The sequence below is a fragment of the Xiphias gladius genome, chromosome 18, assembly GCF_016859285.1.
Source record: "Xiphias gladius isolate SHS-SW01 ecotype Sanya breed wild chromosome 18, ASM1685928v1, whole genome shotgun sequence".
Taxonomy (NCBI): domain Eukaryota; kingdom Metazoa; phylum Chordata; class Actinopteri; order Istiophoriformes; family Xiphiidae; genus Xiphias; species Xiphias gladius.
The window spans coordinates 504,483-576,571 of record NC_053417.1 but is presented as its reverse complement, the minus strand read 5'-3'; the positions used below and the strand labels follow the sequence as shown (position 1 = coordinate 576,571).

Genomic DNA, 72,089 nt, shown 5'->3' with positions numbered 1-72,089 from the left:
AGCAAGATATGGAAACAAACATCTTGGCAAACAGGGGTTACCATGAGGACCATATCAAACATATTTTACATATGTACAACCAGTGTCTGTCCACTGTTTTCGCTCTTGTGTAGGAGCATTCTGCTGGGTTTCAAATAGTTCAGCAAAGGAAGTGGAATGTGATATTGGAGGAGATATTAGTCATTTGCATCCCAGTTTAAATTGGAGCTTGAGCGGCTGCAATTGCTGTCGTATCTGCGCTGTTATTTCCTCTTGAGACTGGGTCCTGTGCTCTGGTCTGTGCCTCACATTTACACACGGTTAGTCCTGTGGGAGCAAAATAGATTCTAGCAGTTTACCAGGACATGTTAAATCCCTTTCATTTTCCACACTGTTCAAAAATCATGAACCACACCAAATGCATATCTGCTGTCTGTATAAATAGTGACCTTTTCCCCTTCACCCAGAATGCAGGCTCTGGTGAGCAAAAGCAGTTCTGCTGCCTCTGTAGATAGTTGTCCTGGCAACTTCCTGGATTTCAATAATGTTATAGTCAGCGACAATAGCATATCCTACTTGGCTTTCACCAGTTTGAGGGTCTTTCCTGCTAGAGCCATCAACATAGAAAATCAAATCAGCATTTGGCAGTAGACTTGTAGTGAGGTCTGGGCGTGGTGAGTAGACCTCTCAAATGGCAGCCAGGCAGTAATGTGGCTCAACATCTTCTTCTGCAGCTAAGAGTGTGGCAGGTTTAAGCACAGTTCATCAAGTTATGGAGAAATTTGGGAGTGACAGCAACACATTGTGATAGTGCATCATTCTTTCAGGTTTCAGATGGTTGGTCTTTTGCTCTAGAAGCATGGATGAAACTGCATGAAGAACCAACAGGTTAGGTTTTTGATCACCTACTAATCCCCTTAAGGTACTAGTACTGCTAGTGATGTTGCTGCAGTAGCATCCAGGTTTGATGAAAAATAAGTTACAGGTCTTACAAGTTTTACCCCATGTTTTTGTAGCAGTAGACATTAACCCATTCTTTTCCCAATCAGTCTGTATAAATTTTTTTCTAGAGTCTGGCAAGCCCGAGGTCAGGGCTGTAGTCAGTGCTCGTCTAAGTCTAAGAAAACTTCATCTTCTGTCCAGGTCAGTGTGTCAGTTGGCTTAAGGCCAGAGTCATGAGTCATGAGTCATGCTGGGCTATTGAACCCTTCAAGATTTTCATGCAGCACTGTTGAGAAGTCTCAAGAACTCTTGAGTCCCCATGGGCCAGCGGGACCATATCTTTGACTTGTGTTTAAATGTGAATGCAAACCAATATTGTGAATCTGGATGCACTGGAATATTCTTAAATCTATGACTGTGAAGTATTTGCTCTTACTAGGTACCTGTGATGGGAAATTTCTGAGGATCTGCGACCAACAGTGCACTGGCATGTATTGCGTCATTCACTACTTTCAGATGCTGGACAAATCTCCAAGCTCTTGGTTGGCCTTCCTGAGAAGCCTTTTTGCCCTGAAGGATTGGTTTGCAGAGTGAATCTGGACATGGCACAATTATTTCTTTTTCATCTAGTGACCCTGAGCCAGGTCCATTTCTGTCTCCCCTGCTGTCAGAAACCAGTCGTTTCCTTTTTCCACATGTCTGGCATGTTCCAGGCATCTTCAAGGTGTCCTCTGGAAACATGGATGCAGTGTTTGATGACATTGTGTTTGAATGTAGGCAGCAATCCTTCCACCGAGCTGGCTTTTAGCTGCTGTTCATAAGGGCTGTCATCCTGGTTTTGAGGAATTGGTAGCCCTCTGAGAATACAACTCTTAGCCTCAGGACATAGTCAGACACTGTCTCAGCTGGGTTTTGCTTACAGTCTTCTATTTTTCCCCAGTACATTCTTCTCTTGAAACAATTATCAATTCTGGTCACAAGAGCAGTCACTGCATTCCTGTAATTGGTGTATGTACCCAAGTCCCAGTGCAGAAGGTCTGTAGGGAAATCTCCTGCTATGTGGCCCCTGATCCCATCTTAGTGACCACCAGTCTCTTTATTTCTTCTGTCGCTGTTTGGTGTTGCCAAAACAGTTCCTGCAACAGGGCACCAAACTCTCTCCCCCTACCTCAAATGAGTGGGGGATTCCCGCCATTAGGATCCCTCTGGAGGCTGAGAGGGGCAGCTGTTGGTGGAGTTGGTACTGCGACGGTGTTGTCATTGGTGGGAGCTTAGGACATCGTTTGCATTTATCACAAATTATCTTTGCACACCTTCATATTCTACTTTTCCCCCTCTAGGATCTGATTTATTGTTGCATGTACCCACTTTTTTTGGTGTTCCCTCCAATTAGTTTACACTTGCAACATCACATAGATCTTTTTTCTTATTCTCTCTTTTTTTTAAGTAGTCCAACTACTTTTAACTGAATCAGTCTCGGCTGTTTTGACTAGTCCAACTAGTATAAAGTGTCACTTTACTCAATTAATCTGTCCTAGAATACAGTAATTAGCTCATCAGCTCAAAGCGAATATTTTAACCTTTGAGGATATTGTGTCTTCACCTTATTTTGAGTTCTTTTTCCCCTTTGTGATGCCATGTCGAGAAGTCCATGATCTACATGACTCAGGTGTCCATCCTTTGCATCTGGGGTAGAGGCTCAGACTCTGGGTCCCAGACTCCAGATGGGCACAATTAACCTGTCACAACCTGGACTTCGAGCTGGACCCTGAGTTGGCTTTCCCTGCTGACATCCTGTTTGTTTCTGAGTCAGGGGTTGCCATCCAACATCTCATCTGTTCCTGAGTCAGGGGTCCCAGCCGTCCCAGCTGTCCCAGCTGAGCGACCCTTCCCGGCTGAGATCTTGACTGGTCCCAAGTTTTATGTTTTATGTTTTGCGAGAGTTTGTGCATGTTTTTTATGCCTGATTGCCCATGATTGTGCTTTTAGACATTTTACTATTGTTTTGCAGTGATGGAGCTTTTAATTATTGATGCCTTGCTGACTTTGATCAGATTAACTCTCGTCTGCAACTTGGTCACACTTTATTCTCCGAGGACACAGTAGTCTAGAGTATTCCTGTTGCAATGTAATACACAGAATCAAATCCATGGGCCAATGCTGGATCTTCAGCTGCCCAACTTTATTCGAGTGGAGTTAATAAAAGGAAGCAGGGAAAAGAGAAGGTGTCAGACTGTGACTAAAGAAACAGCAGCTCACCCGTATGCCCCTGCCCTCCCAAACTTGATAAACTACAAGGAAATGTAAATGTTTGCTCTCTCCGTTATTACAGATACAGTTGTGTCATGGCATTCACTGAGTCTTGGCTGACCAAGCAAGACTCAGATAACGATCTGTCTATAGAAGGATTTTGTACTCCAATTCACCAGGATATAAATCAATCCCCCCTAAGTCTCTTCTGATCATAACTGTGTGTTCCTTCTCCCCATATATAAAACTGTCCCAAAGAGAGAAAAAATCCAGACCAAAGAGATTAAAATCCGGATCGAGGAATCCACTGCATGTCTTCAAGGTTGCTTTGACTGTAACAACTGGGAGATGAACTGAAAGACTCTTGTAGGGACATTGATGAACCCACTGATGAAATCTGTTCTTATGTTCCCTTTTGTGAGAATATGATTATTCCTAATAAAAAGATTAAGGTCTACTCCAATAACAAACCTTGGTTGTCTTATACAGTTAATCTAGTCTACAGAAGAAGAAACTGTCATTCAGTTAAGGAGGAGCTTCTGAATTAGATGCAGCCAAAAGGGAGGTGAAAGTGGAAATCCCAAAGCTTAGACAAAAGTAAAAACTAAAATAGAGAGCAAACTGGGTGAGATGAACCTTGCCTCAGCTTGGTCTGATAAGAATATAATCGCAAGAATACTGCAAAGTAAGAGCTGAACTAACATCACTATGAATGGCTTCAGATGACATTGTTAGAGAGAAGTTGAAAAGTCCTTCCTTTCTCTAAAGGTAAACAAGAACCTTGGTCCCGACAATATTGAGAAATCTTGTGCAAGGCTATTCAGTTCTCTCTTTTGATATCTTCAACATGAAATTACAGCATGTACCTAACTTGTGAAGCAAGCTCTAATCACGCCTGTTTATATAAGACAGCAGCCCCATAGCTTTTAATTACTTCAGGCTGGTCACCCTCACTTCCCTTGTAATGAAATCCTTTGAAAAGCTTGTGAAGAAAGAGCGTGCAAGGGAGAACGAAACAAACATGTAGAGAAAAAACATCCAGAGGCGAACAAAAACCATACTAGATTGCTATTTATTGATTTTCTTTGATTGATTGATTTTTTTCACCCTTTAACAATAACCAACCCCACATTTTGGCCATGTGGCTAAGCGTTTGAGTTGCGTCACGATGTGGTGGGTTAGTTGATGGATTTTCTAACAAGTAGTTAAAGTTATGTCTCACAAAAAATTGCCTGTATTCACATCAATAAAATAATGATGACCCTCTTTTAACAGGCTTTTATTGAATCGAAATTGTCTTTCTCCTCCATGTTTTGGTAACAAGTCTCTGAAAAACAAAAATTCTCTAAAGCAAAATGTTAAGTGGGCTAGTAAGCTTATAGGTGAGTCTCAACTCAACCTATCAGTTCTTTACTCCTCACAGCTGCAGCGTAAAGCAAGCTCTATTCTTCAGGACCGTTCGCATCCCTTACATAGCACATTCCCTCTCCCTTGCTCCAGGTTTCGGTCGGTGGCCCTCAGGTGGAGAACAAAATAATATGGAAATGCTTTGTACCTGCAGACAAAGCTAGCACAAGATGATGCATTTCATCCATGCATGGCAGTTTAAGCTTTTAAGTGAGTGGTTGAGTGTTTGTGTGTATGTGTGTGTGTGTGTGTGTGTCTGTGTGTTTGTCAGTCTGTGTGTGTAGAAGCACTTTTGTCAATACTATTTTTGTTACCATGATGATACTTGTTTTAATATGTTTTGTTTTAATGGCTTTTGAATCTTGGGTGTTGTGATGTCTTCTTTAAACTCTGGAATGCTGAATCTCCCGTCTGCACAACAAATTTACCCTTGGGTAATAATAAATGAACCGTGAACCTAGAGTCCTGCTGACATCTCACCCGTTCCTGATCCTGATCCTGAACTGGCTGACGTCAAGCCTGTTCCCAAGTTTGCTCCTGAGTCAGCCTTCCCAGCTGAAGTCCCGCCTGTTCCTGAGGCTGTTCCTGAGTTGGCCAATGTCAGGCCTGTTCCTGAGTTGACCGACATCAAGTCTGCTGTTGGTTCCCAGTTGACAGCTCAGTTGACACCTGTTCCTTATCTCCAGTCAATAGTCTCTGCTGACACACTGCTAGACCTCTCAGACCATCATTCGGCCATCATCTAAGCCCACTAAGCCCTGACGTGCCCACTCCCTGATGCTGTCATCTCAGCTGATGACATTCAGCCAGGTCATCACGCTGCCTGCCCAATACTCCAGTTGCCAGCCTTTACTGCATCTAGTTAACAGCTTCACCTGTCAGCCAGTCCAGGCCTCCTGTCCTGTCCTGTCCCCCCGGACCCCAGTACCCTGCTCTGCCTCCTGAGGGGACCTGGCTTTTCTGTCACTGCTTGGCCTCCACAGGTGATCCACCTTCGCCATCGGCCTCATAATCGACCTCCAGATAGATCTTGCCTTTGTCGTTGCCCTCCTGCTCGATCTCCAACTGGATCCTACCTTCATTACCGCCCACAAGAGCAGTCTTAGTCTCTGCCTTTACTGATGCTCACTGAACCATTTTCATATATCTGTCCTGCCTCCGGGCTGTCCACCTGAGGTATCCAGCTCATCAGCTCTTGAGCCAATAGCCTGTCCACCTGTACTAATAAATGGTCAATGGACTGCACTTATATAGCGCTTTTCTAGTCTTATCGAACACTCGAAGCGCTATACGCTACTGCCGTAAAGTGCCTTTCTTTTCAAACAGCACTTTCTATACACACACACATTCAAACATAGATGATACATCCGAGGCAATTTGGGGTTCAGTATCTTGCCCAACAAGCTTTCAACATGTGGACTGGAGGAGCCGGGGATCGAACCACCAACCTTCCAGGTAGTGGTTGACCCGCTCTACCTCCTGAGCCGACTAGTGACAGCACATTCAAGATGATCCCACATCTCACTTTACCTCCAGTAGCATTTGTGAATATATTAATTCAACATGACCATATTAATACATCACTTTGTCATAATATTTTTTTGACCAGAGGCCCTACTGTGTGATCAGACATAGGAATCCTGTACTACATCCCTCTGTGGTTATAACATGAGATATCCTGAGCATATCCTAAGGGTTGGTATTGGGCCAATCCAGGCATATTTGAATGGATCAGTATCGGCTAAAATAATGCTGATCAGAATGCAATCCTTTCATGACTGTACACTGCTGTTTTGACCACATCAGCCTGCTAGTGTTGCAGCTCCTCTCCTTTAAGCCAGCTGGGCTCTACAGAGCAGCATTCCGCTTCATAAGCCAGTGAAAATTACATTGTGTGTATGTGTATAAGTATTACTTGGATGAAGCAATGAGTGACTCTGAGTAAATGTTAAATGGCTTGCAATTAAATAGCACTTTTCCGGTCTTATGGACCACTCAAAGCGATTTACACTACATGCCGCATTCACCTATTCCTACATACTGATGGCACAGCCAATGGCAATTTGGGGTTTACTATCTTGCCCAACACTGAGCTTGGAAAAACACACAGATTTGGCAGATATTAAAGGGCTCGGATTGAGATCAATCCCAAAAAAGTCAGGACATCCCCAGTTATAACTCTTTCCCTTTACTAACACTAAAAGTATTGTTTCTGACAGAAAGTATATAGATGGAAATTTAAGGCTTCAGCTGTCAATATCCTTTGTCCCTTATGATTATAGTAATTATATATGTAGTGAAATACAGTATGTACATACACTGTCTAAAGCGGTGACTTATTATATATTTTTACAGCCTTGTAGACATGACTGTTGCACTGTGTATTACACAGTGTAAATAAAGTAAATTAGCTTACTATATCTATAAGATCCACATACAAACCGAGATAAAATGGTAGAATCATAGAAGAGGATATCAGAAACCAGGCAAAGGAGATATTTCTCTAGTATTGCATGTAGCTGGTTTACATGAGTATAATAATTTCAGATTCCACACAGTGACAGCTATGTAACGTTAATGGGATAATTTTTCCGGAGATCAGCAAAGTCCAGCAACATAACAAGCAAGAATACTACAAAGCAAAGTAAATCGCGCACATGAAAGATAATTAAAGCAAAGAGGATGCAACTCACCACAGTTTGGACTGTCAAGGGCTAAGGGTCTGAATACTCCAAATAAACTAAATTTATGGTTAATTTCATACTGTATAACTTCATTTTAATTCATATTAAAATGCTTAAAAATTAAAAACCATTTCATTTGCTCATTTAAAATATTTAACAATAATTATTTATTAAGCTTGTTGACTCTGAATTAAGCTTTGTGGAATGTAATACTAATAAATGGAATACAGATATTTTTGTGACATAAACCAATCCTAAAAGTAATGTTGCATTACATCCCTATCAAGAAAGCACCCCAGTGCTTGTCAGTCTAGGAGAAGTAGAACCTTTCTGAAGTTGCTGTGCCATAGTAACATTATAATCATGTTCACAATAGCATTGTATTCGGAGCAAATTATTATTTAAGCCTTTGTCTCTCACATGAATGATGTGTTAATCAATCATTACTCAGAAGCCAGGTTTCTGAAAGTCAACATAGACCGTAAATTACCATGGGTGAAACATATTGATAAGCTGGGAAATGGTCCTGCTGTAATCAAGAGTTGTTTAAAAGTGTTGACACAGGATACAGTTTAACAAATGATTCAAAACTTGATGTTATCCAGGTTCTTGATTACTTCAGTTAATAATATAAAACAGAGCAGCACCTCTTAGTTTTCGTTGTGGAGTCCATACAGAGTTTATGTATTTTCCAGAAATACTACTTTTAGTTTTGATAAACATAAATATTTTAGTAGCCATGTGGCAGGAGTACTTTTTATACTGTCCAAAACAAGAACCAACTCTATCCAACACATTGTCATATCTTGAGTAATGTGCAAATGAAATTCACTCCTTCGAAAGATTACTCGAGAATAAGGGTTTCTAGTTTTAAAATATTATGAAAAAGCATATTCAGAAAAGAATATTACTGCAGCTGTTATAAGCTGTAGTAAGACAATATGTTTATTATGCTATAAGCATAACAAAGTGCCTTTTGAATGTGTACAGAAACTCTAATAATGCATTCATTATTATGCACTATTCATTTCTGGACTGTTATGCATTATAAAGATGGGCTTCATAAAACTTGCTACTCAGAGACTGATAATTAAAAGAGCTGACAAAACTGAGAAAATTATAGTCTTACTCATCTTCACCACTGTGACTATATAGACTGAGAGCCAGGACCATAAATATAGTTTGTATCATTTGTATCAGTTGCATAAGACTATATACCTGATATATTTCTTTAATAGACTTCAGCTGCAGGGTTCTAAAAGCTTGGCAGATTCTCTACTCCGCTCTTATGTCCAAAACTTGTATCACAGTCTGATAACCACAATGTGAGGGAATACATTTTGGTATACAGCGTTAACTGGAAAATCAGTGACGTAAAGAACGTGTACAGTGTAGAATGGAATATGTCATCTTGTAGTGTGGGTTATTAAAGAAGGTATTTAAGAATGATCACTGATGGTACATATTTCTACTAATTTGCTCATAATCCAAGCATAACTCCATGAAGTCAGTTCATGTCAAAGAATTAAATACTCCACATACTGCATGTCACCACTGTTTTGTTTTTTTTAAATTGAAGACACTTGCTACAAAACTCAGTTTGCTGTGTTTTCTTTTCATTCTTTGCTTTTCTTTTTCTTTTTTTTTTTGTTTACAAAATAAACCAATAACTGTATAACAAATAATTAAAATTCACAGGTATACCATCAAATATACATTTATACAGAAAAACATTAAATAGAAAAACAAAAGTCCAAGTGAGATCACAGTGGTAAGGGCTGAGAAGAGAGGCATGTTTGGCTGTGGGTGACCCCTCTAAAATCTAACATTGACACCCTCTGGACCCATGTGCTTTGGACCAAAAGAGTCCAGCAAATATCTTTAAAACTCCTGTCTACACAGAGGTGAAATGTTTTCAGGGTCATCCCAGGTCAGGCAAAAAGGAAGATTGTGCAGTAAAAGGAACAGGGACTGCATAAAGCTGAAATACTGGATTCTGACAGTTCATTTTCACTTATATTTTCCAGGGAATTTGATCAGTGGCCAAGGCATTTTGACAGTTTGAAGCAGAATTAACAATAACCTTCAGATTGTAAAACTACAGTGCTCTATACTGTATATGGGGTTGTGGAAGCCATCAATTTGATTTCAGTTTAGTTGTTCAGAATTTGGTTACAAATCAAGTGTGTCTTTTTTGATACTATCACTCAGTATGTCATAGTTGGTATCTTGTACACATAGTGGCTTGAAGGAATAGTTTAACATTTTGAGAAAGGTGCTTGTTCTCTTTCTTTCATAGAGTGAGATGTACCAATCAGAAAATCCGACCACTAACACTTCTAAAGCTCACTACTTTAACATGTTGTATCATGTTTGTTTAATCCATACATAGACAGAAATGTAAAATTTTGTGCAACTTCCGGCAGTTGCAATGTTTTGGGGCCAATGCTAATTTGAAATAAGTTAAATAGTCTTCTAAGGATATATCAGCAAATATTTGTTTTTTACAAAGACACAGTTTAGACACTGTTTCTAAATGACCTCAAACATATCTTTGGCATGCTTGTAGTGCATTTTCTTGTTACTTATGGGTCAACATATGTGGCAAAACTGATATACCTGTTATAATTTAATCACCATCATTGTTGTACTATAGTACCTGTACACAGACCAAAACCAGGTGCTAATCGACCATATCTGGAAACCTACATTCTAACCGGAGACACTGTGCAGAAAAACTGGACAGATGGATAAACTGTTATTCATAATAATTCATAATTTTCTGTTTGTGTAAAAAACTGAGATACAACATGTTAATAGTTCAGCTATAGAGGTTATGGTGTTGTTGTTGTTTTTTTTTGACCTTGACAGACAGAACCAGGTTAGCTGTTTTCCCCTGCTTCCAGTCTTTATGCTAAGTTAGGTCAGCCATGCTTTGACTACAGCTCTGTACTTAAAAAAGAGATATGAGGCTGATATCCATTCTTCTTTTCTTTCTCATTCCCAGAAAGGAAACAAATAAGCAAATTTCCCATTATGTTATTTTTAGGGCTAATACGGTATGTGTAGAATTAAAAAATCTCCAACTTGTCTGTCGGAAACATGAAAAGGAAACTTAGCATCAGAACCAGGACATTTCAGCTCTATGTGAGTACTCAGAAGCTGCCGTAGCACAGTTCAAACGTGAGCCAGCATATGGACAGAGCACGGCACACACACACTGAAATAGTTACAAAAAATTGAATGTTCACTTTAAACTGTACATAGAGAGGTCATATTGAGGTGAGGTCATTTCCTTTGTTTGTGAATGACCCAACATACCTAGATGAGACAGCCAGTGAACCTATAGTTCGGTTCTAAACTCAAGTGGTTATTTAATAATAAAAAACAAATAATATCATGTAGAATGATATGTCTTGCAGTATCATTGCTCACGGCCAAATAGTTAACTGATAGATTTAATAGGTATTTTCAGTTGCCTTAGCTCTTCACAGAATCATCCAGTTGTTCCAAAATGAATATGTAACTTTTTAATTAAAACTTTGTCTTTTGTGATTTTAGTGCAAGAATCACATGCAACAACTAGCCACTGTGGGCCCCATTCAGACTTTGACTGATTTTTCTTTCTTCAGGGAACCTCATTGTTCACCTACTCTTACATATTAAGAGAAGGTTTAAGGTGAAGGGTGCTTCTAATATGTATTCTGTGTCATCTATCAAGATGAAAGAGCACAAATGTTATAATCCTGGCCATTAAGCTATCATAATTATATATTCACATTTGTGAGAGAGGCTTTGAATAATTAAAAAGAAAAAAGTACTCGAACCACATTGTGTTTTTCCCAACAAAACACATCAAATAATGTCAGTTTTAACAGGTGCAGCTATTACACAGTCTGAATGTGCTGCCTGGGCCCAATGTGTCAAAATACTGAAATGTGCATACCATGCATATGTACAGTACAGTGTCTTTGTGTCTGTAAAACAGATTGGACAAATGTTACCATAATGCCACACATACATACACATGTATGATAAAATAGTGTAGATTGGTAAAATCTAACTGAACAACATTTATTAAATATCAAAGGTAAAAGGAGGATGTGAAAAAAATAATTTGTTGAAAGAGCTTCAAAATGAGAGCTGTGGAAGCACTTTTTTTTTTTTAGACTACAGTCATGAAAAATCGCAAAATAAGTTGTGTGACTCCAGGAAGTTTGAGACAGAGCACAAAGCACACCCAGTGTGCAGTATGTATAGCGTCCAGTGTGCTTTTGAGATGAGCTAGTCTTGTACAGTCCATGAAACACATAGCATATGTTCAACATAAGCATGCCACAGTAAAGATTGTACAAGTAAAGTAAATCAGTGCATTTCTTCAAACTTTAGCTTATGACCTCACTGTGCGCCTGTATGTCACAATAAGAAGAGGGATGTTAAAGTGCAGGGGTGAATTAACCCACTCTTCCCACGGTTTCCAGCTTTGCCCAGTTGGCTATCCAGCCAGTGTGAGTAACACGTGAAATAAACAATAATAAAAGCCAAACCTGCACTGTATTTCAAAGGAGAGTTTGATTTTTGTTTTTGTTTTTCATTTTGTTTTAATTGTGATTTTAGTGAGTAAAGAGAAAAAAGAACTAACCATTCGGATTTTAAAACAGCATTGGATTTCAAAACATCAACTGTCAGCTGGGAGGAAATTTGATGGATTTGGGGATGCTATTGGAGGCTATCACAAAAGGTGGAGGAGTGTTGTACCTTATATGAATAAAGGAAACTCTGACCATTTACAAACAAGACCAAGTTCAAAGGGTTTTGAGGTCAGTAAGGACTCATGTACATACAGTACTATTACAGTGAATGGTAAATCTGTGCTTTGTGCTGGTACAGCAAAAGGAAGAGGTTTAATACGCCGAAAAACAATCAGACATCAAATGACCCAAGGTGAGAATTACCTTTTCTGTACCGTGAAGTATAAATTATTGTCCTAACCGCATAACATTTATAAAAAGCACAGTTTTATCAAAATTCACATTTTTAAAATACAACAAAATAGAGTTCTGAGAGTCTACTGTTTCTCTGAAGTTTAAAAATCATATTCCCTTTAGAATCCCCACCCAAAGTGATTTCTGAACCTTAGCATCTTGCCACAGCTCGATCATTTTTAACCATAAAAGGAATATGCATATGGATAGATAATCAGAGCAGAGTGGGGGGCCAATAATTCATGGTGTGAATATAGAGCACAGGACCCGTATGTCCCAACGAAAACCTGAGAGGATAAACACTCATTTTGAAGGAGATCATGACGCCTTCTTTCTTGAGAAGACCGTCCTCATGAGGAAAACAACATCATTTGTTGATTGTTCGAATGCATAAAACTGTCTGTGTTTACAGCTCTAACAGCTGTGTGAATTATGACCCCTTCCAAGGTGGAAGTAGAATTACATTGTTACGGTGCCACAAACCCTGACCAAAACCACAACACAATCTTTCCCTTAATCCTGACCAAGCAGTTTTAGCTGCCCAAACCTAATCAAACCTTAACCACAGCAGTAAACAGTTATATGGGTTTTATAACACTGATTTGTAATGGTTTCAGATGCTACTGATAAACAGTACAGTCCTGCCAACTGAGGCATCAGATCACAAAACACTCATATTGGTTGTTTTTGATGGCAGTGACAAATGACTTACTTTGTTGTTTAGTTTGTAGGATGTGTTGATGCTCTTTTGACAACCTCAAAATGAATATTGAGGCTATTCCCTTCGGCTTTAAGGAGGGTCCTGTCATTTGGTAAAGTGAATCTTGTATAACAACTTCTTCACACATATACACTAGCTTAGGGATCCCCCTGACCCCTTGGGCTCCTGGGCCTGTGCCTGGTAGGCCTGTTCAATAACCCAACCATAAAAATGCATACATGTAGAAGGTATCATGGACAATAAAGTTACACTACCTCCTTTTGTTTAGAGTAACGACACCCAGGCTTAAATTCCTGCTTGCTACAGGATCTGTGCAGACTCTGTGCAGGACAACACTGCAGGATATACTATAAATCTGTGCAATGATACATGATGATGCAGATGAATGTGGTCACAAGTACAACAGGCTTCGGCTGATCACAACCAACTGTGTGGATATGTTCACAAGTGCAGCTCACTGCTGACATTCTAAAACTCACTTTATGGAGGTGCCTTCAATTCACCAAAGAAAAAAATGTAGACATTATCCTGTATCTCGTTTGAAACAGGACAGATACGTATGTCGTATTTTTCAACCACTCACTGCACATTATATACACTCTGTGTGCCCCTTCTTAACTGATGGGACCAAAACAACGCACAGCATCTCATTTTTTGAATAAGAAAAGACCTGTATGTCATAATTATGAGAAAACTATTGCATAATTTTATATTTTTTATTATAATAAGTTACAGATCTTCTAATTATGAGACCCGTAGTCTTACCAGTTTAGGCCTTTTGTAGTTTTTGTAGGTTGTTGCGGTAGTCCCAGTTAGGAAGAGGTAAATGCTAAAGCTATAGTCTATACTTTGTTGTTGAGTGTAAGAAATGTGCAGTGAGTGAATCAACGGAGGTATCTGTCCTCCAGTTTTGCCTTTTATTAGCACAAGCTGACACTTAACAAACATGCACACATGAGCATTAGGTGAGATACAGATAATTAAGATATTTTATCTTTGGTGATTGCAATGCATTTCTGTACAACCTGTGTCATGTTTTAAAACACAGGAATAATTGACCTAGGAGGAAACTTTGAATTTTTGGGCACTATAGGATATTTTCTTAAAATCAGGTAGTATATAAACTAATAAAGATACTGAACTACTCAAACAAGATTGCACATTAGTGGTAGAGTGGCAACTAGACTAATTAATACCATTCAGCTTTTAAGGGCAGTGTATACCAAAATAAAGCAATGTATATTGATATGTTCAGGATGATGACTGTGCTTTCACCGTGGGAAACACTGATTTCTCTTGAACAACTGGAAACACTCTGCCTGTAAATCATGAAGCATACTACCTTTACCTCAGAAACACATGTACAACATTGAGAGAGTTTTGATCGCAACATATTGTTTCCTATCCCAAACCCTGACCCAGACTTTACAGTAACTCTACACAGCTTCACAGTGAATGAGACAACAGACAGTATATTGTACAATCAACATTGAGATATGGTCCATTTCAGGTGACTGAGGTGTATTTCAAGGTTAAAAATATTATTTTATCGGTAAGAGAATGTGTGTAACTGAGAATATCAACCAAGCCAAATGGCTTTTCAAAATATCAGTGGTCATGGCATTTTATGGCATTTTCAGATGACCAACTCTCAAATGATTCATCAAGGAGACCCTTTTGTTTGTGGAGTGAGAGTAGCTACTCTCAGATGTCTGCAGATTCACCAGTCAAACAACAGCAGCTTCTTGCAGCACAGGCATTAAAATATGTGGTGACCTTTTAAAGAGCCCTTCAAGGGCTAATCTCTACACTTCATTGCAATCTTGGAGCCAATACAGAGAATATGAAAACCCAAAACAACCACTGTCTGGGTTACATTAATGTTAACAATGTTAACAGGAGTCAGACTAATTGCAGCTGGAGAACACCAGTGCACACAACTCTAGCTTGCAAAGATTGTTAGCTTCTATTGACTTCAAAACCCAAACAAGATGCTTTCAAAGAGTGAGCTCTTACCACTACTTCCTCCACAACAGCGCAGTGATTGGCCAGGTACAGTATGTGGTGCCGTGAAAAGTAGGGCAGTAAACTGTGAATATGATCCATCCATCCATCCATCCATTAGCTGTACTGCTTATCCTTTGAAGGTCACGGGGGGGGCTTGAGCTGATCCCAGCTGACAATGGGTGAATATGATGTTAGTCAATTTGTTTAGTTAAAGCTATAATTAAGATTTCTGTCCTGATTTGGCAGCACCAGTGGCTACTAATGCTATTGACAAGTTTATGCGCTGAAATTAGGGTCGAAAAGACTTTGAGCTGGTTAAGTAGTGTTCACATATAATTCCAAAGTTTGTAGTTGTAAATCAGTAAAAGAAAGCATAAGAAACTCAGGTTTGCACATATAAAAGCTTTAGTTTGTACATTGTAGTAAAGATTTGTATTTGTAAAAAAAAAGAAAAAAGAGAGCGACTGTGAGAATAAAATCTGTGAACAAATGCTATCAGCGGTGAAGTTCCACAAATACACCGTGAAAAAAGAAGTGCTTTAATGAAAATCTCTGTACAGACACAAAGCAGAAAACTGTGTAAAAGTGCGCTCAAAGTTCCAACACTGTGTGTGATTTTGAAGTTACAAGTATGAATTTTGACCCTGTCTGTACACCTGATTCTGATTGGACAATGACTACCCAATCAGAAAGCAGAGCAATCAGAGGGCAGGTGGCTCCGTTACCTTCATATTCGCCGGTCCTGAAAGGGGGAGTAGATTTTCAAGATGGTGGTGGGATTAATTATATTTGATAATGCTGTAGAAAATAATGATAAATATTTAATATGCTGTGCATGGATGCAAAACCACCAGAGTCATGGAAGAGCCCGCACCATTGTCCATCTTTTTACAAAGGTTGATTTACAACTACAAACTTTGGAATTATTGGTGAGCATCACTTTTACTGAAAATCTTTTTGACCTTAATTTTAAGCCCATACACTTGCCGTTACCTGTAGTAACCACAGGTGCTGCCAAATGAAGCAGGACAGAAATCTTAATGATTATAGCTTTAATTAAAAAAAATAACATCATATTCACCCATACAAGTGTGTTTTTACAATACAGATCCCAGAGTTCTATTACAAATCAAACATGTATCAACTACTGGCAGCAGCAAATTCCCCTTTGGCACCTACTCTGTCTAAAAATACATCAGAAGAGGAGTAAATAGTGGACCTGCTTATAGTGCAGCCACACAAACTAGACTAAAGAAGACAGTCAACGCTTCCTCTTCCAGATGCATGGCTTTTATCTTTCACATCACACACATTAAGTAGTATGTGGGTGCATCATTTCCTTTGAATCTTTTGTGCGTAAGAACATTATTTGAATCTTGTGTGGATTCAGCCAGTACAAATGAAAACTACTATATAGAAAGGCAGTTACAGAATGCAAATCCATTCAATGTCTTGCTGTAAAACTGCCTGCCATTTGTAGTACCAAAAATGGGTTTTGATGTGATGAAAATGTTACAGATACAGACAACTTTAAATAAAGTTATGACTATTTAAGTTTTTAAGTTAGGTTAAGGTAACTTAAACTATAAATATTTAACTATTTTAGTTATTAAATAACTAAAACAGCTGGGGCACTAAAAATGTGCCTGTTGCCTCCCAGTCAAAATCTAGAAAACCAATATCGCTGTGTGAGAGAGGTGGCAGAAGATCCTGCTATCAGTAAGCACCTAAACTGCCAGGGTACTGGGCACTACCAGCTAATAATATAGCTTGCATTTTGCAGTAGCCTTTTAGTGGAATTCAGAAACTGATTTTTTAATGAACGTTTCAACTTGGTGGTAGTGAAGCCTAGTGTGGTGTGTTACCATTTAATAGAACAATTTCAAATAACAAGGTGTCCAATTAAATAGACATGGACTGAGCAGTTTGAAGACTGGGTCTGGATGGCTGTGGCTATGGTAAACTACAACATCAAACCCACGAGTGTGACTGTTACTGCCATTAACCTTTGTGTATTTTAATTCTTTTCTTACATAAAACAGCTACAAGAAAACTACCAAACATCTGTGCTTTACGGCAGACTGATTGAATCTTCTGAAGAGAGTTTGGAGGGATGGAGGGTGAAGCTGAGGTTGAATTGAAGTCACTAGTCTGTGTGCAGGTCATCAGTCCTCCTCAGAGGTTCTAGGAGAATGTAGGGTTGGTGGCTGCTGGGTTTCTTACAGTAAACAAAGCTTGTGTGCTCCTGGACTGTGAGATCACACTTCCACTGAAGTGATCTGGTTCATCTGGGCCCTCATGGACTGGATGCTGTTGAGGATTTTTTTCTGGTGGCCGGCTAATGTCACTCCCACTCTGAGGATGTCCCTGAAGAGAAACCATTTGTCAGTTCCACCTCAGTATACCACAAGAATAAAACTTGAAATCCCTCAGGACTTCCATTTTCTGGATTCTGAAATCCAAGTCTAAATGACTATTTCTGCATGTTTTATAACATCAAGTTAGCTACAAAGCAGCAGCAAGCACCCTCTCATGCTTCTTACAGGCTGAATCCAAATTCAGTAGCTGAATCCAAATGTCCACCCTCCGGTGTTGTGGACTGAGCCCTCACAGACTTCTGTAATGCATACAGTGACAAGTTCACCATCACATCAACTCTGCGCGGCTGTTGTGAGAGGATGAAAAGCGCTATAAAACAGGATTGAAAGACCTTGTGTGTTTCCATGGAGATTAACTGAAATTTCTCACCCTGTAACTCAGTATTTTTTTCTCTATGGTTCTTAATGCTATGATATTGACAAATGTCTGCTACATTAGTCCATAACACATATGGTCACAATGAGCAGTAACATTTTCCCTTTACATGAGCTGCAAAACACAATATTATATGAACATTAAACCTTCAACAGAGGATCCTCACCATAGATGGACAAAAAACAACCTTTGCCTGTAGTTTGCAGATTAGCCTATTCATATTCTGTATGTGCAATATGAATCCTTACAACATCAATAAATTAAAAAAATGAAAAAAGTGAATGTCTTCAAAATGGTACAATGGTAAAATTATTATTATTATTATTAGAATCATAATAATTATTATTTTTATTATTATTATCATTATCATTTTCATTATTCTTCTTCTTAGTCTTCTTGTTATTATTACTAATTTAGTTTTTTGTGGGATTATTGAGCCAACGGACAGAGTGAAGTCCAGTGAAGTCTGCACCCTATGCAAACTCTCCAGAAGTCCACAGAAAGTCCCCTTGAGGCCCCCCTGTGGGCTTGATTAATTGTGGATTTGGACAGCCCTCAGCACTCATGGACTTGGTCAGAATACACCTGTTAAGTCCACAGGTCTGGAAGTGCGGTGATATCTAGACATTTGGATTCAGCCTGAGATTACGGGAGGTTGTTGTTGTCTGAAAAGAAAATATGCAGACTCTACTAAAACTGACAAAACCGTCAAAACTCATCTGCATATTTTTGAAGAAAAATAATCTTTTGCTGTGTAATAATAATAGTCTCACCTAAAAAGAAGTCATTATTGAACCTCAATCAAAGATATATCTATCAGTGCTGTCATTACTGTTAAGAACAAAGTGAAATAATTTCTCTTGGTATACACCTTAATATACATTATGTAAAAAATGCCTTTATTTTGTCTTTTTCCCATCAATTAAAACTACCCTTGACTATTAACTTATGGGTAAATGATTCAAATCAAAATAATTTAATTTGAATCCCTCTCATACCTTGCAGACATTTTCAATAATTTCACTCAGAAACACATGACATTACGGAAGATAAAAACACTTCTACTGTATTACTGGGACTTTTCTGTGAGAGGTTCACATGTCTTTCTATAATCTGAAGACAGCTATTAGACACTCCTTTTCAATTACAAACTAGGAGCCGCTGCATCTGCATTAGGTTTTAAATGACAATTAAGTAACTACCAATGATCATTACAGTGTGGACATTTCAAACATATCTAACATACTCCATGGTCATTTGAGACACCAAATCAAAGCTGGTGAAGCCTTCGTTGGCAAAGTTCTCCTTGTACTGGCCCATCTTAATTGCGTCCAGCCACTCATCCACTGTGCTGAAAGAGGAGAAGTCTGGAGTATTGCGATCAAGCAGAGGTAAGTGAACGCTGATGGACAGAAAGAAGACAAAAGAAGAACATAACTGCCTGTGAGAAGGTTGATTTGTGAGGGCCATTCACAGTGTGAAATAATGGAGGTCCTTTCAGCCATACCTTGATGACAGTGGTGTCATGGCCTTGAGGCTGCTGGGGTTGCGGATCATCTTGTCCAAGGTACTGACAATCTGGCTGAATTTGGGTCGGTTGTTCCTGTCTTTCTGCCAGCAGTCCAGCATCAGCTGATGCAATGCACTAGGACAATCCATAGGGGGTGGCAACCTGTAGTCCTGTTCTAAGGCATTGATAACCTACAAGAATTTATATGAAAACTAATGTTGAGTATCTGAGAACATGACTAGAACATATAAGAACCTCTTCAATACAGATCTACACTCAACAGATAAGACACAAGCAAAACCACAAATGAAATTAAATTAAACCATTTATTTGGTTGTTGGCACTTGAGATAAACCACATCATAGCTTGGGCCTGTCATGGTTAGGCTATGCCTCTCCCTCATTCCCGATGTTTCCTACTGTTTGCCCCTCCCTTGTGTTTCTTGTTTGTCTCCAGTTTTTCTCTTTCCCTGTCTGTGTGTGTATGTGTGTTTTTCTGTCTGGGCATGGCAATCTGGTTCCCTACTGCTGCAATTCCACGTGTGCAGCTGAAACCCATTCACTACTCAACGCCAGCAATATAAAGACCCTGGCTCCACCCTACAGTTTTTGCAGGATTGTTCAGTTTGCTAACATGGTACTAATGCTAAAGCTAATTTTTTTGTTCTTGTAGTGCAATTTCCTTGTGGTTGTTTGAATTTTGTTAAATCCAGGTTTTGCCTGTGCCTGTGGATTCTTCGTCCTCTCCTATTCCTGTCTGTTTGCCTCACTCCGCACCACTTTTGATTTTCTTAGAACCCTGCTGCCTCCACCTGCCCTGCTGCTGTCAGCCCTTGCTCAACTTCCGCTACCACTCAGTTCCAAGTTTGAAATAAAGCTGCTTTTAAACTGTTGAATATTACTTGTCTAAGCGCTTCTTTTGAGTCCAAACTAAAGTTATCATTGAAGGTTTGTCTTCAGCAGAATTGACTTCTTCTCTGTGTATTAGAGAGGTAGGTTCTGGGACTGTAAACAGGGAAACTGGAGTCACTGGAAGGTAAGTATTTTCACTCCTTACAAAACAAGGCTAGCAAGTTGTCTATAGTTGAATATACTTTTCGATTTTTGGCAAAACTGGCTGGTTAGTTTGAATTTTGCATTGAATTTTCTCAAAAAGGCTTATTTGTGCTTTAATGTTTTGTGCTTTTAAGGTAAATTTGTTGAATTCTTTCTTCGCCTTAATGTTTGCTTTATTTGGCGATAATCCTGTACCAAATCCCAATCTGCTGCTGACCATCTGAATTTCCCCTCAGGAACAAATGTTGTTCTTTAGCTGGTAAAGTAGATTGGGACTCTGGTGCTGTCTCTAAAATATACATTACTATAGTAAATATACACATACAAGGATCAAATGTTTGCCTGGGTGCAAATAGTATTGTTGGCCAGGATACCCGGGTGCTTGCCTGTGCCATGCTAGGCTATAGACACTTGAGTATAAATAGCAACATTGGATATTCCATTCTGGGTGCAAATAGCATTGTTGGCTGACACCTGAATGCTAATATCATCTGACTTAATTTATATATATATTTTTTATTTTTTCTTTCATTGGCAGACTTCCCACTGTCTGAAGGCAGCTTTTACTGCCTGGCCTGGTATGCCCCTGAGTTAGTTTAAAAATTACATCTACTTACTGAATTTGAGTACAAAAACCTTGAATCTGTACCACTATCATCAATAATAAAGCCCCTCAACTTAAAACTACCATTAAATTTTACTGTATTAAGCTGCACAAACAGATCATTAAAGATCACCTTTCTATGACAGATTTGAAATATGTATTAAAATGTGAATACTGGCTGTTCTACAGGTATTTACTCACATCTTGATTGCTCATGTCCCAGTAGGGCCTCTCTCCATATGACATCACCTCCCACATGACAATGCCATAGCTCCAGCAATCACTGGAGGAGGTGAACTTCCTGTACTGAATGGCCTCTGGAGCGGTCCACCGGATGGGAATCTTTCCTCCCTGGGGGAAAAAACAAGTGGGAAGTATAACACGGGACAGAAAGCAAATCCTCAAACCTAAACGACCACATAGGTTGTTTGGCACTACCCTCTGATACAACCCAAGGGCATTGCTCTCCTTCCAGTGGAAGGAAATATGCCACAGCAACCGCTAAAAGTCACTGCTAAAAAATCATTTTATGTTTTCACAATGCTGTAATAAAGGATTGGTTGGTTTTAGGCATAAAAACAATTTGATCGGGTTGAGGGTAAGATCATGGTTTGGGTTGAAGTAATCTTGTTGAAGTTAAAGGATATTCATTGTCATTTTTACAATAATAAATGTGTTAGGATATAGAATGATCGTGGTGTTAAACTATGGTGACAGTTTTCACACAAACAAACCAACAAAGAAACAATCAGTTGTGATTTTTCAATGTAACAGAAGTTCATTTGAGGATTTTCCGTCAGGATTTAAAGTGCATCATAGAACAGAAAAAGCACAAAGCATCAATCTAATTCCATCAGACAAAGGATTTGTCTCTGTACTTGTTTTGTTAGATCTTAGTGCTGCATTTGTCGCTATTGACCATCCCAGAGACTGGAACATTTATTTGGCATTAACGGAAACACTCTAAACTGGTTTAAGTCCTATTTATGAGATTGAGTTCTGTTGTATATGTTAACAATGAATCCTCCATGCACAAAAAAGTTGGACACAGAGTTCCATAAGGTTCTGTGGTTGGACCAGTTCTATACACCTTATATATGCTTCCTTTAGGCAATATTAGGAAACACTCCATAAACTTCCATTGTTATGCAGATGATACCCAATTGTACTTAGTTACAAATCTACGGTCCTCTATTCTGTAGTTTTGCAAAAACAATCTAAATCTAAGCAGCTAATTACCGCTGTGTTTGTGTGCATGCCATTTGTTTGATGACGTCCTATAAGGTTTGTGCTTCAGCTATGAGAAAGAGTATCCACTTCTACACTGTATGAGATGCTCTGGATTCCGCAATTGTGTTGTTGCTTTGGCAATGCACATCCATGAAATTGGGGGGGGCACACGTTCTGAAGGAGCATTGAAGGAGGGGTGTATTTGTTTTGCTTTTGAGTTAAAATAACAACAATCTTTCTCCAGAATTGCTTACTCAACCTTTAATGGTCAGGCACCATATCTTAAAGACCTCATAGAACCCAGTTACCACTAGAACACTGTGCTCCCAGAACACAGGCTTACTTGTGGTTCCTAGGGTCTCCAAAAGTAGAATGGGAGGCAGAGCCTTCAGTTATCAGGCTCCCCTCCTGTTGAACCATCTTCCAGTTCGCACCGACCAGTGCAAGGACTCTTTTTAAATCGCTATGTTTATTATTATTATTAGGGCCAGAGCACCGACCGGTATGAGGACACTATTTAAATCGCTTTGTTTATTTTCATTATTATTAGTAGTAGTAGGCCCAAGCACCAAGTGGTGCAAAGTCCCTATTGTAATGCTAAGGATTATTACTATTATTATTCTTATTTGCCATCGCAAAAACAAGGTGCTTTGGGTGTTTGAAAACTCATGAAAGATGGAGAAAATAGATACCTGATATGGGTGTCATGATGCTAAATTGCAAAGCTTTTGAGTTTTTGTGCAAAGGTGTGTCCCTGGCGAAGCATTGAATTTTCATGTTTTGCCAGGAATCAGGAAGTTGTTTGTAACTGGTCTGTACATGGCCCAATCTGCCCCAAACTTCCAGTACAGTTCCACAAAGTAGCCCTCGTGGTACGTTTCACCTACATGTATGAAATTTGGTAGGCACATGTAACATCCCAAGACTTACAATGAAGCTTCTTGGAACCATACCCTAAACCCAACAGGAAGTCAGCCATTTTGAATTTACTGTGCAATTTTGGCACAGTTTTTGCCATTTACAGGCATTGTATTTTAACAAACTCCTCCTAAACAAATAATCAGATTGACTTCAAATTTGATCAGTACAATCTAAAGTCCTTCATGATGCTAAATTGTGAAGTTTTTATTGTCTGTTCAAATTTTGATGTCTCACCATAAAACAGGATATGGGGAACATATACATTGTCCAATCTGACCCAAACTTCACATGTTTGATGAGATTCCCAGCCTTAAGACAGCTACATGCCAATATAGAATCATAGTAATAGCGCCACCTACTTGCAACAGGAAATGACGGTTTCTATACTTTGATGTACTGCTCCTAGCGGGTTGACCAAATCCACCTCCAATGAGGTCAGAAAAGCCTTAAGACCTCGATGATGCTTTATTGTGAAGATTGTGAGTTTTCATTTAACAGTGTTTCCCTGGCGGTGCAGCGAATTTCTTGACGCTTTGGCATCAAGACAGAAAGGGTTGTACCTCAAATCCACATCATCAGATCTTTCATGTTTGATAAGAGTCCCAGCCTGAAGACATCTGCAAGCCAATATTAAATCATATTAAGAGCACCACCTACTGGTAACTCGAAGTAAGCCTTGTGTGACAATCATCATTTTATTTGCATAAAAGTTTCATGATCTTGTCTATAGTTGATATACAACATAGAATCCTTGCCTGAAGGCATCTACATGCCAGTATTCAGTTATAGACATGGTGCCCCAAACTAATCGATCAACCCCACTTGCAGCTTTAATAATAATAATGCTTATTATTATTATTATTATTGTTATTGTTATTACATCTCTATGTGGAACTTGCATTGTGCTGGTGTCTTTCCTCCTGCTCTCTCTCTTTCTCCTACCCCCCTTCTCTCTCTCCTGCCTCTCAACCCTCTTGCTCTCTCTCACCCCCCCCCCCTTCTCCTCTACCCACTCAGTCGGGTAGACGGTAGACGGCCACTCACCATGAGCCAGGTTCTGTTCAAGGTTTCTACCTGATAAAATTGAGTTTTTCCTTTCCACTGTCACCAAGTGCTTGCTCATGGGGAATGCTGGGTCTCTGTAAATAATATTATAAGAGAGTAATGTCTGTTATGATAAAACTGACTTGACTTGACTTGACTCTCCTGTATCAAGTGTAGTTCAGTCCAGTGTTTTGTTGACCCATCCATCCACCCTGACCTCCTGCCTATGTGAATTTGAGGGCACTTGTCACTTGAATATAGACAGTTCATTTAGGGGCATTTGCTGAAGTGACTGATGGTGTCTCACACGACTGCTAAATGTCAATTAACAATAAAACGTAAATGTGAGTTGTAATGAGCTGCTGCACAAAGGACCGATGGGGTTGTTTGTAATGGGTGGACAGACTCACAGAAAGACAAAAACTGGTATGATTGCATTACTGATGCTTTTTTAGAAACCTATTGACCTATTGGCCCAACCATTTTTTCATTTATTTCACTGCCTGCTCTTTAACCATGTGTTTATGTAGACAACCGGCTGTGAACGTAGCGAACGTAATTGTTTATACACTTGCCCATGTAGTACATGTGTTACTGGAGGATACCGCTAGAGGGCACACCAGAGAGCTCAGACTGTATAGAACTTCCAGATTTATGTGATATAAACGATAAATAACAACATTTGAGGAGGTTACTGTTGTTTGTCACTGATGTTTGTCACTGTGCAGCAGCAATGACACATCATACAGATACAGGTTAGTTGCTGACTTGATCTATTAGCTTGTCTTCAAAACTTCCGTCCATTGTTGTCACTTCTGATGTGTCTACCCTGTCACATCCCCATACTACCCCTACACTGTCCCTACTGTTCATGTGCGTATTTCAGCTTGTGGATGCGTGGTGTTAATTCCTGAGGATGTGCCCAAGCGACACTCCAAATGGACGCATGATACGTGAGGCAGTCATCATGTGCACACGAACGCTTAGTTAAAAGCAAGTATATCTCCAGCCTTAACTCTCAATAATGTAATTTAATTTCATAATGTAATTTGACGTAATTTTATTTACTTATCTAATCCAATCAGGTTCCTTTCAATTTACCTATGCATAGAGTAATACTATACTTTCCACATTCACTGACACAGACCAATCACCTGTCAACTTGTCACTGAGAATTAATTCATAAACGTGAATGCATCCATAGAAGTGTCTCTTAGCATCTCTTTTAAAAGCTCTCAAGAGGAAACTCTTTGCCAGGACCCATTTAGGAGGACTCCTAATGGTATGATAAGACACTCTGTGAGTCTGGTGAGTCTGTGATGAAGACTAACCAGAGTGCTGGTGTAAGTGGGGTCTGAAGTATCATCCTCAAGGAAGCGTGACAGGCCGAAGTCAGACACTTTGCACACCAGGTTGCTGTTGACCAGGATGTTTCTAGCTGCCAGGTCTCGATGGACGTAGTTCATGTCACATAGGTACTTCATTCCAGCTGCTATGCCTCGCAGCATTCCCACCAGCTGGATCACTGTGAACTGCCCATCATTTTGCTTTAAGAAAAAAAACATCAAATTAGTGTTTCGACTTTGTGATGAATAATGCAAAAGAATGAACATGACCTTCTACCATATAGTGAACATATTCCAACAAATCCACTTCAAATTAACCGCGATTCCTTTCTGGCTTGGGATCAAATCTCCTCGCCTCATCGCTTTCTCTCCTGTCTAGACTGTTATTATTCACTGACAGCTGTTTCTAAATAATTGCAGTAATAAGCAGTGATGGTAGTCATAGTTTTCATTGCTGAAATTAACGAGTCATAGCCCCCAAAGGATGAATGTTCATGTTGTGCCCATGACCTTTCCCCTGGCCTCTAATATAAGAATACCAAAACTGTCACCAGTTTCAAACTTCCTTATTAGGGAGCCAGCCAGTACTCCTGACAGTGTGTTTTGTGTGGTTGTTGTATGTCTATGTGCATATCCAGACTGATTATTAAATGTAGAGATCTTGTTTGAAAGCAACTCTTGGTCAAAAAATGTCTCAGAAAGCTGACGCAACAGATACCACCTTGTCCCTATTAATGATGAATGATGATACTAAGGTGTTTAAGTCGCTGCTGATCACAGTTTAGTTTGCCTGGTGTAACCTGCAGACGCCAGACTCGCCCTATCCCCTGGATCCTGAACAACAAGTGCTGCCAGATGACAGAGCCCCGAAGGTGTGCCTGAATACACTCCCACTGAATTAACTAATAATATTGGTTAATTTATATGGGACTTATTGAGATTGCAATATGTAGCGATCACAGCCGACCTCAGACCCCGGATCTCCAATGAGCCTAGAACCACCTGTGGTGTAATGTAGGCAGGGCCATTAGCAGGGCTTCACATGTCTTCAAAACTCACTTTCTAGTGTGTGCCTTTTGGAAGGCAACTTTGTTATTAATCAGTGTGGCTCCTTTACCCTGAGGAAGGAGTCGAGGGATCCATTCTCCATGAACTCAGTGATGATCATTACAGGGCTGCTCTTGGTCACCACCCCCTCCAGATGGATGATGTTCGGATGGTCAAACTGGCCCATGATTGATGCCTCACTTAGAAAGTCACGCCTCTGACGTTCAGTGTAGCCTGCCTTCAGCGTCTTAATGGCCACGAGGATCTCTCTTTTTCCAGGCTGATGGAGGTTTCCACTACACACCTCCCCAAACTCACCTGACAGGAAGACGAGAGCAGTATGTGGAGAGTGAAAGGCATTTAAAAAAAATCATATGTATTAATCTAAACGTTTTACTTAGTGCTTTAGACTTTAAAAAACCATAATGAAATTCAATGAAACCAAACCAGTTTCAAATCAGAGTTTTCTATGACATAATCCTGACAGGAATGGTACATAAACTATGTTCAAACAGTAATATGAGATGTTGCATTAATTGCACTGCTGTACAGTTTCAACAAGTCCAGTAAAAAGTAACCTTCTGAAAACCCTCTGTTCAGTCCTCATCTGTTGTTTGGATCTCATGCCACGTGCTTGAAACAATAGAAGGTCTACATGAAGCCCAGAAGCCTGACTCAGGATTTCTTTAACTTTCTGGAGCCGTTAGTTGAAACAGTGCCAAAAAAGTCAGAGGTTTGTGTCTGGGCAGAGACTTTAATTATTAATATTATGTATTGTAAACTTTATTGCTTGTAAACTGTACTGTTATTGTTGTGAAGAACAGGCCGCCGTGCCCTCTGATTGCTGTAAAATACTGTGGAATATTTACTGCTTTGCTGCTTTTTTTGATTTCCTTTAGTGTTTTAGAGTTTGTTTGTGTCCTCCCACATTGTGGGCTGCTTGGGTTAGTTTCACAACTGGGAGATAGCCACTGAGCTGCAATTTTACCAGTTAAAAGACCAGTGTCAGGCCTTATGAACAATAGTTTGCCTGCCTTTCTACTGTGTGGTGAAATATTAATAATTTCTCTGCGATGGCCAGGATATTCCTTGGTTTGCTTTGCATGCTTCTCTCTCTCTCTCTCTCTCTTCTTACTAACTTAAACCTACACACATCTGCAATGCATTCACAAACACCCTTGGTGCACAGATAGCGTGGTAGCATAACGCAGCTTGCCCCAACGCCATCTTCTTGCCAGAGACGTGTTAGATCACATCTCCCCCTTTGTCTCTCACTCTCCCTGTTCAAATCTTGCAGTTGAGCCCGCCATTTTGAGCTTGTGCGAGACATCTAAACTCAAGTGATCTCGTCTGCCATCTTTCCCCCTCTCTCTCTCTCTCTTTCTCTCTCTCTCAATCCCTTTATACGCACACACACACACACCCATTCACACACATACACAGATCGAATGAACTCCATGTCTGCTGTTTTTCCTTTTTTTGGTAGTATAGTCACTTGTGCTTATAATTGCTTGTTGCTGTTGCTACAGTTGGATAACGGATGTCTGTTAATTAAGGATAATATTGATTGTTGATTAATATTGCTACTGTTAATAAAGTCTGTTATACATTAAGCAGTTGTTGTTTGTGATTATTTGTACATACTTCCTGTGATAACAGCTGGATTGTTATGTTCAGTGCTCAGATTCAACGCTTCACTGTTCACTTCCTAAGTGTTGATATCTACTAGATATTGACATTTATAGTTGAACACCCATCTGAGACTGAATTTACAGTTTTGTTATTGGTGCCCCATAATTATTAATTCCTATTAATAATTTTATGAATATTATTTTATTATTTTATATATTTTATGATAATTATTAATAATCTGTTATTAACCCAACATGCTCCTACCAAAGCACAGCACCTGCCCTCTCTGATACTTTACATCATTTCCTTTTTCAGGCACTGTTATACTTTACCTGCACCAATCACTTGTTCAATCTTGACACAGGAAATGTCAATCTCCTTGGCAAACTCTCTGACTGCTTCATTTGGGTCTTCATATGTGAAGGGGTCAATGTAAATCTTCATTCCTGGTGACACTTCAACAGAGAGAAGAGACAGCACCAGCTATACACACAAAAGAAACTGACATTTAAAAACATAAGAGCAAAACGATCATGAATTTTACTTACATGCTCTCACAAAACAAAATGTGACTTGTGAAACATCAGTGTTTAATGGCTGTCAGTTTATCTTATGACAACATAGTGTGCAGAGTAAAAGGTACTTACTGTGACCACTGGTGTAATGTTGGAGTTTGTCTGTGTACTCCGATTCTGGTCTGTCTGAACTTCTTCTGCTGGGTACAAAAACACAGAGGCTTGCATGTCAACAGATTCATGAAATGAGCAACCCCATCCACTGACAAAGACCATGTAATATGGATGAAGCTCTGGAAAAGGCTAGTAAGTGGGCCTTGAAATGGGAGTCCTTTGTCATAACATAGAGCTCTATTTTTTATGTGAGTGTACAGTGAGGTTTGACCAAGTAAAGAGGAATTTCTGTCTGATGCATAGTTTTTTTCTTGCCTTGGTTGATATTTTGGTTGTGCAGTTATTTTGACTGTTCACAAATGATTAGATGTGCAGTAGGGATGTGTGGGTAACATCCAGAGTGCAAAGTGCAATTTTATTTATGATGGGGATTTGTGGTAAAGTGCATTCTATGTTTTTTCCATGGCTTTGTACGAGATGTGCACATGAACAGATTCTGTAGTGACCCAGCTCTGTTTCAAGGAATGGCTATGGTGCAAAAGTTCCAAAGTTTAGTGACACCTAAAACCTACGATGTTTGATAATAGATTTTCTTAAGCCCAAAACAACACGTTAAATATGTTGCCAGGTTCTTTATCACCTTACAAACTAGGGTAATTCAACATTTTCTGCGCATTCAGCCCTCCATTCATGATATTATCACTGAATCATCAACTGCATGTAATGTGACAGTGAGGAACCGACAGAGAATCGTCAACATCTCTTCAGCTCTACAGAGCTATTTAGGCTCTTTTGGCTCTTTATTGTGTGGTTTAGTTCACTGTTAATTAGGGAATCCCCCACTTTTTGGACAAATTTTGAATGGTGATTTCTTGTTAGTGGACACAAAGTCATCTCATGGCTACATCACCATCCAATTGCAGTGCAAAAGGCTGCCACTGGTCACCTGGGTGTGCTGACTGTACATTACCGTTTGATGGCTGTAAGACGCCGCCTATCCATAAAGTGGACTTTCTGTCCATTATAAACCGCTGCCTTTTGGACAGAACCCTTGTCCTGTCCATTTGGATGACTTTTTGTCCACTTCATCCACTTCACCCGAAATGCAACAAAATAGGCACAGAGGCCCAAAATTCGACACTTATGACTGCCAAGAGGTTCAAACGGGTCCACAGTTGTTGTTTGTCCAATTGGGCTGATGCTCGGGGGTCAGGAAGGGGGTCCTGAGCATAACCAGCAGTCAAAATAGGTGACCTGTTCGAAGATATAAGTTCAAATTTGGCTCTGATGGCCTAGGGAACTGTCCTGCCAATAGATTGGCATATCCCTGGGTTGGGCAAATGTTGTGGCCATTTCCTCCAAAGCGACTTGGGCTAGCCAGCTGAAATTTTAATTCTATCACCCTCTCACTCGAAGGATTTAACAGTGTGACGAAGCTGATTGGAGACATGTCAATTTTGGCCATATTTGGATTCTTGGCCCTCAGAGGCTCGTGGGCTAAAAATTCCGGTTTCTGCAATTCTCATCAAACATGGCACACTAGAAGCTCTGCCCACAATGTTTTATTACATTATTATTATTATTATTATTATTATTATTATTATTATTATTATTATTATTATTATTATTATTAATAATAATAATAATATCTAAAAAATTGAATCACATTTTTGAGGGGCTAGAGGTGCTTGAAAACTCAAGAAAACTGGTGAAAATTTACATATTTTATGGGTCTTGCACATGACTGTAGAAAAATGGCTCATTAGCACCACCCTACAAAATTTCAACAGAGTAGCCTTCGGCCTTCGGAGTACATTTCACCTACATGTACAAAATTCAGTAGCTACATGTAACATCCCAAGACTTACAAAAAATCCTCTCGGCACGTTACCCTCGGTCCAACAGGAAGTTAGCCATTTTTGAATTTTCAATTTTGGCACAGCTTCTGCCATTTACAGGCATTGTGCTTTAACAAACTCATCCAGGAGACTTCAAATTTGATCTGAGCCGCAGTTACAGACTTTGTCCACTTCACATACCTTACTGCAGGGCCTGGGTCCAGCCAAGCAGAGAGGCAGTGACTTTGGTTTACAATAGCAATACCTTTGCAGGTAAATGCTGTGCTGGCAATATCTTATCAAGTGTCTAACAGTGAAAAAAGTAGACAGAAAGTATTGGCACCTGCTATCTGATGGCAATACCTTGCCGTGGCTGCGGGTTGTGGGGTTGGCATCCAATGGCACTACGCGAGCCATTGAGTTATGCCATCGGGCACCCCCTCCAATGGCAATACCTGGAGAATGAGCCACCTGGTGGACAGTGGATGTCTTGCGCCGAAAGCACTAAAACTGAAAAATCGTAGCTCCAGGGGGGAAGGGGCCAGAGCTCCTGTTTCTCGACAACATCGATCCTTGGAAAGTCTAGTTCCTGGATTTTTAGGACCCCGGGAAGGCCCAAAAGGGAAATGTTAAGCTTATCCAATTACATTTTTGGGCCCCATATTAAGGTATTTGAATTAGACACACGATCTGGCAACTAAATCTTATCCAACAGTTAGCAGTGGAAATAAGCCAACATTAAATTATATTTTTTTTTACAGTACATGGTGTTTGGTACTTTAAAGAAAACACACATTATTATATCACTTCATGGCCTGTAACATTACTGGCTCACCTGCGGCACAGAACTATGAAGACAGTGATGGCAACTATGAAGACTACCCCTGCAGCAGCTGAACCAATGATGAGGGGGAGCTTCTCCTGGATACTGGAGTTATATTCCTCTACAGGCCATAAGACAGAAAACCAAGACATGCTAATTTTCACATTTTTTCGAATACGGACTCAATCCATGGCTGCAGTACCTTTAGAGTTACAAAGTGGAAGTTTCCAGAAGTGTTTTTCCCCATTCTGTATTTCCATTTCAGTTTTTTCTTTTAGTTTTCCGGAAAGAATTTTCTTGCTGAAAAGCACTTTGGGAGTTTTAGTTAACTTCTCTTCTAAATTTTATGTGCACAAGCTTGAACTGTCAATTATTTTTATCAAAGAACCAGATATTTTGTAACGCAGTTGTTAATCATTTGGACTGATTTAACCGTTTCATGCTGATCCAAGCTGTATAAGAGCTCCAACTGTGAATCACATAACCTTGTCTTAATTGAACTACTTCTGGAACCATAGGTGCCCCAAATAGCTCCTTCCACTTTGGAACCCTATAAGGAAGCCCCTGGGGCAAACATATGTGTACATTTAGTTGGCCAGTAAATCTGATTGTCAATCCTACCTTCGGTCATAGTTTGGAAGTACATTTTGCCACTAAAACGTCCAAATCCAGCGACAGTCCGAGCCCGAACCTGAAAGACGTAGATAGTTCCAGGCTTCAAGCTTCGTATGACTGCAGTGTTAGTCTGACTCCTTGTTAGAGAGGAATTCCACTCTGCCTGGTTCTGAAAAACATGCATTACAAATTATAAATCAAAAAAATAATCAGACAAATGGTATCTGAGGTGATTCCTGAGAGCATCAAAACTATAAATGAGGCACTAGACCAGTAAGATTATCACTGTCAAATGTGGGGGAAAACTGAGGAAGCCTGACGTTTATCATCAGCACTGATGTACCTTCTCATAGTACTGCAGTTCATAGTCCAGGATAACTCCATTGGGCTGATCAGGCTGGGACCAGGAGAGTGTGATGCTGTTAGGGGTTCTGCTGACCTGGTGGATGATGGACACTGCTGATGGTGCTGAGAACAAAATATGGGTGCGCAAAGTTAGAGGCGGTAGAGAAAAAATACTGACAGGCAGCAAGGCTACTGAAACTAAAATTACTTCTGAAATTATAACTTAAAATGAAACTTTTGGACCTAATCATGATTACTCATCAAATCATTGAGCAGTCATTAAAGTGAAGTTATCCCATGTAAAACTTGAGCCTCACCAGCCTGGTTAGTGGTGATGTTGACAGACGTGTACTGTGGTGAATAAGGACTCTGGTCAGACACTCCATTGACAGCCTGTATTTCAAAGGTGTACTGGGTGTGAGCCAGGAGGTCGCTGATGTGGACGCGGGCGTTGGTCAGTCCCAGTTGACGTGGGACAAACTGAACATTGTCTCCACAGCGGGTGCAACCACCCCGCCCACTGCCACAGCTCTTACATATGATGTTGTAGACAACATCTTCTCGGCCACCAACTTCCTGTGGTGGGCTCCACTCCAACCTCAGAGAGGTCTCATTCACAATGGAGATGACGTTTTGTGGAGCTGATGGAACAGCTGGAAGAGAAAGGGAAAAAACAAAATTACACTAGCAATGTACACTACACTTGTAATTGTAAGGCAGGCTTGCAACAATTACTCATTATTCTTCATTTGCCTCTACTTTCCCTCACTACAACTGCCTGCCTCTGCTGGGTTTATTTTCAATCTGTGCTATTTACCTAATCCCCTAAATATGGTACAAAACATGCACAAATATAAGACAATCTAAGGTACTTGGCAACTTGTTGCTGTGGTGTTTTGGAGAAGAACTTACATGTTAAGCAAACCAATACTGTGATAACTTTTTCAACTCAGATTTTCTTCTGATGAAGTTTAAGTTTCTGCAGTTGGTGCTCTTATAACATTTGTTTGTTCAGTGGAGAAGACGAGAGAGGCTATCCATGTCAATATTTCTCATGATTTTTGTATTTGTTAAATCCAGATTTGTTTTATTTTGTTTATTAATTTTTTAAAGTTTTTTTATTTAGGTCACAATTTTTTGGTGATTTTTTGTTTTTTTGACCCTCAGATTCAAGAGGAACAATGTGGCGCCTGGTCATGGTGCACTGGACCAGTTCTGTACCCTTGCAAAGATACTGTTGCTGTCATGAAGTCAAGTGCATTCTCAGTGGGTGCTGAGCTCTGCAAGTGTTTTGTCTCACACCTCTTCAGTTTGTGGTTTTCATGGTGTGCAGGGTGTTTGGTATGGTGGCCTTAAGACTACATCTCTATTTGCAGATTATGTGGGTCTGCCGGTTACATCGGGCTGTGATGTCCAGTGTACACAGGGGAAGTCTGCAGCCCAGTGTGAAGGGGCCAGATGAAAGTCGCCACCGCCAAGTAAACGAACATGGTTCCCTGCCAATCAACAGTGGATTGCCCCTTCAGGTTAAAAGTATGTCATTGTCCCAAGAGAGGGATTTCAATTATCTTGTGGTCTTGTTCACGAGTGAAGGTAAGATAGAATGCAAGATTGACAGGTAGATTGGTGCAGCATAAGCACCAGGACCTGCCTGTCCTCATCAATGGTCATATCCTTTTGGTATCGACCGAAAGAATGAGATCACAGATACAGCTGAAATGAGTTTGCTTTGCAGGGTGGGCCGAGATAGTGTTAGTGTTAGTGTTAGGACCTTGGACATCTAAATTGAATGGGGTCCGAGGAGGTAGGTTTTGATATCTGATTGTGAAACCTCTTATAAGAGTTTCTCTGAGCACATCCAACTAGATGGAATCCCCAGGGTAGACCCACAACACACTGGAAGGATTATATATCCCGTGCTGCCACGGTGACCTGGATCTGGATAGTCATTAGAAAATAGTTGGATGCATGGATTTTTACTTGACCTATCTGGTCTTCCCCCTTTTCAGTCTCAGGCACTACAGAACTCCCTCACTATTCATATGTGACACAGGATTAATCATGGCAGTGATGTGCATGACAGCATAAAACAGCAGCATAAAACTCAATTTCTGTGCTTTTTTCTCAAGAATAAGCTAACTACGTTGACATAAATCTAAGTACCCTAATGTTTTTGTAATGTTTGTGCACCGGATAGGTGTTTATGTCAAATGATATGAGTTGCTGTTTGCAGCTGGTACACTGCTATCCATGTATGTGCTTTCATGACAGTTGGTGTATACATACTAGTACAGGGCATCTGTGGAGGGTCGGAGTCAGTGCGGTAGTAGCTGTTACGACAGACACAATTAGTTGCCCCCTCGCTTGTGGTTCGACTGTTAATGGGGCACTGCAGACATTTATGGTCTCCCTGTGCAGCCTTAAAGAATCCTGATACACAAGCTTTAAGGGAGATATACAGTAGTGGAAGAGGGACAGTGTACAAAGAGAAAACAGAAAAAAGAGGCAGTAAAAAGAGTAAGCTTGGGAACAAAACATGTTATATTGTACAAGAGAAAGAGAAAAAAGGGGTCTTATCAAATCAATCCACAGTGCCATTATACTGTAACTTCATGTCATGTTTTCTATTGGCTGCTTCAGTGTGAGAACCATCAGTATTACTATTAGTCAGATTCCAAGATACTGTGTCTGGATGTCTGCATCTCATAAAGGTCAGTTCATTGAAGTGACATGTACTGGGACTCCTTCAGATGCTGTCAGTTCTGATGTCCATGGGGTCAGAAAATGTCAGAATGTGGAGCAGAGTAGACTGTCATGGATTACACAGGAGAAAGCAAGAAAGCTTTACTATTTAATCAGTGTTTTCCATAGTTTTTTCCTGAGTGAATATATGAAGACACCATGGAGTTGAATTTACTCCATCACAGTATTAAAACACAGAACATCATATGCCTCAAAGGTAAGAATTTATTGCAATGGAGTGTATTATGTTACACTGTACTGGTGTAAGTACTGTAAATAACTGATAACTGAACTCAGTGTATATTGATATGAAGGTATTTGATTAACAAATCCTGATGCTCAGGCCTAATTAAAGCTTGTCAAAGCTTGCCACTTCATTTTTAACCATAAAGAGAGAGTTTACTTTTAAAAAAAATTTAAACTACAATTTACATTGTGTGTATTTTAGGTATATTCACACAATACTTTGATCTGTAAACAGGAAGTGAACTGTATTCAACTTTTACTGAATATATTCAGATAGAATCCTTAAATGTAAAAGTTAAGTAAACGTGTGTATGAAGCTGTATACAAATGGCTAATACAACTTACTGGTTACTATATGAATGTCTCCTAGTCCTACTATTTCTATATAGCATGACATTAGAAGCTATCAGGGATGGTCACTTCGTTCTTGTCTGACTCCCCTGGGTAAGACAAGCCATCACTGAACTCAAAACAACTTTGCAAAAGATGAAGTAAGTCAACCTTGAAAAGGAGAGGTTATTTGATGGCATTGGTAACTGACAGGAATCTCAGCTCCGATTACAGTAGCTGTGACACATCTAAACTTTCAGTTGATCAAACAACAGCGAGGAGCATATAAATGATGACCAGTCTGGTTGGAGCTGACAGAAAGGCTATGGTAGTTCAGACAACCATTTTTTACAACTTTGGTGAGCAGAAAAGCATCTCAGAATGCACAACACAACCAAACTTCAGGCAGATGGGCTACAACAGCGGAAGACCATGTCAGGTTCCACTCCTGTCAGCCAAGAACAGAAATCTGAGGCTGCAGTGGGCACAGGCTCACCAAACCTGGACAGCTGAAGACTGGAAAAATGTACCCTGGTCTGATGGATCTGGATTTCTGTTGAGGCTCGCAGATGGTAGGATCAGAATTTGGAGTCAACAGCATGAATCCATGGACTCAACCTGCCTTGTGTCAACAGTCCAGGCTGGTGGTGGTGGCGTAATGAGGTGGGAAATGTTTTCTTGGCACACTTTGTGGTCCTTAATATCAATCAATCATTGTGTGAATGCCACAGCCTATCTGAATACTGTTGTTGACCATGTGCGTCCTTTAATGGCCATCTTCTGTGTACTTCCAGCATGATAATGCTCCATGTCACAAAGCAAAAATCGTCTCAAACTGGTTTCACGGACAGGACAATGAGTTCAGTGAACTTCAGTGGCCCCACCAGTCACCAGATCTGGATCCAGTAGAACACCTTTGGGATGTGGTATAATAGGAAACTGGCAGCATGAATGTGCAGCTGACAAATCTGCAGAAATTATGTGATGCAATCATGTCAACATGGTCCAGAGTCTCAAGGGAATGTTTCCAGTATTTTGTGGACTCCAAGCCGCAAAGAAAATTGGGCTGTGTTGAGAGCAAAAGGAGACGCTACCGAGCATTAGTATGGCGTTCCTAATAACGCGCCCAGTGAATGTATATCACATCAAACTCTATCTCATGGGTGAAGAGTTGTTTTACATCATCCTCAGAGGTCAGCATCAGTTCTCAAACATAACAGTTTGTCTGACCATTAAATACCATTAAATTCTGTTTTGTTTTATTTATTTATTTTAACAGTTATAAAATTCTGAACTTTTATTCTGAAAAGTAGTCACCAGACCAGAAAAATTGTTCTTGGACAAATTCAGCCTGTATCTTTCCAGGTCAGTGAACTTGGTCAGAAAGGTGATCCTGGCAACCATGTCAGGCACCAATAAGTAGGAATTAAATTCTATTATGCATCCTATTAAATACAACACAATAGGATGATAGAAGCAGTGCAGACTGAAGGTTCCAGCAGTGAATGCACCCTTTAGACCATTTCTGTGGAGAAGTGATTTGACAGTGTGCTTGGCTTAAACTTGAACATGTTCATCAACAGAGCCTGAGAAGTAACTTAATATTTATGGTAGTGCTATAAGTTGTAGTGCATATTACCATACAATAAATGATACATTATGCCTAGATGCCAAACTAATGTCTTTTAAATTAGGAATCCCACTATCCATCAACTTTATATTTTTAGTCCTGGTATTTTATCTTCATTTGAGTTGAAGTACAACTGCTGCAGAATGGAAGCGCATTGCATTCACCAAAGAAAGAGAAACTGGAGGCCTTATTTCATAATTATGTCTTCCATATCTTGTATAAAGATGTCATAATTATGAGAAAACTATACTGTAATTATGAGATCCTGATCTTGTGATTATGAGAAAAGGAAATCAATCACTGCTATTTAATAAGCTAGAAGCATGAGGCCTTACCTGATTTAATATGCTTTTATTTCCTCCTTGGTTTAAGACAGTGGGGGATATTAATGTAATTAAATATTGTGAATGTTATCATTATTAGTGTGGTATCCTATGCCTTAAGTGAATAACCAATCAGATGTCCTGATGACGTAATGTTATGTAAGTGAGGCTGATATGTTGATGGACGTGATGTAAAGCAACAGTATCCTGCATTTTTTCATCGAAGAGTTTATTTATAGGACACTAAAAGAGACAATACCACAAGCAGAACAATTAGTATGTCAGTATTGTGCAGGGATTAAAAATCCTTGATACTGTTCAGGAAGAATTGCCTGTTGTATATTCTCTACGTTTTTTGATTAGAGTGTTTAAGCTTTTCAATCCCAATGATCCACTGCTGGGCCAGTCAGTACAAACCTATGCTTGGCTGCCAAGTATTGTCCAAACTCACAGAACTTTTATTGTATTTTCCAGTGGAGATCCCAAAGATCTACTGATTTTTAAAGTTACCAAATGTGTCAGGCTGAATTCTGGGGAAATGTGCATAAAATGATTACATAAATTTACACCTGACGGAAGGGTGCAGCTAAAGTCTTGGATTTGGGTCATGTATCTAGCCCTGATCCTGTTAATTTGCCCAGTCTGCGTCTCTGTCCACCTCATCCACGTTCTCACTTCCTCATGCACCTGCATGTATATGGACCTTTTCAGACCTGCTGTTCTCCAATTGTCCACCAGATGTCCTCAGACTACCCCACCTGTCCCAGTCACTCGACGTCACTCCAATTTCCACCTACCCTACAGCAACCCATGTTTTCCTGCTTTTCCCAACCACTTGACTCCCTACATCCACCTGCTCACCTGTTTCCTATTCTCTAATCAGCTCACAGTATATATACTAGCCCTTGTTCTCCAGTCTTTTACCAGATCATCAAGTTCATATGGACTTGTGGTTTGCCAACCTGCCAGTTAGCTGTTCTTAAATCTCATGACTAATTTCTTTTACATGTCTTTTGTTCCTGTTGCCTGACCCTGCCAACCTGCCTGCATGCTTCTCTGGCTAGTGTGGATTACCAGATACAGTCGGTGAGTACAGGCATGATGGTAACAAATCTGATAACATCACGTAGATGATAGGACTTCAGCAAGCTGGAAAGGCTCTATTTACAATGGAACTGAAATAACATGAAGAGTGGGGGGTAAACAAAAGGTATATCTATCCAATTTACAGTTTCATTACAACAAGACTTTGTATTTGTTTGTAAAACAAATTTTAGAAGTCCATGAATAGTTTTTCAATCAACTTGACAATGTATAAACTTAAGCACTTTGCACCATGGTGCATCCAGTACAAAGACAGAAACATGGTATATTTAGCTTCACATGTGAACACGTGAAAATAAAACATCTCAGTAATCCACAGCTTTTGCATTAACATTTTCACCTTGTTCTTAACTGCAGCATTTAAGTGGGTAGCATCGGACAAACCTAATAAATTCCTTTTCCCCCTTAGGCATACTGCTGTGCTACCTTACTGTAGGTAGTTATGAATAAAATATTGACAAACAAGTTTTGTTTTAGAGAATGCAAGTGCAAACACACATTTTGACAGGCTATAGTAGTTTCTTTTTGTAAGTTTTTTTTTTTTTTTTTTTTTTTTTTTTTTAAATCATTTTCCAGCCATCTCATGTTGCTCATGAAGCGGTGGTTACCTGGCGATTAGCCATTTAGGGCCTGGGGATGAGACTCTGAACTGAATCGATACCACTCCCCTATCCCTCAGTAACTATTGACAAGGTTCTCTTTAGCAAGGCACCAAATCTCCAATTGCTCTGTGGTCATAAACAGTGGGTTGTTAATTAAACTGGCCAGCTTGAGCAGTCTGAGTGTGTGTTGTAAATGAAGCCAGATAAGGTTTTTTTTTTTTTTTTTTTAAATCATGCTCAGCAAAAGTGTATTGTATCTGATAGCAAAATTTCAAGACTCACCATGAGTTTCCTGTCAGTTATCAATGATTGTGTCTCAAAGATAATTAAATCAGCACTAAAACACAAAGCCTTGTTATAATGTCAGTACAGTACACATATCTGGACAAAGTGTCCATAAGTCAGGCCCTGAGGTACAACAACTTGGTCAGTTAGTCTGCTGCTGGTCTGGGTGGAAATATCTCAATAGCTACTGGATGGATTGCCATGAAGTCTTATACAGCTCTGTGGGTTTTGACAATACTTGGCAGCCAACCATAATTTTTTTAATGACATTTTATTCTAAATGAAATTTTCCGCTTCTGACACAAGAAGGTAAGCAGCATCCTCAAGAAGGTACAAATCAAAACTAAACATGAAGTCATATAAGAGAGCACTACTGGCAGACTCCTACCTCTGCAAACTGTACCATTGTCCACCGTCTCATACCCGGCTTTGCACATGCAGCGCCCGATGGGAACCATCCACTCCCCATCCCCATTACAGTACAGCTTAATGGGTACATCCACTTCTTCCCCATTGGGAACGCACACCCCTCTGGCTGCCACTAGTGAGGTGCTCTCTGCTCCAGATAGAGTCTCAGGAAAGACAGCGCCATTCTGGATTACTCTGGGACATTTCCTGTAAAACACCCGAACAGCGATGATTGACATGCAGGCACCATAATCCTGGAAAGAGAGGTAGAAGCCATTGCGTGAAACAGGTCCAAAACTCCGCACTTCACTGTTGATCTTCATTATGCGACCACCAAGATCAACCTGAGAGAAGCTTTCATCAGCTGCTATAGTGTCCACTTTAACCCAGGGGTTCTCCATCCAGGGTGGGGACGACTTAGTAGCTGTGTCAGAGTCAGACTCATAGTAGTACAGGTTGAAGGTCTCCTTGCAGGAGCCAGGGACATTGGGTATAGAACTGCAGTCACGCACTGAGAACTTCATCTGGACATGGATGCGCTGAGCACCACGGCGGCGGATGTATTTGGTGCGTACCCAGTTGTTCTGGCTGCTATCAAAGACATTGCACACCTGGTATGTTCGGATGGTGTTCATGTTTTCATCATAGCCGCTAACTTCTTCCCACTAAAAGAGACAAGAAACAAAACTACTGATGACGAAACTACAGTGACATACAACAAATACAAGTCCGAAAACAACAGATGTTGACTAAAGTTTTTCTTAAAAGTAACTAATCCTGCAACCTTAACAACAAAATAGGTAGTTTTATCATTGCCTTTAAAAATGACCAATGTGATCATTATGTGCTGTAGTTAAAGTGCAACTTAACAGCAGCTGAAAATCTTTTTGTTGACCTCCCAGTGGTTTAATTTCACTTGCATCAAAGAACACCTCTGAACACACCCAGAGGTATTGGAGTAGTAAACGGGCTGCACTTATATACCTTTTATATACCTCACTTAAAGTGCTCTAAGTGTGTCTCATTCATTCATACAGAAGATGGTGCAGCATCAGGTTCAGTGTCTTGCTCGAGGACTCTGAAGTACTCTGAGAGGGCACTCTAATTACTAGACGACTGCTCTGCCCCCTGAGCCATATCACCCCACACAAGTGCAACACACTTGTAACTTTCACCTAGGCGGGCAGTAAAACATTGGAAAGTGAGAAATTGGTGTAAAATGATGTAAATTTTCTAAAGGATGTGTATATTGAGAAAGACATCCACATGAGTTGAAAGTGTTGCTAGCTTACAGCTAATATATCTACTGCACAAACAAGAATGAATACCTGTATAATGCAAAGCTAAACTTTGCTTCACATTTTGTCTGAACACTCCTTAAGAGGTTTTCCAGCATTATGACAGTCACTTTAATTTCTCAGTCATTATTTGTATTATCCACCATAAGTCACTTGTCAATAAGTCATAGACGTAGGTCATTTTTAAGTGTTTTAGAATAAATAAATATCCAATGCTGGCATTTTTCTGGTGAGGATAGTCTCCTTGGACACCAAGGGTATCTGATATGCTTTGAGTCAAGTTACTTACGGTAAATTGCTTTATCTTATAAGTATCTTTTTTAATATTGTGTTTCTACTACTGTAATTGTCATATATGCAGTACATGTAAATCATGCACACATATTTTTCAAAAAGGTACATGGGTATTTCCAGATATAAGCCAAAAATTCATTTTTACTCAAAGACAGAGGAGCTGAATCATACTGAGGTGAGAGACAGACTACATTTTATATGCACAAAATATTACGGATTTTGCCTTTATTCCAAAAAAGACAATATTCCTACTAAACTCTGAACATGGCTAATGAAAATGAATATTCCAATTTACCTGCTGCTGTACATGTAAAACGCCCCCATGACGTACGCACTTCTAAAAAAGTTCGGCGTTGATATTTGCGCTAATTTTAAAAACCTGTTAATGTCTTTCATAATGTTTAAAAATAGGTGTTTCTCCTTCCATCCAGAAATGCGGGCTTTCCTTTTGGGCATGCATCTCTATCCCAGCCTTGCAAACTGTTATCTAGTTGGTTTGTGTACAATGCACAGAGCTGATCGTAAACATGCAAGAAGCCATAAAAACCCCACTTGAGATGCATATTCTGAATGTGCTGTATACATTTCCAAAGAATGCTCCTAACACTAAAATTAAAAAAAAAATTATATCAACATATCCAATCGCTTAAGTGGATTGCTAAATTTCTCATGTCCAAATATAGGCCAAGACCTACCATTCAGAAATATAAGAACCTTTTACTGAATAATAGTTTTTTTTTTTTTGGAACGTAGGCAACTAATTGAAGAGGAAAAATGGGACTGAGGCAACATTGATGGCCTCTGCCCAGGGAGTACAGATTAAATGCTTCCGATGCGTGAACACTCAATGGCTAAACTAAGAGTTGTTTAAATCCAGTTGTTCCACCCCTCCCTTAGGGTTGCATAAGGCCTTTTTCAAGTTTGGGTAGTTGCTTAGTTAGAAAGTCTCCGGTAAACGTGACAGTGCCAGTTTTCCACTGTTAGATCACAGTGATAACTCGGAAATTCTGGGTTTTTGTTGCGCACAGCAATAAAACCAGTGTGCGCACCATCAGTCGCAGCTTCCACTAACTTATGAATAGAGGCGTTGTTGTTATGCATGTACTATTGGAACTCGTATATGTCCTAATCTCTCGTTCTCTCCTTTTAATGGCAAAAGTGAGGAAATCTGAACAAACGCCATCAACTGTGCTGTGTCTGTCATGTCCACAAATTTGTCAAACTGCAGTGAGATGCATTCTCACAGTGTGAATTCCATCGAGCCACATCCTCTAATGACTATCCTTCTTGCCACAGTTGCCAGGGCAAGTGGCATACTCAATCTTTCATTTTTAATATAATCTCTGCTTTTACAGTCTTTAAAGTGCCAGCAGTGACAGTTTATCAAGCAGACTGTTGCCTCCTTTTGTAAATGTTTTTTTTTTTTTTTTTGGGACAAATGATTAATCATTTAAGTTGTTTTTTTTTTTTTTAATTTATATTAAAAAAAAAAAAAAAAAAATTCCAAACTTCACTGGCATCAGTATTAACAATCAATGTCATATCAGTCACAGGGGACATCTTACTGCACAGCCACTACTTTTACTACAGACACTTTAAGCATGTGAAGCTGATAATGCTTCTGTACTCTTCCACTGTACTTTTTATACTGAATGAAGGACTTTACGTGGTTATGTCATATTGATTTTATTTTTTTAGGTTCGTTTCATCTTTCTGTAAACAGACAATAAGGTTTCCCTAAACTGGAGCTCAGAGCATCAACGCAAGTTGGTCCATTGACAGTGAGATACCTACGAACTCACTGTCCTTTTGTGTGAGGCATTTCAACCAATAGAGATTGATGTGTATGGGTTTCCAGCTATCAATCAAAACACATTTTCTAGTGAAGTCACAACAGCTGCTGTCACACTGTAACCGAACATCTGTATATTGGCTACATGTTACACACTGTTCCTGGTGTCTTGGGTTGTACCACTCACCCCCTGTGATGGGTAGATTGCCCAGCCCAGTTCTGCTGTTGCTGTTGTTGAATCCATTAGTACCTCTGCAAAAGACAAAAATGAAAAGATCAGAGTTAGAAACAATTTTCATATATCATTCAAATACCATTTTACCTACTGCACTGGCAAATCCTTTTTGTAATTTAATTATTTGTAATTTTACTGGGATATAATTTGCTTCATATTTACTTTAAAGAGATTTTGCTTTTAAGCAAGCCACACATCATTTTCGGAAATTAGTTAATTTTTTCAGTACAGTTGAATACGGTTTGACAAAGGATTAAAGCAGTGGATTCCAATCTATTTTTGTTCTACCTAATTATTGAATCTTATATTTATTTATTACTGTCTGAGATAAATTCAGTATGTAAGATTGTACTTAAAGGTAGAGCAACAAGTGTTCCTAACGGGCCGCATTAAAAGTAATACTACAACATGCCTTTTCTGAAGTTATCTACATTTTGACTGGCAATACTTGTATTTAAAGTAGTTCACATCCACTGTGAATTTGATACCACAGTACAACCGGGGCTTCTAACAACATACTGTATTATGACACTTTACCTAAAATAAAGACCGCCCCCATTAACGTTATAAAAATGATTTTACTTTTATCAAACATTAAGCCTCTGGGAGAGAGCAGAAGCTCTACTTCACACAGCAAAGGCTATATATTTGAAGCATTAAGTAATTATTATATTATTATTATTATTATATTATATTAATTATCATCTTGCTCAATTTATGCCATACTATCACTGTTTTGGTAAACTAAGTCGTTCCTGGTAGATCACTTAGGAATATGAACAATCTAATACTGCTGTTTACCTGTCTCATAGTATTTTAATGAACTGTGCAGTGTTTTGCTGTCTGATAAACCTCAAAATTCTCACTGGTTCCTAGAAAAAACATGCCCCCTGCTAACAAAGCCCCTTGCATTTGCATTTTATTCTTTGTGCCTGCTAAATACCACAATTCCCTGACTGCCCCTCTGCCTGCCTGGAGACATCTGCTCTCTCTGTCACTGTATCCATAATTCCAGAAGTGAGGTCCATAATCTGTGCCACCCCCCTCACTATAGAGGACAAACCATATCAGGTGAAACCATGCAGCTAGTACAGTGTATCTAAAACATGTTCAGTTATTAACATCATCCTGGAAGTCTGCTGCCGAACAAAGTTTCTTCCTTCAGTGGATTTAAGGGAAGAAATGATCAAAGGAAATTAGTGGCTACAAATCACAACTCGTGCTTTTAATAGTTTTTAGGCAACAATGGAGCGCTATGGCAAAGAAAAATAAGCTAAATCTGTTTGTTTTTTTTTAAAAACTCTCATAGTCACAAAATTTAATCTATTAATTTGTGTACATGGACACATGAATTTTCTTTTCCCCATGACACTCAGCACAACTTTTAAACTATTGTATTTCAATTGGCAACACATGGTTCGAATGAATGAAGTTCATTAGTTGCTGTGGAGTTGCAAGTGAAATTGGGGTGGATGGTGGGCATAAAAGTGCACAGCTGTCACACCAGAGACCAGGGTTCACATCCAGAGTCCCATCTGGGGTTAGGTTTAGGCACCAAAGTAACTTTGGTTAAGGTTCAGGAAAGATAGTGGTTTTGGTTAAATTTAAACAAACACGTTGTGTCTGAGGTCACAGAACTTTTTTTTTTTTTTTTTTTTTTTTTTTAAAACCAGACCAGGATCTTCCACTAACCTTAACCAAATGCTTTCCTACTGTATTTAGTATCTGTGCTCCCTTCCCTCTGTGCCCGTTCATCTTTGTTTCCTGTGACAAGTGTTCCAGCCATTCCCAGGGTCTAGCTCTTGTATATTACTTTTTTTCAGGTTTTTTTTTTTTTTTTTTTTTTTAACCCTGCCTCTGCCTAGCCCTTTTTGGATTTGTTTGCCTGTCTGACTGCTCTTCTGTATACTGAACATTTTTGCTAAGTAAATACTGATTTTTGGAAACCCGATTCTGCCTCTGAGTCCTGCATTTGAGTCCCTGCGTTGTGTGTATGACATTATAAGCAGAGGCTGATATCCTCAATTTTACTCCCTAGTAAACTGAAAACACTGGATCCTAGACTTCCCATAATGCAACTTAAAAATAGTATTTTTGTTAGATTCTCTCTGCCTGGGAGAGAACTTTTAGTATTTTTCTCTGAAACATCCTTTATGACAACAGAACCCAACAACATTCTGACAACAACCACTTCATTGATTGGCCAGGTTTGCAGTGGTGAGAAAGTAGGGGGGGGGGTCTCAAGCTGTAAATTTTTACGTGCATAATCGAGTGCAACACCACAAATGCAGTTTAGGAGAGACTGAAAGTATTCCAAAGTTAACCCCATATGTGTAATTCAGTTTGAGACTACAGACACACATGACGACACAATTGTTGGAGGCAGTGGGATGCAACCAGGAGGAAGCTATGAAAGCAGGTGAGTTAACCCAGATGATGGAATGATGACATTATAGAACAGTAGGGCTCCTAATAATAGATTAAGTGATGTATTGTGTAAAGTTTGTGAAGTGCACCTTTATCTAATATCTTACACTAATCCTAAATTTATCCTTAAGATGTTTACAATTAGGCGTGTGAAAACAAGGGTTTTCTTGAGTTTTCACAATGGGGCAGTGGTGGCCTAAAATTTTAGAAGTGGGCTGATAACCTAAAGGTTTCTGGTCTGATCCCCGGCAATCTGGGTGCGGGAAGTGAGAAAGCAGTGCTTGGCCCTCCTTCATTACCCCCGCCCTACCCTACCACTACCCTAACTCCAGCTTCTCCTGTGGGGCTGACCAGCAGCCAGCAGATCGGACTGTTTGTACTGGGTAGCTTTCAGGTGTAAATGAGTGTGGTCAGCTCTCTCTGCAAAACCGAGTTGGGCTCTGAGTGAAAACTTTAATTTTTTTTCTACCTTTTTATTTAAAAAAAAAAAAATAAACAAAATAGTTACGTATATTACTATTTTGGACAGTGGCACAGTTTTCATAATTTTTGCCCCTGTACACCACCACGAAGGATCTGAAACGAAGCCATCAAGCTGTGATTGAAGTGTAGACTGCTTTAATTCAAGGGGTTTAAAAAAAAAACTAACCATTTAGGGATTACAGCCTTTTTTTTTTTTTTTTTTTCTCCAAGTGTTGAATTTGCATTTGGTAATTGCTCAAGGGAATTCTGAATATGCAGTCACAAGTTCTGGAACAAGATTCTTTGAGAGTAAACCAAGATTAACTTGTACCAGAATGATGGGAAGAGAAGACTATGGAGAAAAGGAACGGCTCATGATCCAAGCATACCACATTATCTGTCAAACATGGTGGAAACTGTGTTATGGAATGGGCATGAAAGGCTACCAATGGAACTGGGTCACTGGCGTTTATTGCTGATGTGACTGTTGATAGAAGTAGCAGAATGAATTCTGAAGTGGATAGGGCTATACTATCTGCTCAGATTCAGCCAAATGCTGCAAAACTGGGCAGTGCTTCACGGTACATATAAATAATGATCCAAAACATACTGCGAAAGCAACCCAAGAGCTCCTTAAGGTAAAGAAATGGAATATTCTTCAATGGCCCAGTCAGTCATCTGAACTTAACCCATCTGAGCATGCTTTTCACTTCCCGAAGACAAAACTGAGGGCAGAAAGACCCAATTACAAGCAGCAACTAAAGGCCTGGCAAAGCATCTCAAGGGAGGCAACTCAGCCTTTGGTGATGTCATTCAGGCAGTCATTGACTGCAAAGGAGTTTCTTCCAAGTATTAACAATAATCCTTATATTTATTATAATTAGATTGGTTTGTCCAATTACTTTTGGGTGTCTGAAAATGAGGGACTATGTATAAAAATAGCTTTAATTCCTAAATGGTATGTGATATTTTTGTTAAACCCTTTGAGTTGAAGCTGAAAGTCTACACTTCAATAACATCTTGATGGCTTTGCTTCAGATCCATTGTGGTGGTGTACGAGGCAAAATTATGAAGATTGTGTCACTTTCAAAACACCTACTTATTTAGCTGTACATCTCTTGAATAAACTGTGTGTATTGTCTGGTTAGTGGTCAAGCAATGACAGACTAGTCACAACAGTCATAGTGATTTTCGAAGGAATAATAGAATATCATTAGTCAGATAAATCTTGAGAAAATCATGAAATATGTTATTACTTCCTTAGGTTGTGGAAAATATAAATTAGCCCCATATCAGGTTTGTCATGGTCTCGGCCGCCACCATGCGGCAGCCCCTTATGTTTCTGGTGTTTTTTACCTTTGCTGTGTTTCCTGTCTTTCCCGTCTGTCTCTCTTTCTCTATGTGTGTATGTGTGTCTGTTGTGTGGGCGTGGCACTCCTCATTCCCTCCCAGCCTCCTGATTGGTAATCCGTCTACACACCTGCCATCCATCAAATCATCAGCCCTACAGTATATCTACCCTGGTTCTTCATCCACTTTTTGCCAGATTATTTCTTCAGCCAGTTTGGTATCAAGAGCTCTCGGCTACTTAGAATTGTGTGTTCTGAATTAATCTCCTCTTGTATTTTGCCCTGAGCTAACCACTGTTTCTCTATGCCTCAGGATCATCTCATGCTTGCCTGTTTGCCTGTTCGACTCAACGCCTTCCAGGCTAACCACACAGCTCTCCCCCACAAAACCTGCTCATCACCTCCGGCTTCCAGCTTCCCTCAATCCCCTGCTTAGCTACCAGCTCATTCCCCTGCCTGCCAGCCAGCCATCCAATCCTGCTCACTGCCTAGCCTTCATTCCCTGCTCTGCTCAGCCCAGCCATCTACCATTTTCCCCTCCGCCCTCAGCCTTCGCCTGCTGGAACCCTCACATCCCCACTTTTCATCAATTACCAAAGTTTTGCAATAAATGTTTGTGATCATCCTCACTATAAGTCTGTGCTCTGCAGTTGTTCACCTGTTTGACACAATGTTATATTCAGTATTAAATCATACATGTATGCAAATGTTTTCTGTTTTCTGTGGGTAAAATTAACAATTTTTTTAACTACTGAGGCGGGGGGGGCTCCAATACTACAAATTCACAATGACAACAGGTAGATAAAGAGCAAAGCCTCCAGTTTAATCTTTAGGTTGATTTATTTATCTTTGACAATGCAAATGTATCACATTTACACAACACAGCAGCAGTGAAAGAGCCTGAGCTGGAGTGGAGAAAAGAGTCAATAAGTTAACACTATTACATTGTATTCAGCATAGTCCACTCATTCATTCATTAAGCATTTGTGCCGCTGGCAGCAGAAAATGAAATCAAAGGGGGATTAGGATTATTCCTTCTAATTGACAAACATATAAAATGTGCAGTATAAAGAAAAATCACCTCTATGGTAATCTTCAAAATATTTACCATTAACGGACAATGACACACTACAGTGAGTGCAAAATCCTGTATTTTCCTGCATCAATATGCTGTCTCAGGATTCTCAAATGTAATGCAGATGTGGCAGAGTGAACCCTACACCTTGATTAACAGAAAGAAAAAGATTTTATAACTAACAAGCAGACCAGAATTAAAGTATAATTAAAGTATAATTAAAAGTATGGGTATTATGTTACATGTTTAACTGTAAATATATAAATTGAATATATATATATATATCCTTTTATATATATATATAAATAAAAGGTCTCCTTGCAAAAAGAATTATTAAAAGCTCCTTGTTGTCACCCATGTTGGCCAAAGTGATAAGTAAGACAACTTACACCAATTTGAGATGATAAATCACGGTGTAATTTATTTACTTAAGTTTACTGAAGTAATTGTCTAATGTATAAGTACAGTTCCTTTTCAGTCGGTACACTCAATACAACACATCAGTATGGGGAGTCCTCCCGAGACCAACCTGAAGAATATTTTTCAACATACCTGTCAAGGCCAATGAGATTGTTGCCTGCACGGAAGCCCTACCCTCCCTAAGGAGTATAAAAGGTGCTGCACACTCTCATCTCCTAAATCTAATTGCACTTCACTTTGCATAACCTGATTTGCAGGACACTTACCAGCTACTTAGTTGTCTGTTTCAGAGGTGAGCTAGCTTAGGGCGTTGCTACTGTAGCCTGTAGCAATAGCTGCATCTCCCTACAACCGTTTATCCCTTTATAAATTGTTTAGCCATGCTAACGAATTTGCCTGTTTGGCTCGCTAACTGGCCACTTTTCTCCACCACAGTTTACCTAGGTATTGGAAGATTGTGTAGCCTGCTAACAATCCCGCCATTTTCGCAGATGAAATGGCCCCAGAGAAAGGGCAAAAGACTCCCGGTGGGTCTAGTAAAGCTAGTAAAGCTGGTAACACAATTTTGTTCCGTGCCGCACTGCTTGTGGAATTTTCCTTTCAGAGAAAGATACACACGAAGCCTGGTCAGTGTGTCTCGGCATGTTGCACATGAAAGTGGCACTTACTAATTCAGAGTCTTGTGTGCACTGCCACCAGCTCCAGAAATCAACTCTGGAAAAACGTTCCTGTTGAAAGTTTAGGAGCTTCAGCCAGAGATCCCCTGTTATCCAAAGCCCTTGAACCCCTTGCAGAGGTCGAGCTTGAAGGGATGGAGAGCAATGTGGCAGGGCTATCTTGGGGCAAAGAGATGGATGATATCCTCCCTATCTGTGATATGGAGGAAGACCTGACTGATTTTGCTGTCTCTATCACAATATACAGCGACACATGCTAGCAGACAATGAGATATCTCTTGCCACCTTGGGTGGTTTTTCCAACGAGGAGACTGAAGATGGCAGTCATGAGGATGGAGACCACATTCTGCTTGGGCCAAACATTGCTTTGTCCCTAAGCAAGCTGTCACTCCTAAATAATCCCCAGGAGTGGGAGGGAGGAAGTGGCTGGTGAGGGACGCCTCATTCAGGACCTCTCTACCCACAAGGCAAAATGGATATCTTGCTCTTTTTCACTTAGCACCGATGTTGAAGACCCCACGGTTAAGCGAACGATTTGAAAGACACATATTTTCATGTCTCAATTCTACTGACACACAGGCAGTGTCTGCACTTTGCGTAAGAGGGTATTGTGTATGAATATCAAGTTCTGCCATCTGGTTTTCTCTTGTTCCTCGTGTGTTCATCTAATGCACCCTTGGCACCTGTCAGGAGTCAGGGCAACCTGACCCTCAACTACCTGGATGATCTGTAGATTCTGGCAGACTCAGCTCAGCAAGCCAGCACTCAAACAGCCCAACACATTCACAGTCTCTAGGGTTCATTATAAACCAAGAGAAAAGTCATCTTACTCCCAGCCCGAACATTTTCTTTTTGGGTCTCGAGTTTGACTCCATAAAAAAATCGAGCACAGGTATCCCATCAAAGGATATCTGCTTTCAATCAATGCCTATCGTTATATCGGCCAAGTCATGTTGTCACTCTCCATCAGTGACAGTGCTTATTAGGTTTTATGGCGTCAATGATAACATAAGTTCCCCTGGGTCTGCTGATGATGAAAAAGTTTCAACGTTGGTTTCAACTGAAACAGAGGCTCTCGCCTTCGAGGAGTTAGGCTGGTACGAGTCACCCCATCCTGCCTACATGCACTGCTCCCTTGGAGAGATGCAGCAAATCTCAACAAGGGAGCACCACTAGGTCGTATCTCCTCGTACGTGCTGCTTATTACAGATGCGTTGAAATGGGGCAGGGGAGGACCGTGCAGAAACAAATACATGAACAGCATTTGGCATGAGGAACAGGGGCAATGGCATATCAACCTGTTTGATTTTTAAATATGCAGTCTTCTTTACAAGATGGGTTTACTGGCGCATCAACATGTACTAAACTGCGACAATGCCTGCGTAGTCGTGAATATCAACAAACGGGGAGGATACACTCCATTTCCCTTCTCTCTCTCTTGCTCAGCCTTCTAATGTGGTGCAGAGCCCGGCTGCTGTCCCTCAGAGCGATGCATGTGTATATTCAAAGCATGGTGAGAGGGTTAATGCTCTTTTTGTCTGCCATGTCGGTTGGGACAGGATATCTCCTGGCTATCATCCTCTGGTGGTGCATTTTATGAAAGGAGCACTGCGCATAAGACCGCCATGTGAAATCATGGTTCCCAAATGGAATCTGGCGTTGGTTTTGGATGATCTATGTGACACGCACTTTGAACCATTAGAGTCTATTGGCTTAATATGATCTCATACAAGACCGCTCCTCCATTGGCTCTGTGCTCATCAAAGCACGTGGGGGATATTCACTTGCTTTCAGTTCACCGGTCATGTATCCAGTTTGCACTGGATGGCTCTAAAGTGACTCTGCACCCTAACCCAGCATATGTCAATAAGGTGCCAGCCAGGTAAATGGAATGCACTTATCTAATCTAATTGACCACTCATAGTGCTTTACACTACTGCCACATTGACCCATTCACACAGCACTTTTTCTATACAAACAGTGCTTTTCCACACACACACACACACACACCAATGATACATTGGAGGACATTTGAGCTTCAGTTTCTTGCCCAAGGATATTTTGACTACAGACTGGAGGAGCCATGTATTGAACCACCGATCTTCTGGTTAGTGGACAACCTACTCCACCTCCTGAGCCACAGCCATCCCCGGCCGCTTTGTGTTCATATAATGATCGGACACGCGAAGTGCGCAAAACAAACTAGTTATTTGTCTGCTTTGCTTAACTGGTGATGGGGAAAGTCCTCTTAAAACAATGCCTATCTCACTGGATTGTGGATGGAAGAATGGACTTGCCCGTTGGTGTGCATGCACGCTCTTCCAGAGGCATGGCCGCTTCCTAGGCACTTTTTAAGGGTGTTTCAGTGGACGATGTTTTAAGGCTAGCCGGGCTTCTCCACATACATTTATGAAGTACCAAGTGTACCGACCAAAAGAGAACTGGAGGTTATGCACATAACCAACATTCCCTGCGGAAGGGAAACAAGGTACAACACAGGTCAGCCCTTCAACGCCTAAGGGCTCAGGTAAATGCAGGGCAGATTGAGGAGATGAGACTGTGCAGCACCTTTTAAACTGCTTAGGGAAGGCAGGGCCTCCCTTGCCTGCAACAGTCTCATTGGCCTTGACACTCGTGTTGAAAAACATTCTTCAGCTTGGTCTCCCAAGGATGCAATCTCCATACTGATGTGTTGTACCTCGTTTCCCTCCCTCAGGGACCATTGGTTATATGCATAATCTCCACTTTCCACACGCATCTGAATGTATATAATATATAATAATATATAATAATGCATTCAATATCATAACTGATCTCAGAACAGTGGAAGCTGAGTGAAAGGCAGCTTGACTACAACACTTGTATATAGCTAGCTATAGTTAGTCACCTGTCAAAGATCCCAGGATCCTTGATCGCTTTAATTGATGCCTATTTTTCACTTTTCTAACTGGTCAAGCACGGCTTGCCTTGCTTTTCCTGAGGCACACCAATTTATCACACCAAACAATGCCATACTATACAAAACAAACAGGATATTTATATTCTAAATTCATGTCAACACAAAAACAATGCAACAGTTTGTATCATTAGGAGAATTAGTTACAACTTAATATTATTAATGTCAGTCTTGAATTGGTTTCTGTGTCAGACTGGAATGCAAGCATCCACTGTTGAATCCTAATGGCCCATTTTTCCGGCTGCTCGCTTCCTGTTAGTATCAGCAGCAATAATGAGGAGCTGGGAGGGAGTGGCGAGCCAGGTGTCAGAGCGGCCGCTAAACAGGAATAAAGAGGCCAAGAACACTGACCCGCAACGAATTCACACAGACTCAGCCAAGAAGGAAGCAGGAGAGACGAAGGAGACTCAAGATCTGAATGTGTCCCTGTTCAAAAGCAGTGGTACAGTCCATGGTGTTTTAAACTTTCAACACTCATTTACAAGAATGTTGTTTAGTTGTAGTGTTTTGCCTTACCCTTTAGTCAAATTTTGTGAAAGTGTTTCATTTTAGACATGTTCAGTCACTCAACATTTTCTAGTCTTGAGAGCAACACCCTTTATTAATTGGTGTAGAACTTACGGATACAGTACCTGAGTTTTGGTATTTGTACCATAAAAATACTCTGTTTCATAACTTACTCTGAGAAATATAAACGTTTTTTATGAGACTCCTTTTTTCTTTTAACAAAAAAAAGTTGAGGTTCTCAAATGATACATTAAATGTCTAAATGCAAGCAGCCATAGGATGCAAGATGTATGCTTTAACAAAATGGTCTAAAATTGGTTAAAATTTGATTAAAAGTTGCACTAATCAATATTTAAATATAGAAAATGGCTCAATTGACTATTTATAATTTGGAGTCAGAATCCAAAAAGTCTGTTTTTCACATTATGCAAATTAGGAAAAATTAATCATGGTGGCATTTATTTTCCATAAGGCTGTTTTGTAGAAAACATTGAGATGTACAGCCCTGGGTGAAAGTATTGGCATGCCTGAATTTTAGAATATCTTCAAAAATAAATGCAAATTAACCAATTTTGTATAATGAAAAATATTTTAATAAAATGTCCAAGGTTACTGAACAAAAGAAAATAAAAAAAACAAAACTTGCATAATAGTGAAATAATACAAAAACAAAATGTATCCCACAGACACAATTATTACAGCCCTTCGCTAATATTTGGTTGCAGAACCTGGCAACAATGACAGCATCTAAACATTTTTTGTAGCCATCTAGAAGCTTCTTGCACCCATCTGCTGGTAGTTTTTGCCGCTCTTTCACTGCTATCTGCTCTTTTAAGTTTACAGGAGTCCTTTTTGCAATGGCAGATTTCAGCTCTCTCCAAAGTGTTTTCAATGGGATTTGGGTCAGGACTCATTGCTGGCCAGTTTTAAACAGTCCATCTTTTCCTTTTCAATCATTCTTTTGTGCTGCTGGATGTGTGCTTTAGGTCATTGTCCTGCTGAAAGACCCAAGATCTTTGCCTCAAACCTAGTTTTCTGACACTGGGTAACACATTTCACTCTAAAAGGCCTTGGTAATCTTCTTATTTCATCATTCCTTTGCTACATTCATTGTCTCCAGTACCAGAGGAAGCAAAGCAGCCCCACAGCATGATAGAAGCTCCACCATGTTTTACTATAGGTAGGGTGTCTTTTTCCTTTTGGGCTTCATTTCATTGCCTATAAACAAACTGATGCACTGCATTCCCATAGAGCTCTACTTTGGTTTCATCTGTCCATAGACCATTATCCCATAAAGATTGTGGCTTATCTATGACCGTGTATAGTGGTTTCCTTCTTGGCCTTCACCGATGGAGCCCTACTTTGGTTTACTGTGCAGCGTATGGATGGGGCTGAAACCACCACTCCAGATTGCTCCAGGTCAGCCTGAAGCTCTTTAAATGTCTTGCATGGTGTTTTTTCCACAATCCGCATCATCCGTCTGGAACTTGTCTCATTGAGTTTCTTGTCAGCACCACGTCCTGGAAGCGTCTTAACAGTTTTATGACTATGAAATGTCTTGATAACGTTACAAACTGTTGAAACAGTGATTTCAAGATCTTTGCAGATTGTCTTGTAGCCTTAGGAACTGTTATGTTTTTTGATAATAACATTTCTGATGCTCCTAGACGGCTCTCTTATCTTTGCAATTGTGAAAAAAAAAATTGGAAATTATCAGCCCCTTTTTATGCAGTAAAACCATCATTCATTGGTTAATTCAGGTCATGTGAAAACTGAAAAATAAGCTCTGGTGGGTCTTATTTGTTTGTTATTTTGTTTGATTAACTAATTTTAATTAATCCAAATGGTGCCAATAATTGTGTCAAGAGTACATTTTATGTCTGTATTTTTTATTTCACCATATGAACGCGTACTTAAAATTCAATTGTGCCGATAATTTCAGCCAGCACCATATATCTGTGCCAAATTTCAAGTCATATGGTGTGGGGGAGTTGGCCTTTCAAATTATTACTTTTTTGGCTGGTAATTATAGCGCCACGATGAGGCCGTTTGGAATCATATTTCTTGTGAAGCAGTCATCATTTCCAATTACAGTGCCAATTTTCAAGTCTCAAGCTCGTTCCAGCTCACAGCAAATTGATCGACAGCATAAGATTGCAGACGTTGATGAATAGGCCACACCTACATTCATCAATCAATATGTCATGTCAGATTTTGCTTAATACTTGTTATATGTTTTTGGACATATCTTTCCCATTTATAACAGAATTGTGTATCTCTGTCCCACAAGGCTATATACCAAATTCTGTGCTGATAGAGTTGAAAAAAAAAATCCATTCAAATTACTTTTTTTAAATTATGCAAATTAGTAATATATCCATCATGGTGGACTTTTATAGTCCAAGAATCTTTTTTGTAGAGCACATTGCGCTGGACTTATATGTCAAATTTCAAATCAAGTGTGAGTGGCGTGGTCTTTCCAAAATTACATTTTTGGGCCTTAATTACAGCGCCACCATCTGGCCGATTGGGCTCATATTTCTTAGGAAGCACATAAATTCCAGCTATTGGGCCAGGTTTTATGGTTTTAGGTCATTCCAGCTCACAGCAATTTAAGCAGTGGCAGAAGACCAATAATGAAAATAATAATAATAACTAGACCTGCAGGCAGGTATTAACAGGGTCAAAACACCCTCACGCAATTCGCACCAAGCTGCCCATCAAGGTAATGCAAGTCGGACCTGCAGGCCCATGCACGCAATGCAAGTTTAAGGCTGAGTGCAGCACAGACACTGGAAAACATTCCACCAAGGTTGGAATACTTCTGAGGGGTATTCCAGAAAGCATGGTTAACCCTGCTTGGCATAAACCTTGGTCGTGGGGTTGAGTGAATGTATTGCAACTTACCCCAGGTTTTGGGTTAAGTGATCCGACAGGCATGAATGTCCCAGGATTTCACTTTCAACAATTTATGCAGATTGGACTTCAACCTAAGATGAGTTTGAAAAAATGTGTTTTACAAATTTTTCCGCTGTGTTTAAAAGCACCACCTAGTGGCCAATATACACCAAAATTTTGCATAGCACCTCAGTGTGGCACAGAAAACTACCAGACCAAGTTTTGTGTCAATCGGACAGACCGAACGTTAGGTTCATAAGTATTTGGACAGTGATACAATTTCGTATTTTTGCCTCTGTACACCACCACAATGGATTTGAAAGGGAGCCATTAAGATGTAATTGAAGTAGACTTTCAGCTTTAAATCAAGGGGTTTAACAAAAATATCACATTAACTGTTTTGGAATTATAGCCATTTATATACATAGTTCCCCATTTTCAGAGGTTCAAAAGTAACTGGACAATTGACTGACAATAAGTTTCATGGCCAGCTATGGCCTGTTCCCTTGTTGCTTCATGACAAATTAAGCAGATAAAAGGTCTGGATTTGATTCCAAGTGTTGAATTTGCATTTGGTAGCTGTTCATGGGAATTCTGAATATATGATCCAAAGAGGTGTAGATGCAAATGAAGGAAGCCATCATTAGGCTGAAAAAACAAAACTATCCTATCAGACACATAAACTTTAGGAGTGGCCAATTCAACAATTTGGTACCTTCTTAAAAATAGGGAATGCATCTCGTAGCTCAGCAGCACCAAAAGTCCTGGAAGACCACGGAAGACAACTAATGTTGATGAATGCAGAATTCTTTGCTTTGTGAAAAAAAAAACCCTTTACAACTATCTAGTCAGGTCAAGAATAATATTCTGTTATTCTCTTGAAAATCACTGTGACTGTTGTGACTAGTATGTCATTGCTTGGCCACTAACCAGACAAGACTGTTAACATAGTTTATTCAAGAAATGTACAGTTAGGTCCATAAGTATTTGGACAGTGACACAATTTTTTTAAATTTTCCTCTGTACACCACAACAGTGGATTTGAAATGAAGCCATCAAGATGTGACTGAAGTGTAGGCCTTCAGCTTTAATTCAACTTGGATGAAGATCCTTTGCAGTCAATGACTGCCTGATGTCTGTAACCCATGGACATCACCAAATGCTGAGTTTCCTCCCTTGAGATTCTTTGCCAGGCCTTACGGCCTTCAGTTGCTGCTTGTTTATGGGTCTTTTTGCCCTCAGTTCTGTCTTCAGGAAGTGAAAAGCATGCTCAATTGGGTTGAGGTCAGGTGACTGACTTGGCCTTTGAAGAATATTCATACACAGAACCTCAGTGTGGTACGGCAAACAACCTGCCCAAGTTCCGTTTTAATCGGACAGACCTATGTAAAGATACAACATTACTTCCTTTGTATGAGTACAAGTCTTTCTTGGTACAAGTCTTTTTTGGAGTATCAAAACCCCTTTAATAAGTTTTTGCAATTTTGCAAAAAAAAAAAAAAAGGTTTCCACCTGTAAAGTTTAGGAAATGCCTATATCACAGCATTCAACTAAATTCAGGGAATGCGTACACGTAATGATTTGGAATATGCTATGTACAATGAGGGAATTACTGGCCAAAACGTGCTTACCTTGATTGTAGCGCCATCTGATGATGGACATGAGTTATTTTTTTTGTGTCTGACGTGTGCCACATTATATACCTCCTCTGAGAATTTCACTGACATAACTTTTGCGGTTTATGCTGCAGTACTACTTTTACCAACAGAAGAATTTTTTAAAAATAAAAGACTGATTACAATAGGGTTCCCACCATTGTTGGTACTGGGAGCCGTGCTGCTTTGCAGGTTCAAGCTCATACTTTTCTGTGTTTAATTAGTACACTTGGTCGGGTGGAGACAGCATTCATTGTACTAAGCAAAGTGGTGTAACACTAAAGAAACAAAAGAAGATACTCTTCGCACATTTGTGTGTGTGTTTATATGTGCGTGCACACCTTCTGGTAAAAAGAGACAACGGAGGAGGAAGAGGCAGACAGAAAGCGGACTGATAAGATGCATGTTTGAGGTGAGCACCAAGACACTGTACTACTGAATCCCCCCCCCTGAAAGTGTGAGTGAGGAATTCGCCCTTGCTAACAAACCCTCTGTCTGTACAAAGACAGTGTTGGAACAAAGTGTGTTACAGCACCATTTGATGCATTACTAGGACAATACTGTACTGTAGGAAAGTAGCACGGGATGGCTGTGGCTAAGGAAGTAGAGCGCCACTAATCGGAGGGTTGTTGGTTCAATCCCCGGCTCCTCCAGTCCGCATGTACAAGTGTCCAAACCCCAAACTGCCCCCTGGTGTGAGTGTTTAGAAATTGCAGTATGTATAGAAAAGAGCGCTGTATGAGTGTGTGTCTGAATGGGTGAATGTAATATAGTGTAAAGCACTTTGGGTTACCGTTAAGACTAGAAAAGCGCAACATAAGTGCAGTCCATTACTGTATATTTCCATCAGAATGGTGAGGAAAAAGGCAACTAACAAAGGAAGACAGACTAGTTGGTCAGAGATTCATCCTACAGCAAGATAATGATCCAAAACAAAGACAAGCACAGTCTCCAGACTTAACTCCCATGGAGCTGGTTTGGGATAAACTGGACGGAAGGTGAAAGCAAATCAAAATGTGTGTTCACTTGATTAAAATTAGTTAAAAAAGAAGATTCCATGGTTCCTTTTTTTTAAATCTCCAATTGTATACTTTAATTTCAGAAACACTGAGAGATTGAGTTATGTAAATTTAAATAAAAACTGGAAAAATGGAGGTGTTCTAAAACCTTTTAGTGGTAGAGTACATGTTGGGTTATTGGTATTGTCTGCTACAGTGTAGCTTTATATGGGCAGATCAATACAATAAATATTAATACTACAATTACTGCATCTTTTAAAAAAATATTAATTGATTGATACAATCTATAGACATAGGACAGTTATGTTTTTTTGCACAAAAGTTCTTTTTCCATTTGCTCTAAATTGCTCCTATCCAATTAGTTAGTGAGATTAGCCAGACCTGTGAATTTTCCACCAACCGACTATATGCAGATAAATTTTGCCAACCAGACAGCAGGTGTTCAGAACAGCAAACCTGAAATGAAACATGAAAGAGAACCTTCGAAGACACAAGTTATTATATTTGTTGATAATGAAGTGCAGTGCATTTAACATGCAGGCAGGCTGGAATTGACTAGCGCTGTTGATGGGAGCTCGAGCAGGGAAATGGGGACAGTGTGGGCTGGCGAGGGTGAGAGTGCATTAGTATATGTTGCCCTCCTTTCCTGACTAGACATTCATTATGGCAGCTCCTCAGTCTCTGCAGTTTGAACACAACTGGCTCAACACAATATGCTGCTTGACAGCACTTGACATGAAGGAACTACTAAATGTCAACACTAATTGTATTTTATTCAAACTGGAACTCAGAGCACTAACTCTTAATTATTTTTGTTGGCTGTATAATCTTAAAGGGTTATCATTATTTTGGGATGGAATCTGTATTTCCATAAAACCTGTGTTGGATGCTTGTTCTCATCATACATTGTAGAGCTCACTCTGTCTCTTTCTCTATCCAATAATGGCTCCCTCCCCTTCCCACTGGCTCCATCTGTCCCTGCATCCCTGCAGTATATATAGAGAAAGCTCTTGTTCTGCCTTTCTCTGCATGATTCAATGAAAAGTAGGGCAAAGAGGAGGAGAGAGTGGGCCAACTAAGTCCAGCACACATAATCCTTGTAGGCTGTGCCACGCTCTGTATATGCCATGCTGGATTAAACCCACAGGGATACATCAGCGAAATTCACTTTGTTTTATGTCACAGCACTGCCTGCCATGCTGCTTTCAGCAGCAGCTTTTATACTCAAATACCGTGTTGTGCTTTATTCTGATTATTATATTATTTTCTTAAGGTATCAGACACTATTTAATTTTAGCCTAAATGCAATCTGACATCTAATGTTAAAGTGATGATGTAATATTGGATTTTAGATATGAATCACTATCCAAAATGGAGAAATCATATTTTCATACAGTTATTCACCACATGCTCACTGGTTAGTGCATCATCTGTTACTTTTATCTTACTTTTATCTCCTAATTATATACATTTATTTGTTGTTCATACATGACTGGATTACCATCCAGGCAAAGTGAACGTAAATTAAAGTAAAGTAACTGCCCCCTTGCCCCAGGGAATCCCAGGGGCCCCAAAAGCTAAAAGTCTGCTGCAAGTTAGTTGTATGTCATATGATTAAGTGAGGATTTGTTTAAATTTTAACACTTACCTACGATGTCAAATAATAGGTTCTAAATGTTGTCTAATCTTGTGGCCCATATTGTAGGGCGGATACTTTTCAAAATGTAGTGTTTAGTTTAGTATTTAGTAAAATATTATCACATGGTGTATATTCTCTTAAATAAAGTTGTGCTTTACTGCCTCCCACTAACTGACACAGTCTGTGTAGGTACAGGCACCATGGCTGTATTCAAGACCACTCAAGTTGAGCCAGTAAAAAGTCTAAGTCTTAGCCAGAACTAGTCAAGCTAGAGAGGAAAAAAACAAAGAAACAAACAAAACAAAAAACCCCAAAACAAAAACAAAAATTGTCCATACAGTCTTCTTCATCCTGTTGTCTTACAAGTGTTTAAAGTGAGAATGAATTATGATGTAACTTCTATATATATCTTCACTAGGTACATTACTTTGGATTTAGAAAAGTCTGAATGTGACAGGAACAAAAAAACAATTTTAATCTGCCTAAATGTGATTACAAGAAAAGAAGTATACTAGAAATTAAAGAAGCAAGAAGTTAGAAGCTACTATGAAAGTATGATATCTTTCCACTCATGTGCATAGACCTACATGTCTAAACTGAGGTGACTAGGTCGCTACATGGTAAAGAAGCACTGTGGAAAATAAGAATTATCTGCACTTGTAAATAACAGTAAAGAACAGTGCTGTCATATTGAAGACATTCGCATCTCTGTGGGGAACTGGCAGCTCAGTGACAGAAGAGCCGGAGACTGGTGGAAGAGACTGAGACAAGTCCAAGATAATTATAGAAACATCTGGAGACCAGACTTGAGACTGAGGTCAGACTTGAGTACTATAGCACAGTATTACACAGAGCTCACAGGTTGGATTTGGGGGTGGGGTCCAGAGAGGTCCAACATTTTGATCCACCCATAATCTTAGTTACAATGAAAACTGATCTTTTCTCTCTCGTCTAGTGTACTTCTATTGTCTTTTGATCATATGCCCATCCATCCTGCTAATTCTCCTCAGAGCTGTTGGGGGCAGAACACCTCAAAGACCCCATCTGATTTAATCCTAGAACCTTTCTACATTTAGTTTCTCTCTTTTGATTAGAGGATATTTTTGGAAATTATAGTTTGGAAAATTTGAAACCGGAAGCACAAAGTTTGGATTCTGAGGTGAGCTAGAAACTTTTCTGAGAGCAGCTGACTTCAGCTTTGACACAATAAATAGCAAAAATCCTAAGGGCTCACCTTACCACTGGGCCCTCTGAAACATCCCGATGTTTTAACTTCTTCAATTCGTGCCTTTCAGAGTAAAGGAAAAAGCAAAGAAATATTTTGGATTTGTTTATATGTGTCAAAGTAAAATTTATATAAATAACTGAAACTCTATTTCCACCTAATACGCCAACAATAAAACATTCTGTAGCCAACTAGGCGATAGATGGACCAAACAAATTGCTCTAACCAGTTTAAAATATGTGAGTCAAATTCCAGAATATTGTCATTTAAAAGCATAAATCTTGTAGGCTACTGATTTCCCTAAAATGAGTGTGGCTTCAGTTCCCTTGTCAGAACAAAGCTCTTGTGAGCTGTGACGTTCACAGTTCTTATTCTCCCTCTCACCTTAGAACACACCTGATGCCCCTTTTGTCCATTCAGATCCACTAGGTTATTGGATATATTGACACACAGACCTGGTCCTCAAAACCAAGTGGTCCTGTGAAGCCCTCCACAAAGACGTATTCTACTCCAAGCTGTTCTAGGATGTGTAAGCTGCACTGTGTACCAGGGGGTGAGCCCTGACACACTGCCAAGGGAAGTCATTCCCACCACCTGAGACTGTGCCCTTCACCTTTTGGTCATAAAAGTAAATTACTGAATGTACTGTATACCAACTAGTATGTGAAGAGCCTCAACTTCAGGCTGAGTGCTCTGCATTCAGAGTTCAGTGTTTACCTAATGTTAGTCCACCTAACCCCCATCTGACAGAACTTTGATACTGGTCAATAAAACATATATATGATATTCAGTGAAGATGTTTCTAAATGTTCAGTTCTATTAATTAAATTAGGTTTAATGTATAGACAACAAGAATGATATAAACTTACACACGTAAAAACACAGGAAAATATAATTAAAGCGTAAAAATACACTTTGGTTCACATCACTCGGTGTATAGCAGGAGCTTTGACATAGCCTGTGTGAGACAGATGAGTAGTAACACGTTTCTGAAAGGAGGAACGACTACAATGACCAATAACACAGATTTCTTTATTATTTTATTTATCTATTATTTATCTTTCATGTGAAGGATAACTTCACATGAAAGCATGAAAGTTCATTCCAATCTTCATTTGCTAATTAAGACTGTGTGATACGATTGAAAGTGCTGGAAAAAGGTGGTATTTGGACACTGAGTTGGGATTGTTTTGTTGAAATAATATCTAAGACCAACAATGAAATTTGACGCTTAACTTTTAACCAACCACAGACATGAAATCTGGAGACCACTATGGATGAAGTCCTAACAGCTACTGTACTTGCATGTCGACACATCCATCTTCATGACAACTGAGCAAACCTCCACTGATGAAGACTGTGAAAACTTTTGAAAAAAGCTAGCAAGTGGACCATGAGTTGGAATTGTTTTATCAAATGAAGTGAGTAATATTACCTGAAGGCATCAGCATTCCGTGATAATAAAAATCACTCCTATCAGTACCAGGACCTGGGAAGTAAACATTGTGAAAGTTAAATCCTGTGCGAATCACTTTTGAGTTTCTTTCTCATCTCTTCCTTTCACTGTAAATAAATAATTTCTTTCTTGCCCATGTCATGAAAAATGATAGCAGTAGTGAAGTCTACAGGGCTTTGAATGTTTTTCTTCTGCCAGAAGGTTTGAATGAAGTATAATTGAAATAGCTTTTAATAACACAAATCATAGTAGGGGTATACTGATACTAGGTTTTCTCTGCTGTCTAATATTATTCATCATCTATTAAAATCTCATCTATTTTTCTCTCATCATGGCATTAGACTGCTGGATAACACAGTCAGTGCAGAGACTGATTGAACAGATGTCACATGGGTTAAATCTTCTGATCTCCTGAGGAAAAAGAATATGCTTCAGTAGATTTATGCTCTCCTAAAAGTTATGCTTCAGTGGAGTCACAGTCTCTGTGTCTTTTTGGAAAAAATACACTGAAGTGCGTGTGCCTTTTACCTTTGGAGAAATGAAATGCCAACCATAAGCAGACATGATGTGACTACAGGTGGATTTCTAATTCTTTTTCCCTTTTCATTCTCTGTGAATTTATAGGCTTATTTTACAAATAATGTTGCAGAGGGAAAATCTATCTCTGAAATGCTGAAGTGAAGGTCAAAGGGTTGATGCTCTGGGAGCACCCATCTGTGCATGTGCTCAGCGAGTTTGACAGAAGAGATATATGTCATATTATATTGTGACATATAGAGGGGCCAGTAAATAAGTATTTAGACAGTGACATCTTTGTGTTGTGCTGGCTCTGTACTCCAACATATCGAATATAAAATAAAACACTGGGCCTCATGCAAGAATCACTTGTATGCCTTAGTCTGAAAGAATTTAATATATGTTAAAGATTTCAACTGAAATAAAAATGAAATAAAGTGTATTAATGTAAAATAATATGCTGTTCACCATATCAGTGTACTATACATTTTGGTTTCATTTTATCGGGATGGACAGTGGTAGTAAAAGACTTGTCTTTACTACCACTTTACTACCAAAGAATTGTCTAAAAGGTAGAGCAGAGAGGTAGTGCATAATGAGAGAAGCTCTGAAGGAAAAAGTAGCTAAATGCCGCAAAATTACACGGTCAACAAGCAATTAGCAAGAGTGTTAAAAAAAGAAAACGTTAACAGGGCCACCCATAGCATCTGTTACTATCACATAATAAACCTGAGTTGATACCATGTTTTTAAAAAAAACAGATGGGCATGCGGTTATCATCTCAGGAACTGAACTGAAAGGTAACTGGACAAGTTAGATCTAGACTAAACATAATTAAAAGATAAACCTACTTCAGTTAAATATTACTGAAGACATTTCAGGGACAAGCTGCTCCACAGTGGACACAGTCTGGCCATTGATTTGACACTACTTTAGCTCTCTGTCATGGTGAAGCGACCATAGGCCAGTGAAGAACTGGGTCACGGGCTGTTTTGATGCTCGATGTTTTCTGTTACTGCTCCCAGAGGGGAAAAAAGCACTGTGGCGCTCCTAACACTGAATATTGATTGGCTTAGATAACTGACTTCCACTGAGAAATGTCAGCAAAGGGCACTGAGGCCAGGCATGCTTCTTTCCAAGAACAAACAAAGAGTGTCACCTCTAAGGAATGAGGACAAATGTTAGGTTAAGTAACTTCAAATAATACTTCTAAGGTAGAACTTAAATTTGAATTCCTCCTAATTTTTTTTTACAAGGAAATATGAATTATATTGATATTACAGCTTTTCTTCACATTTTCAAATGAGTATAAAAACTTTTTGCAAGTATTTGTGAAAACAGCGTCTCATCCTTGAGCCTCTGAGTGGGTATGACATCGGTTGACTCACAACTAAGAGCCAGTGTTGTTAGGAGACACACGGTCAATTTCCATGGTATGCTGCTGACTGGAGAACATCATACTGTCGGATTATCAACCATTAGCAATTTAATGTCTGTCCTTTACAACAACATGCACTTGGAGGTCCCAGTGCAGTGTTGTCCTGGGGGGTAGCTAGCATTAGCTGTGTTCTTTCTTAGGTCCACATGTTGTGGTGGAAACTGTCCAGACTGTCAAAACACACAGTAACCAGTATTCCTGTGACCTCAGGACTCTTAGATTCATATCATGGAGTAATGTGCAGTTCACATACTAATATACGGAGGATTGAGGTCAGGTCATATGGGATGTACTGTAGAGATGGGATAGATTCTCATGTTTATGATTTTGAACATTCACATTATTAGCTTATGCTCAGTAGCCTACTGATGCTCTTGTACCCTTTCCATCTTAATAAAGTTTCACAATCTGATTTCTTACTTGTTCAGGCAATTTCTTACTATGTGGAGCCATGTTGCATTAGACACAATCCAGGCCAAAACTGAGAAAGTGATGGTGTTCACAGGTTTTTTGCTGTGTTGGTCACAGGTAAACTGCCTTTTTGTTCCAGTAGTCATAGGTGTATTCACTTTTATTGCATTGTGGTGCGTTGACAGTTTTGAATCATTAAACATTTTGGTGATATAGCGCAGGGATGTACTCAGTTTTTTTGTATATTGTATGACCTTATAGCAAAAAAAGAGTTCCAAAGTTGTTACTACCACTTGATATGAACACTATATTTACAAGACAGAAACTCATAATCGTGGTAAAGTTGACATGAACGTTGCATGAGCAACTGGAAACAATGGTGGACCTTAAGCTGGTTCAAAAGTATTGTAGAGTGATCAGAACTGCCTGTTGGGTTACTGAAATTAAAGTTATATAACATTTCAGTGCCGAGCAACATTGTTGTCAGACCAATGAAATTACATTACAAAGATCATTAGATACACTGAAAAACATCAATATAAAGGGTGTTGTCACTGCAATAAAAAAAAAAAAAAAATTATATATATATATATATATATATATATATATAAATTGAAGACATTTCTTAGCAAAAATGAATTGCAATTTAATTTGCACTTTAAGTAGGTATTTTTGTACATGAAAATTATGTTTTTCAGAATAAACCATCATCTGTAAAGATGGTGGGGAACAATCTTAAATTTAAAAAAAAGATAATAAACATAAAATGTGTCATTTAATGACTTCACAAAAACACTAGGACCATCATCACATCAGGCCCCACGATATTAATTCAATGAAAATAGGAATACATTATTCAGCCTCTAATATTCCTCCTGGAGGCTGATGAGTTTTTTCTGTCAGCACCATGTACTGTATCTAATCACAAGTCTTCCTGTTGTGAATGAAACAATAATCACAACACTGTTTTTGTGTGAGCCTCTCAAGGAGAGACAGCTAAGTATGAATGGCATTAACAACACAGGCTGGTACAAGACATTGCAGTTATGTGCAATACAACGCCAGCTGAGAGGCAGCCAGGAGGTATGAATCTCTGCTGGATGAGCACTGTGCTCCACTGCTGCAAATGTGCCCTTCCAGGTAAAAATAGCTAGTGTGTGTGTGGATGAATTAAGAGTGAAAGCAGAGCACAGAAAGGTGGACTATAGAAGTCAGAGCTGACTAGATGGCCTGTGACATGGCTGCAAAACCCAGCTCTGAGAGGGCTTACATAGTGCAGTGAAGGGAAGACGGCAGCAGGGCCGAGGGAAGTCGAACCCTTGTCGCTGTTTCAATAGGTTAGCTGTTTACTTCAGCAGGAGTGATCCTGTCTGCTGACTGGTGTTTATTCTGCTCTCCAGTCTACCAAAATAATGATGGCCAAATACTTTTCAGTTTCTATGTGCTCAAAGGATACAATAATTCTAGTTTAGTTTAAACTAGAATCAGTTTGTAGCTTATTTTCAGTCCATCATTTCTATCAGTAATAACAGGGGCCAGGATGACATCATAAAAAGAAGAATGACGGGGGATCAAACCCGAGTCGGCAGATGATCAGACAGGCTGGAAACAAACCTCCAAGTTAGCCAACTGTACTTACTGTAGCTCTGTGCTCACAGTTCCTGTGCAGTGAGGAAATAATCACATTTCAGGTGCACTCACTTTCAGTTTGACCTCCAAATTAAGCGGTTTGGATATTCTGGATAAACTGTTGCCTTGTTGGAACATCAAGAACTTCAATCCTCAAATTGCATTAGTAACGATAGTTCATTTTCAAAGTGGTTTCTGGGGTGGAACGTGTGACCAATTACTATATTAATGTGTTATAATGGTGTCAAAATACCCATAACCTTAAACAACTGGCATATATTGTGTTTGAAGTGTCTGTATCAGCTTGTTCCACCTCTTCATTAAAGTTACACACTAAATGGTCAAAGGTATGTGAACACACTAACATTCTAAACATATTTGATAGTTGTATATGTCATTCAGTTGGCTGTTTTTCTGTTGGCTGACAACATCTAGCTCACAATCAGTGTTCCACTCCATCCCAAACATGTTGGATGGGGTTGAGAACAGAGCTCTGCGCAAGCCAGTCGAGTTCTTCCACAACAAACTGGGATGAACATTTCTTTATGGACCTGGCTTTGTGCACAGGGACACTGTCATGTTGAAACAGGGAATGGACAAACACCAACTGTTACCATAAAGTTAGAAACACACTATTGTCTAAAATATAAGTCTATGCTGGAGGATTTCACTTCATTGGAACCTGATCCAGATCAATAGTACCACATGTTTCCACATAATTTGGGCAAATACTGGTGTATGGTGCCTCCAGAGAACAAGCTTCTGGTAGCCTGGCGTGTTTGATACGATGACTGACAGAGTGCCACTGAAGCGTTTTCCTTAACAACCAAGATGGCTGCCGCTGATGTGAAGAGGTCTGTTGAATTCACTATGACGAGAGTATTAAACAAATTGGATGGTATATTTACTCAAAGATTAACAAACAACTTTAGTCTGTTTACACTTTTCTATCGTTCTGAAACTACATTAAGCACATTTCATTGCTCTGATTGATTGTAGGTCTATCCAATTGCGTCCAGGGGCATTTTGGTCTGCAACCGTTAATAATGCCCCTTGGAAAATGAAAATGAATAGGGTCTGGAATCTCTCGGGGTCTGGAACCTCTTTGGAATCTCAATTCAATGGGTCTGGAACATTACAGTTTAACCATTTGCATTTGCTAATTAGTCTATTACTCGTTCACTAGAGTAGCCAGGCTAGGCTTCTGGCAAAGAATGGATGTCAATTTTGAAGACATTAGAAGAACTTATTTCAGGCAAACAAGCACATTAAACTGCTTCAGCACTGTTGGGATTGCTATATAATGACACTTTCCAGCCCTCCCTCAATTCATCAGCACTGGAGCAGCCTGTCGTCTGATGATCGCAAATAAAGAATTTGGCTTCCAGCCTGAGAGAAAAAACTGTGAACAACCTCAAATAATCACATCACAACTATCTAGACTTATGTTTCTGTCCTCCAACTGAAATGACCATATAGGTCTCTTGTCCCTACGCTTGGATACGACCCATAGGACTGTACCAACAGCAGTTGTACTGAACCTTTGTTGTTATGGTAACAATAACACGACCTGTAGAAGCATACCAGCAGAAGGTGTACTGAACCTTCGTTGTCATGGTAATAATAATACCCGTTGTTAAAGTTGTGTGAAATTTCAGGGTATAATTAGGTTTAGGGACAAAAACAAGTAGGTGAGTTAAAGGAAAAGGTCATGGTTTAGGTTTAGATAAGCGCTTCCTTTATGGCAGATGACCTTCTCGTCATGGTTACAATAAGCACATGGTTAACAAACAGTGGTTTCCTGTGTAAAACTCCTGTGTTTTGTCAACCCATCCATCCACCCCAACCTCCTCCAAACGTGGACGTTGTCGCTCTTTATACTACATGACGTGACTTCCTTCTTTGCTCCCGTCATAATTACTGCGCAACTAGAGGTCGCCTAACAATAAAACTATGGGTTGTAGTATGCTTGGATGGCTACTATATATCTATCTAGCAATAGTGTACTTTATTAATACCAAATGGAAAGGTGTTGCAACAGGCAGCCATCACATCTAGCAGAGACAAGATGGCATGCTAAATTTGTTTTAGTAAAACAAGGTATCATGAAATAAGTCACACTGGCATACTACTGATTTCAAACCCAAGACTCCAGGTTTTTATGGCTGCAGCATTCCATCAAATGGAAATATTCTAGTAGTATTGTGCATCATTATAAAAACATTTCCATACATTCAGCCATAGTTGTCTCTGAAAACTAGCCTATGGGCTGTCCACTAAAATTTAAGATAAAGTTCAGTGGGTTTGAACTGACTGACCCGCAGAAGGTCATTAACGTGAAAACAATAATACTACTAATAATTCAAACAAAATTGAGGTTATGTATGGGTAGATGGGTAGGTCTCCATTCGTGGATATCTTGAACATCCAATAATTCTCTGGTCTCTACTCCCTCTGTGCCTGGTATCTTTACTGTACTTGGATCGTGGAGGTTCACTAGCCCAAAATCTTACCAGACTAAATTAAAGAACTACACTGACCTCGTGTTTTTCCTGTTAATTTGGCCACTATTTACTTACAAGTGTTGCGTACGCGTTTTGCACACTTAATACAGTATTTAAGCCTATTGCAAAGGAATATAGTAAAGATCTAAATAATAATAATAATAATAATAATAATAATAATAATAATAATAATAATAATAATAATAATAATAATAGACCGTCATATTGAGCCCAGTCGATACAACGCGACTGCACTGATGCACATTCCCGGCGGCCTTTACTGATGTGAAATAAGGAGAAAAAGAAGCAGATTAATTTCAGCCTAGCCCACTAACATGTTTGCAGCCTCAGTCTTTCACAGTGCAGTCAGCTTTAAAAGAGCCACATTCAAACACGACTTCACTATTTTCCACCAAAGCCGTGGTCGTTCGTTTTTGTTTTGTTTTTTTGCCTCACTGATGGAGCTCTTCTGTCCCTCTCTCATCGCACCGCGCCGTCCACATACATTCAGCCATTCATATTCAAACATGAGTTGAAGGCCGGCCTACCTTCTACAGCCCATACCGTTGGCAGTATCCATAGAAAATATAAGATATCCATAATCATTTCAGGCATTCGACTGTAAGAAGCCAATGCGTTCATCGCGCAGCCGTCCAGCAGCGAGCCATTGACTGTGGATTCATTCAGAGCCGCAGAGCATCATCATCATCATCATCATCAGCAGCAGAGGGATAAAGGCTGAGGAACTGCTGCTCAGGCCAGTTTGGGCGAAACCAAAAGGAAGGGGGGTGGGATAACCCCGGAAAAACGATACAGCACCGGCATCCTGCTGCACCCACTGACGGATCCAAATGCAAGGTTTACTCTTTAAAAAAACAAAAAAAACAAACAAACAAACAAAAACACTACAATTCCTTCTGGTGTGAAATGAAGCGCTACTGTATTATTAATGAGCTACTTGTTTAGGAGAAGTTGTAGGTCAATCCAGAAATGAGAGCAGTTATTTATTTACAGCGGCGGAAAGTAGCCTAAGTACATTCACTCAAGTACTGTACTTAAATACATTCTTTTAGGTATTTGTACTCTAATTTTTACTTAAACTCCACTACCCTTCAAAGGGAAATACTGTATCTTTTATAGTAACTAGTTACTTTTTGGATTAAGGTTTTACATAAAACATAAGTTTAGAAAATATAGATAATAATAATAGTAACAAATAGTTAAAGATTAAATCAGTAGCTCATGACATATTTGACATGTGTGGCCCCTTACAATAAAGCTGTGTCTAGCTTGGGCCCACTTACATTTCAGAGTTCCATCAAAGAGACATTTACCCTCTAAACTCCTCAATTAGTTTCATTTGAATAACTGAGGCCCAAAGTTAATGATCTTGTATGCTGCTCCAAAAATAAAAGTTTTAGACCACTCTTCATTAAAAGGAACTAAAAAACCCCCCACCTAAAACACTGAAAACTTCCCAAAAATATTCTTCAAAATGGTTTCCACCTCCCACAGAGAGAACAGTCATTAGAAAGAATGTGATGGATTACTGGAGATAAAAGAAATCACTGCTGTAAGTCACCTGTGTACTTGTTTAAAGCTAGTTCATAAAACACTCTCCATGCTGCCTTAACAGTGTGACAGAGTTTCTATTTTACTATTCAACTTATTTTTATTTAAAACTTTAACATAACATCTGTAGAACTTTTCTCCTTTCACAGTATGCAGATCTAAATCTGGAAAGGGACCCTCTTTGTCCGGCACTTCCTCACCTTCCCTGTACATTCTCAACATCTCATTATCAGCTTTTTCTGTGAGAGTGAGTGTGAGACTGAGAATAATGTGGATAAAAAAAATTGGCACCAAAAGTACACTGAAGTCTCTTCACTGAAGGGAGAGGCGTCTTTCAGGGCAACAGCTGATCTCCAACTCTATTTAACATCTACTTTAATGACCTAACAGTACTGCTGGACTAATCTGGAACCCCGGCTTAACCCATAACAATAAGGACTTTGCTTTGAGTGTTGCTGTCAGCCACACAACAAGGACTATAGCCGCACCTGGACCTCCTGGAGCAGTACTATCAGAGCTTGGCCCTGTCAGTCAGCTTTAACAAATCTGAAATCATGATCTTCTAAAAGAAGCCCAGATCTAAGGAAACCAAATATC

At 39.6% G+C, this 72,089-nt stretch overlaps 1 protein-coding gene across 2 annotated transcripts; it reads right to left on the bottom strand.

Moving 5' to 3' along the window:
- Positions 1 to 17,233: 17,233 nt before the first annotated feature.
- Positions 17,234 to 70,562, bottom strand: LOC120803938 (ephrin type-B receptor 2-like). 2 transcript variants are annotated; one of them, XM_040152984.1, is made up of 16 exons: positions 70,469 to 70,562; positions 43,610 to 43,674; positions 40,019 to 40,703; positions 34,655 to 34,810; positions 32,686 to 33,021; positions 32,367 to 32,491; positions 32,030 to 32,192; positions 31,421 to 31,529; positions 28,766 to 28,833; positions 28,451 to 28,573; positions 26,557 to 26,804; positions 25,425 to 25,640; positions 21,100 to 21,249; positions 19,237 to 19,430; positions 18,976 to 19,131; positions 17,234 to 17,342 (listed from the first exon to the last, which is right to left on the bottom strand). In XM_040152984.1, exons 1-16 carry the CDS (start codon positions 70,560 to 70,562, stop codon positions 17,234 to 17,236), a joined length of 2,997 nt encoding a protein of 998 aa, XP_040008918.1. The 2 variants fall into 2 exon arrangements, with proteins under 2 accessions (XP_040008918.1, XP_040008917.1); XM_040152983.1 differs by lacking the exon at positions 70,469 to 70,562 and having other exon boundaries at positions 28,766 to 28,830; positions 43,610 to 43,678.
- Between the last annotated feature and the right edge of the window lie 1,527 nt (positions 70,563 to 72,089).

Coding starts and splice junctions, on each gene's coding strand:
- LOC120803938 (XM_040152984.1), bottom strand. CDS start 70,562: ATGAACGCATTGGCTTCTTACAGTCGAATGCCTGAAATGATTATGGAT. Junction 40,704..43,609: donor CAATCTACCCATCACAGGGG/GTGAGTGGTACA, acceptor TGTCTCTTTTAG/TGGGAAGAAGTTAGCGGCTA. Junction 28,834..31,420: donor TTCATAGTTCTGTGCCGCAG/GTGAGCCAGTAA, acceptor TTTTGTACCCAG/CAGAAGAAGTTCAGACAGAC.